The sequence below is a fragment of the Anomaloglossus baeobatrachus genome, chromosome 1 (assembly GCF_048569485.1).
Source record: "Anomaloglossus baeobatrachus isolate aAnoBae1 chromosome 1, aAnoBae1.hap1, whole genome shotgun sequence".
Classification (NCBI taxonomy): Eukaryota; Metazoa; Chordata; class Amphibia; order Anura; family Aromobatidae; genus Anomaloglossus; species Anomaloglossus baeobatrachus.
The window spans coordinates 462,251,917-462,324,005 of NC_134353.1; the positions used below are offsets into that span (position 1 = coordinate 462,251,917).

General features: G+C 44.2%; 1 protein-coding gene across 1 annotated transcript; it reads right to left on the reverse strand.

The window, feature by feature from the left end:
- Positions 1-14,408: 14,408 nt before the first annotated feature.
- Positions 14,409-54,202, reverse strand: PLPP2 (phospholipid phosphatase 2). Its single transcript, XM_075337961.1, has 6 exons — positions 54,094-54,202; positions 22,920-23,071; positions 16,738-17,012; positions 16,527-16,584; positions 15,403-15,579; positions 14,409-15,270 (listed from the first exon to the last, which is right to left on the reverse strand). The coding sequence occupies exons 1-6, from the start codon at positions 54,149-54,151 to the stop codon at positions 15,139-15,141; spliced, it is 852 nt and encodes a 283-aa protein (XP_075194076.1). The 5' UTR covers positions 54,152-54,202; the 3' UTR covers positions 14,409-15,138.
- Positions 54,203-72,089: the final 17,887 nt, after the last annotated feature.

Genomic DNA, 72,089 nt, shown 5'->3' on the forward strand with positions numbered 1-72,089 from the left:
CTCACTGCAACCAATCATAGGCACCTGTGGGTGGGGAAAGCAGGGAATACGAGATGGCTGTGTGCATAGCACAGCGCGCCCGCCGGTATAAAGGCTCAGTCACGCTGTGCGAACCGGCCAATCACTGCAATTTCACAACTAACAGGGCTGTGGCATTGCAGTGGTCTGCCAGCCAATCCCTGCATGAGGGCTGGCTCTCAAAAGAGCGCCAACATGCAGGGATGAAGACCACGAGTACAGCACGAGTATCGCGAAATTACTCGGTACCCGCCGAGTAGCCCGAGTACAGTGATACTCGTGCGAGTACCGAGTAGTGACAAGCGTACTCGCTCATCACTAGTGCACACTACATCCGATCACGCTGTTGGTACCACCAGCGCAAGCCGATCAACACTACAATCTGCTCGCACTGGGCTGAGAACTGAGAGTACCTGAGTACAGCGATGGTCATGCAAGTGGTTTGCATTTGTAAAGCACCCGATCTCTGTGTTTTTTTTTTTGTAAAGTCTGTGTTTGGTTCGAACATCAAACCACAGGTTCGCTCATCTCTACACATGAACCAAATCATCATCTGCAGACACGTAGGCTCTAATCACATCTGTATAGGAGGTTTAGTTTGGACCCTTTAATTCAGATTTTTTTTTCACCTTCACAAAACAGATCTTCTTGTAAGTCATTGTAAACATCAGAAACTAATGATATGTAACCATAATGCAAATGTGATCGAAGTCTTCAGAATGTGTTGTGTTTCAGAGTTTGCCACTATATAATAAAAATAAAATTGTTAATCTATGACTATGTTCCTTTCCAGGAAAACAAACACAGAGTTAATTTAGTGTTTGCATTCTGGACAGTGTCCTACACCAGACACTTTCCCATTATCTTCAGTAGTGAAATTAACTGTTCCACTGTATTTTAGGAGCTCCAATAAACTGCTAGAAACATGTCTGGCAAAAAATGTACTGAACACAGCGAATAATGCTGATTGCAATTAAAGCTAGCCATACAAACGCATTCAGCCAACAGCCGATCTCCCATAAACAGGAGGCTCAGCTCATTTGTGAGAGGGAGACATACATTTCATGGATCATCATCTTATCTGACATCGATGCACAATCAAAAAGGCCCCAAAGACATTATATAATTAGCAGAATCTGGCTGCACTAATCTGATTACTGATGAAAAACCGCCCCTATATAGGTCTGTGAAAGTCCATGGAGTCCAAATAAACCCTAGTCTTGTACTTGTCTGTCACCTACTTCTTGTTAGCTTTCACTTAGATGTGAACCCAAGATGACAAGGTATATTTTCAGTTGCAAGACAAAGTATATTTTCCTTTGAATGACCTATATTTCTGCTTTGCTTACTAATAAAATATGGTGTAATTGTCTTTGTCTATAATTGTCACTTAGAATAACACACTAACAACACACAAACAGTTTACCATACTTAGCGTGTTAAGTAAGCAAGAAAATGAACCTCTGTATTAATGACTCCAAGAGCTAATTGGCAAAAGGTGTTTCAATTAAGGCGATGAGATTGAGAATGTGGGTTTCACTGATGTTTTTCCCATTAAATAAACACACACAAAAGCACGGTTACTAAAGATTGGTTACTGTGAGCAGATTCACTCCAAAATCTTCCTCAAAATGCTACAGAAACCCTTCCTATTGATTTCCATGGGAACTTTGTTGGTCATGTGATTTTTTTTGAGCATTTTTTTTCTGACGAGGTTCTTAAAAACATGTGATGAAAAAATAAGTGCATGTCACTTCTTTGATGAGCATCTTGACGTGATGGAATACGCTCCAAACTAGGCACTGTCCAGTTAAAAAGGATGCTTAAACGCTTAAAGGGAAGGTCTCGCGGTTTTTTTTTTATTTTTGTATTAATAATAGTGATTATTAAATCAAGTTTATTTAATACAAAATTAAATTCACTGTTTATTTAGTTTTTATTTCATTTTAGTTTTACTGAAGCACTGGGGGCTGCCATGTTGGATTTGGAGTTTGTAACGACAGTTACCTCCTTTATGGCAGTCCCCTGGGCATAGAAGACTTTTGTCAGGCTCGGACCCTATACTGTAACATAGTGAAGGCGTCTGCTGTGAAATGGACGCGCCCCCTGGGCTGTCCACATCACAGCAGAGGGAGGAGATCAGCGCCATCTTTGTGCAGCTCAGAGCGTATGCTGTGTGCTGCACTTTCCCCGTCACCCGCCGGGATGGATGGGGTGAGTACCGATGCTGGACACCAGTGATTGCACCGTAACTGATCCTGGCACGCTGCTCTTCACTCTGCCATTCCCCCCCTTGCACTCTGTCTTGGACCCTATCTCCCCGCATGCACTCACCTTGGGCCTCCGCTGCTCGCTGCTATGTACTGTGATCGCTGATAGGACTGGCTGCCGAGGGCTCAGGTCTGAGGTGAGTGCATGCGGCATTGGGATACAGTCAGCGAGGCATTGGGAAACAGTCAGTAGGCAGTGTGAGGCATTGGGAAACAGTCAGCAGGCAGTGTGGGGCATTGGGAAACAGTCAGTAGGCAGTGTGATGGCATTGGGATGCAGCTGGCCTTAGTGATACTTTAGAAATATTAGGATCCCACTGTGGCCACCAACAGGGTCTGGAGAACTACATATTGTACTATACACTAGGGTCTGGAGGACTCCATATTGTAAGACACACTAGGGTCTGTGGGACCCCCATATTGTATTACACACTAGGGTTTGGAGTACTTCATATTGTATTACACACTAGGGTCTGTAAGGCCCCATATTGTATTACAGACTAGGGTCTGTAGGATGCTATATATTACACACTAGGGTCTGTATTCTTCATATTGTATTACACTCTACAGTCTGTAGAGTCCCATATTGTATTACACATTAGGGTCTGGAGGACTTCTTATTGAATTACACGTCAGGGTCAGTAGGATTCCATATTGTAGTACACACTAGGGTCTGTAGAACCACATATTGTACTACACGTCAGGGTCAGTAGAACTCCATATTGTATTACACACTAGGGCCCATATTGTGTTAGCCGGATCGTAAACCATCAAGACCTCCGATTTATTCCATTTACAGTCATGGCCAAAAGTTTTGAGAATGACACTAAAATTATATTTTCACATGATCTGTTGCCCTCTGGTTTTTAATTGTGTTTGTCTGATGTTTACATCACATACAGAAATATAATTGCAATCATATTATGAGTACCAAAAGGTTATATTGACAGTTAGAATGAATTAATGCAGCAAGTCAATATTTGCAGTGTTGACCCTTCTTCTTCAGGACCTCTGCAATTTTCCCTGGCATGCTCTCAATCAACTTCTGGACCAAATCCTGACTGATAGCTGTCCATTCTTGCATAAGCAATGCTTGCATTTTGACAGAATTTGTTGGTTTTTGTTTGTCCACCCATCTCTTGATGATTGCCCACAAGTTCTCAATGGGATTAAGATCTGGCGAGTTTCCAGGCCATGGACCAAAATCTCTATGTTTTGTTCCATGAGCCATTTAGTGATCACCTTTGCTTTATGGTAAGGTGCTCAATCATGCTGGAAAAGGCATTGTTGGGCGCCAAACTGCTCTTGGACAGTTGGGAGAAGTTGCTCTTGGAGGACATTCTGGTACCATTCTTTATTCATGGCTGTGTTTTTAGGCAAGACTGTGAGTGAGCCGATTCCCTTGGCTGAGAAACAACCCCACACATGAATCTTTTCAGGATGCTTAACAGTTGGCATGAGACAAGACTGGTGGTAGCGCTCACCTCTTCTTCTCCTAATAAACTGTTTTCCAGATGTCCCAAACAATCGAAAAGGGGATTCATCTGAGAAAATGACTTTACCCCAGTCCTCAGCAGTCCACTCCCTGTACCTTTTGCAGAATATCAGTCAGTCCCTGATGTTGTTTCTGGAGAGAAGTGGCTTCTTTGCTGCCCTCCTTGAAACCAGGCCTTGCTCAAGCAGTCTCCGCCTCACAGTGCGTGCAGAAGCACTCACACCAGCCTGCTGCCATTGCTGAGCTAGCTCGGCACTGCTGGTAGTCCGATCCCGCAGCTGAAACAGTTTTAAGATACGGTCTTGGCGTTTGCTGGTCCTTCTTGGGCACACTGGAGCCTTTTTAGCAACAATGGAACCTCTCTCCTTGAAGTTCTTGATGATGTGATAGATTGTTGACTGAGGTGCAATCTTTGTAGCTGCGATACTCTTCCGTTAGGCCATTTTTGTGCAGAGCAATGATGGCTGCACGTGTTTCTTTAGAGATAATCATGGTTAACTGAAGAGAAACAATGATACCAAGCACCAGCCTCCTTTAAAATGTCCAGTGGTGTCATTCTTTCTTAATCATGACTGATTGATCGCCAGCCCTGTCCTCATCAACACCCACACCTGTGTTAATGGAACAATCACTAAAACAATGTTAGCTGCTCCTTTTAAGGCAGGAATGCAATGATGTTGAAATGTGTTTTGGGGGTTAAAGTTCATTTTCTTAGCCAATATTGACTTTGCAAGTAATTGCTGCTAAGCTGTAAGATGTCGTTCTTTGTGACATTCTGGAGTATATGCAAATTGCCATTAGAAAAACTTAAACAGTAGACTTTGTAAAAATTAATATTTGTAGAATTCTCAAAACTTTTGGCCATGACTGTACAATCCCAGGTTTACAATTGTCCTTCATATGACGGCTTCACACAGTTTATTCTGTGGCGTTGCTGTCCCATTATGGACGATGTTGCTGTAGCTAGTGCCTTTCCTGGAGGTACATTTCTTACTTTTCACTTTACTTTGCCTTATTTCGCACTTCTCTTTTCGGTCTTGGACTGATCCATATTCAGCAGCCCTATGTAAACACCACTGTACCCTTGTTATTTGCAATTCATCATGTGAGTTCTCGTCGAGCTTTAGCCGGAGTCGTTCTATCCCTTATAGTAGACGTGTGGCCTCACACTGCTGCTAGTTTAGTAAATATTAGTATTTTACTCATAAATTCATTTCTCATTTAACCAAGTGAACCCACGCCATCACCTAAATCCTTCCATTGTGTGTTCTCTGCACAGATCGCTGGCACGTTGTGCTCCAATGCCTTCAGTTATGCCTACCCTATCCAGCTCTAAACTGTTCATCACTGTTCATCAAAACACTGACTGACTTTCTCCCTTTTGTTCCCGTCTGTCCCACTGGCTTTCACTCCCCCTTTCCCTGTTCCCCAGGCTCTCTGCCAGCCAGCGGATGCTTTCAGCCTTAGTAACATCCTCTCCGGCAGAGCCCTCTTCCCGTATTAGAAGGGGAGGCACAGGAGGGGAGGGAAACAGGTTCCTCAGTTCCCTGCACAGGATGTCAGTCTGTTCAACCCACCCTGGGAAAGAATTTGTCTCATACGGAATTGTGATATAGGCTTAGTTATAAATATATATCCTTATACATCTGCATTACAGTAGATGTTCCTGAAAGCTCTGATCCATGGGAATACAGCATTCCCAAAAATGTTTTCTATGCCGCACCATGCAGGAAGCCAGTGCGTGACCTGCTACACATATGGAAATAGAGTTACAATTCTCACAACTTCAATCCCACCTCTACAGAATATTTTAGACAGAGGTTTACCCTTTTGCCTCACCTATGAATTAAAGTCTGTGTAATCTGTGTTATAAAAAGATTTCCGTGTCATCATGGTAAACATTCAGGTAGGACCGTATTTTAGTATCTAAGATCACAGGTTATATTTGTAAAACTGACCTGTCATATTTTGTGACCATACAAGCATGCAGAACGGCAATTCAGCTGATGACCCAGAGATGCTTGATCTTATAAAGGTACAGTTGAAACCTAAAATTTACATACATTTCACTCCAAACTGTATGCTCCATTTTCTCGTTACCCTTATGAACATGAAAAATGCAGGGCAAAAGCAACATGTTTGTGGGAAAAATGTATTTATTTATTTTCAGGGGTTAAAATATTCTGTGAAGCATCTGTCGGTTTAAGGGGCTCACCACACCTCTAAATAAATTCCTTGAGGGGTGTAGTTTCCAAAATATGGTTACTTGTTGGGGGTTTCACCTATTTGGGGACATCAGGAGCTTGGCAAATGCAACATAGTAAGACTATTTTGCACTCCAAGAGGTAAGAGGTGCTATTTCTATTCTGAGCCCTTCCGTGTGCCCAAACAGGAGTATTTGACCACATATAGGGTGTCTAAATGCTTAGGAAAAATTGCACAACAAATTGTAGGGTCCATTTTCTCCTGTTACTTTTGCTCCCATTTTTTCCCCAAGGATAACATATTTGTGGGTAATTTTTTTTTTTCATTTTCACAGCTTAATGTTATAAAATTCTGTGAAGCACCTGTAGTTCTCAAGATGCTCAGCATGCCTCTAAATAAATTCCTTCAGGGGTGTGGTTTCCAAAATGGGGGGGTCAATAATGGGGCATTTCTACTGTTCAGGTACATCAGGAGCTCACTAAATGCGACATAATGTTCACTATTTCAGCTAATTTCACGTTCCAAAAGTCAAATGGTGCTTCTTACCTTGCGAGCCTAGCCGTGTACCCAAAAAGTAGTTTTCCACCAGATATCCCCATATACTGTTGAAACGAGAAGTTTACATACACTATATAAAGAGACACATGCATGTTTTTCTCATTATTTGAAATGAAATCAGAATAAACCTTTCCCGTGTTAGGTCAATTAGGAAAAAAAATTATTTAGATTTGCCAAATGCCAGAATAATGAGAGAGCGAAAGAATGTTTTAAGGCATTTTTATTACTTTCTGCAAAGTCAAAAGTTTACATACATTTCATTATTATTTGGTAGCAATGCCCTTAAACTGTATGACTTGGGTCAAACGTTTTAAGTATCCTTCAACAAGCTTCCCACAATAGTTGGTAGGAATTGGCGCCCATTCCTCCTGACATAACTGGTGTAGCTGAGCAATGTTTTGATGTCGCTTTGCTCGCACTGGCCTTTTCAGCTTTGCCTATAAATTTTCAATAGGATTGAGATCAGGGTTTTGTGATGGCCACTCCAAAACATTGACTTTGTTCTCCTTAAGCCACTTTGTAACCAGTTTGGCAGTATGCTTTGGATCATTATCCATTTGGAAGACCCAATTCCACACAAACTAAGTTCCTGGCTGATGTCTTGAGATGTTCTTCAGTATTGCCACATAACCTTCTTTCCTCATGATTCCATCAATTTTGTGAAGTACAATAGTCCCTCCAGGAGAAAAATAACCCCACAACATGCTGCTGCCACTCCCGTGTTTCACAGTTGGGAAGGTATTCTTAGGCTTCAAAGCTTCTCCCTTTTTGTTCCAAACATAATGGTCATTGTAGCCAAACAGTTCAATCTTAAGGTACCGTCACACAAAGCGCCGCTCCAGCGATCCCACCAGCGATCTGACCTGGCAGGGATCACTGGAGCGTCGCTACATGGTCGCTGGTGAGCTGTCAATCAGGCAGATCTCCACAGCGATCAGAGATCTGCCACCAGCGACCTGTGTAACGATGCTGTGTTTGGTAACCATGGTACACATCGGGTTACTAAGCAAAGCGCTTTGCTTATAGTTACCCGATGTGTACCTTGGCTACGTGTGCAGGGAGCCGGCTTCTAGAAGCTGCGGACGCTGGTAACCAAGGTAAATATCGGATAACCAAGCAAAGCCGTTGCTTGGTTACCCGATGTGTACCTTGGTTACATGGGCGCGCAGAATGTGGCTCCCTGCTCCTTCAGATCGTTGCTCTCTCGCTGTCAAACACAGCGATGTGTGCTTCATAGCGGGAGAGCAACAACCAAAAAATGGTCCAGGACATTCAGCAACGACCGGCGACCTCACAGCAGGTGCCAGGTCGTTGCTGGATGTCACACACAGAAACATCGCTAGTAAGATAGCTGTTGAGTCACAAAAAACGTGACTCAGCAGCGATGTCGCTTAGTGAGACGTGGCCTTTAGTTTCATCAGACCACAGGACATATCTACAAAAATTAAGGTTTTTGTTCCTGTGTGCCTTTGCAAACATTAATCTATGTTTATTTTGGAGTAATGGCTTCTTCCATGCAGTCTCCTTTCAGCCACGTTGATACAGTACTCGTTTCACTGTGGATAATGACACAATCTTACCAGCTTTTTTTTTTTTCTTGGGTTGATATGCACGTCTGACCAAAGCACGTTAATCTCTGGAACACGGAACTTGTCTCCTTCCTGAGTGGTATGATGGCTGGACATTCCCATCTTGTTTGTACTTGCGTATAATAGTACAGATGAATGAGGCACCTTCAGGTATCTGGAAATTGCACCCATTTCTCTTCCTGAGATCTTGGCTGATTCCGTTTGACTGTCCCATGATGCTACACATCCACAGGTGTGTCTCTAACTCAGTTGTTGCCAATAAACCTATTAGAAGCTTCCAAAGATATAACATCATATGGGCTATTCCGTATTGTTTAAAGGCATAGTACTAAGCGTATGTACACTTTTGACAGTGCAGAAAGTAATAAAAATGCCAAAAACCACTATCAGGATGCCGGCATTTTCTCAAATATAAATAATTTTGGTTCCTAACTGACCCAAAACGGAAAAGGTTTATTCTGATTTCATGTCAGATAGTGAGAAAAACCTGGAGATGTGTCTGTTTAGAGAGTGAGTGTGTGTGTCTGTGTGTGTCTGTGTCTAAACTTCTGGTCTCAACTGTATTAGCATCCTCAATATGTATGGTCTTCTTTCTGGAGCATCATCTTGGATTAGTTTTTAATTAGTCAATCCATGACCAGATTAATTATTATTTATATTTATTTTTCTTAAGTAAACACTTCAATTCTGCATATTATTAGATATCTGGGCTTTCCTTAAAAGGAGTATTCCCATGTCCAAGATCCTATCCCAATATGGACTAGGTGTAATATTATAATCATCAATAATCGTAATAGCAAATATCTCCAAGTAGAAATGTAGTACAGTTCTCCTGATATAGTCATGGCTCTTACCTCATGTGCAGGGCATTGCAGCTAAAGTATCCATGGTTACGACCATGAGCAACTAATTGTTACTATATAAGTGGATATAAGCATGGATACCCAAGCTAAAACACCCTGCACATGAGGTAAGAGACATGGCTATAATCAGGAAAACTATTATATTTCTAGTTGGAGGTAATTGCAAATATTATTACACCTACCACATATTGGGATAGACTCTTGGAGATGGGAATACCCGTTTAGTCTATAATCCTTTGTAGTGGAAGGAAACATGATTAAATATGGCCATAGTATCAGGGACAGAAATACTATTGGCACAGCCATAAAGGAGCCGATGGAATTGTGCATTATCAGCTATTGGACTGGAAAGGGCCATTACATTGGTTCTTGCATAGGGGCTCTCTTCTGTGTCCACTGCTGCCAAGCACAATTACATAAGGCTGAAGTGTTCACTGAACGACATCAGCAGAGCGGACAGGTCCTTTTTAAATCATATATTAGAAAGCACTGTGTATCTAAGAAAATGTATCCATTGATATATTGAGGTCACTAGAATTTTTCTGAAACTGAACTCCTTAAGCAGAGCCTATTGTTACATAACTAGCTTTGTAGGGAAGGAGAATCTATTGTTTTATTGAAAAAGAGTACTAGCATCTTCCCAAGCCTGCCACATGCTGAAGGTGATAAGGCGATTTATTAACGTACACAAGCAACTATGGGAAGTCCATCTTCAAGTCAAAGCAAATTGTGTTGATATACAATCTGTTGCCCGTCAGTAGCGCACCCCATGGCGGGCACCCTTTTGATCGATAGAGCACAAAAAGCATGTCGAAGCAGGTATATATCTCAGTCATTGTAAATCACCCCTAAAATGAGAAATGATTCCACACCTGCATCTGCTTTTAATGTAGGAAGCGGGACCTGACAGACAACCTTCTTTGCCCTTTAAATGACAAACATGTGGCTGACTTTGGAAGAACCCCTAATAATTATACCCCATTTTACCTATTCATAAATGAAAGTGGTTTCTAGAACAAACCTGAATTTGAGGATCAAAAGAACTGGTGTGCAGGGCCTCGCTTCTATTGTTCATTTTTCAAATTTAATTTTTTATTATTTTTTTTTAAAGAAAAACATAGCATTGTTAAAAATGTTTTAGGGAGGTGTCCAAAAATGCTTCAACTTGGTTTAAAACAAATTAAATTAATAAACAAAAATCTAAATGAAAATCAATATTTGGTGTGACCACCCTTTGCCTTCAAAACTGAATTAAAGCATCAATTCTTCTAAGTGCACTTGTTCATGATTAGGAAGGGGTTCCTGACCTATGATGCATGGGAGCTGCGCCTGCGCGGTCATCGGCAGGAGCCCGGCTTACGTGACAGCCGAGACCCGGCTCTAAAAGCCAGGAGCAAGGCCTGTACCGCCCAAGGTTGTTCCATCCCCTGAATGCCACAATCGATATTCACCGCAACATTTAGGAGGCTGGGAGAGGGAGTGCGCCAAGGGCCCAATTGTTGCCATGGCAACCAGGATAATAGTCTAAGAGGCTTTTGTCAGTGCAGCCCTGACAGCCATAATGCACTGCCATGCTGGTACTTTGCAATGCATTATAGCCATAATCAAAGTAATGACAGTTAAAGAGCAAATAAGTAAAAAACTAAAAAGAAACAAAGTTTAAAAAAACTGAAGAAAAAAAATATTATATATAATATTAAATACGTAAAAACAAAAAGTATAATTTTGGTAAAACTGGAGGAATCATCTTGTCCTGCAAAACAAATGAGCAGCCGTACAGCTCGTTGGCATAACAAAAAAGTTATAACTCTCCATACATGGTGATGCAAAAACGATTTTTTTCTAGGAAATAGATTTTATGTAAAACAGCAAAACATAAAAATAAAAATATATAAATATGGCATCACTGTAATTGTACTGACCTGAAGAATACAGCCGTATTATTGTTACCACACAGAACGGCAAAAAAAAAAAAAAAACACAAACCCCCCCCCCCCAAAATTCATGAATTGCTGGTTTTTGTTCAGTCTGCCAACTAAGGGGTACTTTGCACACTACGACATCGCAGCTGCGATGTCGGTGGGGTCAAATCGAAAGTGACGCACATATGGCGTCGCTGTCGATATCGGAGTGTGTAAATCGTTTTTGATACGATTAACGAGCGCAAAAGCGTCAAAATCTTATCGGTGTAGCGTCAGTCATTTCCATAATTTCAGAAGGACCGATGTTGCGACGTTGTTCCTCGTTCCTGCGGCAGCACACATCACCGTGTGTGAAGCCGCAGGAGCGAGGAACATCTACCTGTGTCCTGCGGCACACGCCGGCTATACGGAAAAAAGGTGGTGGGCGGGATGTTTACGTCCCGCTCATCTCCGCCCCTCCGCGTCTATTGGTCGCCTGCCGTGTGACGTCGCTGTGACTCCGCATGACCCGCCCCCTTAGTAAGGAGGCGGTTCGCCGGTCAGAGCGACGTCGCAGGGCAGGTGAGAGCATGTGAAGCTGCCGTAGCGATAATGTTCGCTACGGCAGCTATAACACAATATCTTATGTGCAACGGGGGCGGAGACTATCGCGCTCAGCATCGCAAGCATCTGCTTGCGATGTCTTAGTGTGCAAAGTACCCCCAAGACTCAGAATAGAAAGCAATTAAATGGTACCAATAAAAAACATCATCTCGTCGTCCTCCAAAAAACAAGCTGTCACATGACTCAATCTACAGAAAATTTATAGCTCTCAAAATATGGCAAAAATGTAAAACCTTTTTTGTTTCCAAGAAAAAGCAAAACAAAAAAAAACAAAAAACACGTTCTTAGTGAGCGATAGCAGCCAAACAAAAAAAAAAAAAAAAAAAAGATAAATCTGGTATCGCTATAATTACTCTGACCCAAAGAATAAATGTAAATCTAATCCCTTATACTGTAAGGTGAACCCAGTATAAATATATTTATAAAAAATAAAAAAAATAAAAAAGAAGAATACAAAGAATTCTTGACCTGCTGTTGAATTGTTCATTCTTCATTCCAAAGATCGCAGTAAGACTCTGCTCACATTTATCCTGCGCTCTATGCTAAGCGCTACACCGGGGTTTTTGTGTATATCTCGGAAAAAATGTGATGAAGACTGAATCCCTGATAGAAGATTTTCTAAAATGAGACAGATGGAGTCACTGTGGACACTATCTGGCCTATGGTCCAGAGGTGTCCCTCTTCTTAGGTGTGCTCAAAAGTGCAATTAGCCATTGGCTTTTCAGATGTACACAAACCTGACACTACTAAACAGAGACCAAAATGGAGTCTGGCGTAACTCTGCTTGCCTCATTAGTGAATGCATCCGTCAGAGGCTTCATATGAATCACGTGTTTCAGATGGAAACCACAAAGATAAGAGCTCAGTGTAGAGCACCGGATACATGTGAACTTATCCAAAATGTTCTGTACCCAAAATGCTTCAACTAAGCCCACAAAAGGGCTCTGGAAAACCATCATAGCTTTCTCTCAATAGAAATCTGGTGAAATATGTGCTCCTAAATCCAAATGTGCCCCTCCCTTCTGAACCCCACAATGTACCTAAACTGTAGTTAGCATCCATGTTTGACATTAACGTACTGAGGAGAGCCCACTGTTTAGGCACATCAGGGGCTCTGCAAATAGAGTCCACAAACTATTCTGGAAAAATCATAACCATAACAGTTAGATAGCGCTCCTTCCCTCTCGAGCCCTGCCATGTGTTCAAACAGTACTGTACAGCCTTATATGGGGCATTGCCACATTCAGCAGAAATTGTGTAACAAATTACGGGGCCGTTTTTAGCCATTTACCCTTGTGAAAAAAAAAATAATCTGGTGGTAAAACAGTATTTTAGTGATAAAAATGCAATTAGCACAAAATGGTATAAAATTCATTAAACCGCCTGTGGTGTCAATATTCTCACTGCACCCCTAGATATATTTACTGTGGAGTGCTGTGTGTAAAATGGGGTCACTGTACAGGAACCTCGGGTGCTTTGCCAATGTGACATGACTATTCCAGCATAATCTGCATTCTAATATGGCGCTCCTTCCCTTCTGAGCTTTGCACTGTGCCTGAAAAGTAGTTTATAACTACATATAAGATGTTGGCGATCTCCATAGAAATTGCGTAACAAATTATGTAGATTATTTTCTCCTCATAGCCTCTTTGAAAATTAAAAACTTGGGGCTAAAAACATTTTAGTGAAAAATAAAAAAATTCCATTACTGCAGCCTCAATGTTACACAATTCTGTGAATCATTGTGGATTTAGAATGCTCAATACCGCCCTAGACAAATTCACCAAGAGGTGTACTTTCCAAAATGGGGTCACAAGTGGGTGGTTTCTGCACCATAGTGGCTCTTCAAATGCAACATAGCACCGCAGTTGTCTATCCCTGCCAAATCTCCTCCGTCCCTTCCAAGCCCCGCTGTGCGCCCAAACAGTAGTTTTCCCCACAATATATGGGGTATCGATGTACCCTTTTAAAAATTAACAATTTAGGGTTAAAGCAACATTTTTTGTATGGAAAAAATGTGATTTTTTTCATTATTTTCACGGCTCAACATAATAAAATTCTGTAAAGCACTTGTGGGTTTAAGGAGCTCACAAGACATCTAGTTAAATTCCCTGAGGGGTCTAGTTTCCATAATAGTGTCACTTGTAGGATGTTTAAACTGTTTAAGCCTATCAATGGCTCTGCAAACGCGACATCTACCACATATGGGGTATCTGCGTACTCGGGCGAAATTGCACAACAAATTGTATGGTTCATTTTCTCCTGTTACCCTTGTGAAAATGAACATTTTGGGGCTAAGGAACATTTTTGTGGGAAAATTATAAATTTTGATTCTTTGCTGCTACATCGCCTTAGTTCCTGTGACGCACCTAAAGGGCTAATAAACTTCTCGGATGTGGTTTTGAGCACTTTGAGGGGGTGCAGTTTTTAAAATGGTGTCATGTTTGGGTATTTTCTGTCATATAGGCTCCTAAAGGTCACTTTAAATGTAATGTAAAAAGCTAATAAGCTTTAAACCTTTCCAACATCCTAACAAGAATTTTTTTTTTTTTTTGCTGGTGGTCCGACACCAGCTGAAATAGGTCTATTGGTGTGTAGTCCAAGAGGTGGGACACGCATCTATCAACTTTTTTGATACGACCCTTTAAAATACCTCCATAGGCCACTTTACATTTCTATTTACAAAAGAGAATGGTGGGAAAATCTGTCTTTGCACTTCAATGCTCAGTACTGATCAGACGACAAGAAAGAATGTATGTGGTGTAATACTGACAAAAAATGGCACTTGGGGAGGAGAACATAGGAAAGATGCAAGATTGATTAACATACCAAAGCTGATAAATGGGAGGGGAAGGGGGAGTAAGCAACGCACAAATCTGCAGAAATCTTTAACCCATACACTGCCAAATAAGGAGTGATTGCTTTATTTACAGCCCACGGACTCAGGTTAGGTTACATACACAGCAAAAACCAATATAGTAATTTCTTATATACAAGAGAGCGTCAAAGCAATTCTTATCCTTTAACCTCTCCCCATAGGTTCTGGCTTTCCCATTGAGGTTTAAAGAAGTGGTTTAAAAAGTAATCACACAGACAACACTAATACAAGGACCACAGTCCTGTCTCATTCTCTCCATACTTCATCCTTGGGTAGTCAGTTTACACTGCTGAAGTAGTGACTAGAATGGAGAACCAGCCTTCTTAACCACCAAGGGTACCCAGCTAATGCCAACCACAGGCTAGCAAACAACTGCAACATTAAAAAAAAAAACAAGACTTCGCACATACAAGTCAAAAATCCCAAACAGTCCTACCACACAAAGTCAGAAGACAACACACTGCCTGTCACACATCTCATATACAGACATATCTATTTACCAAGATATCTCCCTAAAGTTACATTTATATAAAAAGTTATTTGGCTTTTGTGCTGAAAAATAGGATAATCAAATTTTTTTGTTTTGTTTTAAAGTCCAAGCGTGTTTCAAACTGCGGAAACTCGCGTGATTAGTCCACAAGCCTCCCCGTAGGAGTGGTCAGCTCACAAGTAAAGGCCTCCAGCTTTAGACACCTTCACAACGTTGTTTGTAGAGCAGCGTGGGGCACAGAAGAGTATCATGATCCGGCCAGGTATCCAAAGTGATTCTGATCAGACTCACAAAGTTGGAGACTGGGCTTGCTCTCTAGAGGGTCTTTGCTACAAGGCTGAGGGGGTCGGATTTTGAAGAAATCTGAGACATAGCGAACCTGAAATGAAGAAAAATAAAAAGGTCAGAAAGAAAGGAATACAAAAATAGATTGCAGGGCAAGAGGGAACGTCACTGATCAAGGGATGCCACATTTTGAAATATTTACTTCTAAGAAAACATCTTAGCTTACATTGAGCGTAGCCACAATGGCACCTTGAATAAATCCGACAAGAACATCACTCCAGTGGTGTTTGTAATCCGAAACACGTGTATATCCGACATATAGGGCAAATGACAACAGGAAGAATTGAATTGTAGGACGAAGCAGGCGAGCCCATGTACCACACAACCGTGCCTGGATGTATAACTGGAAAGAAGAGAGACATATTGGCACTAGGTCGTACAGAAGACACAAATTCCGTTTTTAAATGTTGGAAAAATAGTAACTATTAATTAAAAAAAAAAAAAAAAAAAAGTAATTAATTACAGTATAAGGTTCTACTTTATATTCTGGCCATCAAAGAGACTGCAATTGGAGGGCTTCCCTAAAAATAAAAGGTGGGTCAGCGACTATGAATCATTTATTTTAGAAATACTGTAGGTCTCATTTTTGCCTTTAGTGCATTTATTAAGATAATTCCATACCCGTTGAGTCACTTGAAATCATTCCCAGTTTATGAACCGCTATGTGATTTTGGGAATGTGGCAGCAGAAACGAGACACGTGGTATTCTAAGAAACAGGATTCATTTAACTCCTTGGTTTATATTACTTATATAGCCCTACCATATTCTGAGGCGCTTTACAGGCACCATCATCACTGTCCCCATTAAGGCTCACAATCTAAATTTCCTATCAGTATGTTTTTGGAATGTGGAGGAGAAATCCACACAAACACGGGGAGAAGATAAACTCCTTGCATATGTTGTACTTGAACCCAGGACTCCGATGCGGCAATAATGCCACTTAAGGCTTGTTTCACACATCTGGCTTTTCGCCGGTTTGGCGGTTCCGGCGCACGCCAGTATAGTGTATACAATACAGTAGCAGCGCGACAAGCGCCTGTCACATGCTGTCATGTGACCGGAGGACGTGACTCGGAAGTTGCGGCGCTGCCATTGTACTGTATCACACTGTACTGGAGTGCGCCGAATCCAGCAAACCGGCGAAAAGCCGGATATGTGAAACGGCCCTAAGTAATTCAAGTGCCAGTTTCCAAAGCTCAAATACGCCCAGTACACAAATGCATAGCTCATCACCCTACATAAACAAGAATTAAGAAGGAACAGTAAAGTATGCTGGACATAATACTTACTGAAAGGAAGAGCATGCAATACATTCCAAATGATGAGTGCCCCGAGTAGAAGGAAAGCCTGAAAAATAACAGTCATAATGAATTATGCGCAATATAGGAATAGCAATGCAAAAGACAACAAAAACCTAGATTATTGAGACAATGCAATACCATAATACCAAAAGGTCATATTATAAACTAGCCACATAGGAATTTAACATTATGCTCTTACCTGGACTCTGTCACATTTGCATGACTTCCACGGCATTGAATTTCCATCACATAATCTGAGCAGTTCACCATTCTCCAGTCAGGGTCACAAACTGCCAAAAAGTTGGGGCGTGGACGTCCTACCATGTATTTTGCAAGATCAGTGAGAGACTGGCTAACTGAGGCTCCAAACAAAAAAGTTCCAATCACCTTGTACAGCGCAGCCACATAGTTGTTACACTCCGAGCGGGAGTATAGTCGTTTAGAGAAGACCATGTACATCTCTCCAGAAGTAATCTGAGGATACAATAAAATCCATCAACACATTAGAAATAGTGTTAACCTGAAGGCTCCAATCCAGGGTTTTTAAAATGTTATTTCACTACTGCAGAGGTGCTTTCAACATAATTCCCCTGCCCCGTCATACACACATACCACCATCATCTTTTTCCAGCGTTGCTCCTGTTGGTTTCCAGCGATTTGTGACCTGCTGGCAGCTCCACTGTTTCATGGAGTGAGTCGGGGGTCACAAATACAAGTCTATGGGTGCCTTGTTCGGTCTTTCATAGACTTGCACTCAGCGCTTGTGATTTACCTTCTGACATCTGGTCAGTCAGAAGTTACAGGCACAAGATGATGCCAAGGGACCACAGCAGTGCTGAAAGAGGATGAAAATGCTGGAGGCATATGACAGGGGCTTACATTATGTCGGGGCCACGCGGGGACTAATGCGATCCTCGCATGACACTCGGCTTGCGCTCAACTCCGATCATGCGAGCGGACCTCAGCTGCGGGGGATGGGCTGGCACTGAGAAGAGGCGTGTCAGTGCTGAGGGGTGGGCCGGTGTTACAGAGGAGAGGGAGGGATTCATCTCCCTCTCTCCTCCGTTGCTGACTATTGCCATTCTTGCTCTGCACTCGCAGTACACCGGTGTACCGCGAGTACAGTGCGATCTTTCTCTCGCCCCATAGACTTGAATGGGTGTGAGAGAAAGTCTTGCGTTACACCCGCAGCATGCTGCGATTGTTTTCTCAGTCCGATTAGGGCTGAGGAAATAAATCGCTCATGGGTGCCGGGACATAGGCTAATATTGGTCCGAGTGGAATGCGATTTTTTAATCGCATTCCGTTCAGTCCGATTTTCATGCCGTGTGGCTTAGGCCTTAAAGCACCACTCCAGCACAGAGCTCCCCCTCCCACAAAATGTTGGAGTGGTGCTTGAAGCGCATACCTACTAGAAGGAAATATTCAGAGACTAGCTACCAAAGTGGTCAGTTAAAACTATGAGGGGACATGTACAGACAATATGAGACAATACAAAATAACAACATTAAGATACCAGGAGGAGTGAGGACCCTGCTCGTAAGCTACAGTCAATGAGGAAATAGGGGAGGCACAAAAGGTGAATGGGGGGGGGGGGGGGGGAGAAACGCTTGTTATATATGGTCCATCCATCGATTTAATAGGGGGTTCAAAAGCAGCTGCATGAACCCGTGTGAGAATTTATACAAGTACAGGGGAAGGGGACAAGAACTGGAAGTAAATTTTTTTTTTTTTTTTTTGAAGGGCAGAAAGGGTCTAGATTAGATCAGGGCAGTGAGGTGATAGGCTAGTCTAAAGAAATGCGTTTTTAGGGCCCGCTTAAAGGTGTGAATGTTGGGAACTAATCGGATTTCTCTTGGTAGTGTGTTCTAGAGCATAGGCGCAGCTCGTGAGGAATCTTGAAGACGGGAGTGGGAGGTTCGAATTGTTGAGGATGTCAGTCTTAAGTCATTAGCAGAGCGGAGGGCACGGGTGGGGGTGATAGACAGATGAGGGAGGAGATTTTTCATTTTTTTCTCCCCGACTTCCAAGAGCCATAACTTTTTTTTTTTAAATCAAAGTAACAGAGGAACCTCAGATTACGGGCAACCCAGTTTACGAGCATAGCTTTTTCACAAATGTGTAACTTTGTTTAAGAGTAATGCTTTGCAAGACGAGCAAATAAATCACCACACACACGTTCGATTGCATACTTTCACTGCGCTCTGTCCCGCTCTGGCTGCTTCTCCTGGCCTTCAGGCATGTGGATCTGGTAACGATTGCAGCCGCTGCAGCGACCGTCTTTGATGTATTCCAGCTTAACGTTTTGCCGCTGCTGTGCAGAGCACAGATACTGTATTCCCAAAGGCAGTGCACTGGCCAGAGGAAAGCAGTGTATGATGTCAGCTGCTGAAGCGTTAACAGCGGCAGGTCCTGCACGGCCATGATAGTTACCGGGTTCACAAGCCTGCAGACTGCAAGAAGCAAAGGGAAGATCGCCGAGCAAACGGAGGACAGGTTAGAATAATGTTCTTGTTCTTTGTGTGTATGTGAAGGATGGCACAATATAGGATGATGGACATTGCTAGTCTGTGCGTGTGGACTGTGGAATGAATTGTCTACAAGTTTCAATTATTTCCTATGGGAAAATCTGCTTTGCTAAACGAGTAACTGTTTACGAGCACACTCCTGGAACCAATTAGGCTTGTACTCCAAGGGTCCACTGTGCCCGCATGAGGGCTTGTTTTTTGCGAGATGAGTTGTACTTTTGAATTACACCATTCATTTTACCATATAGTGTGCTGGAAAACAATTCAAGTTTGTTGAAATTGCAAAAAAAAGTTGTTGTTTTTTTTTATTTACCATGTTCACGATATAGTAAAACTGACCTCGCAGTATGGTTAGATGTGTAAAAAAAAAAAAAAAAAAAAAAGCGCCAAAATTTGTAAATAAAAAGAAAAAAAAATCACTTTCGCCTCCATTTTCTGTGACTCAACGTATTAATTTTTCACGATCTGGGGCTTATTTTTTTTTTGCATGATGAGCTGATAATACTCATTTTGGGGTAGATACAATGTTTTCATAGCTTCTTATTGAATTTTATTGCAATTTCAGTGACCCAAAAAACAATTCTGGGGTATTGATTTTTTTTTCACAGTTTACTGATTTAATTAATTTTATATTTTGTTAGATCAAACAAGAAGGCAGCAACACCAAATGTTTTTTTTTCCAATTGCTGTATTTTTAAGGCTATGTGCGCACTAGGCAGATTTTACCGCGGATTTGCTGCATGTTTCGCTGCAGAAAATGTTCATAACATCTCTGCAGTGATTCACCAGCAAAACCTATGGGGAAAAAAATGCTGTGTGCACTATGCGGATTTTGACAGCTACAGGTTTTGCTGCAGGATTCCCGCAGCAAAAAGAATTGCATGTCACTTCTTTCCCACAGGTAGCTGCGCCATTTCACTCCATTGACTAATGTAATCATGAAATCCCGCAGGGAATAACGCAGGTAGCAAATTATGTGCGTTTCATTGTGCTTTCCTGCATTATTCCTGCAGTATTTCACGTTTTTCGGGACATAATGTTAATCACTGCCTGCGTTTTGCAGGGAAGTGATGTCATTATGCCAGGAAGAGGAAGCTAAGCAAAGCGTAAAACACACACACACACATCACACTCACACACGGACATATGGAATACACATAGAAATCAAACGTACATATAAAAAAAAAAAAAAACAACCGCGGGCTCCGCCGTATTTTTACCGTCCAGCCGAGGTAAACACACAGCGGCGGTATTCTCAGGCTGGGGAGGGCGAGGGCCAGGGTTAATGCCGCACAGCCGAGAATATCAGCCCACAGCTGCCCTGGGACAGTCGCATCCATTATGCGACAGTCCCGGAGTGTTCCCGGCTCTGCCAGATTGCCGTGATGCGGTCGCAATCAAGATAATAAGTTAATGGCAGCGCATCACTGCCACTAAGTCCTGGCTTTATCATGGCAGCGTCTGAGACAGCTTACATGATTAACCCGTAGGTATACTGAATAAACACACACCGAATTTTTTTTTTATTTTAAATAAAACACAAAAAAGCCCCCTTTTTCACCACTTTATTACCCCCCCAAAACATAGCTCCGGCGTAATCCACACAGGTCCCACGACACTTGCATCCAGCCGCGAATGACACTAAAATGCAGCGTCGTAACAATACTGCAGAGGTAATTACAGGCCATTTCTCACGGTCAGTAATGTGAACACATTACCGCTCGCGAGAACTGCAGTGTGTCCTCACAGGGACTCTATTGATTATCTATCCTCTCTCCATCCCTCTCAGAAGGAAATTACCTTTTTTTTTTTTTTTACAATGTGCTTTATTGCATTGAATGCATTAAAACATGTACCAACCTGCGGAAAAAGCGCACCAAAACGCATGTGGATTTCGGTGCGTTTTTTTTCTGCGGGTGCGGAAATCTTTAAGACCCTGCGGAATTTTAAGAAAATTCCATTTACTAGTGCACACAGGGTTTAAGGGAGCGATTTGAACTTTAAGAAAGAAACCCAAAACAAAGAAACAACAACACTTTTACTGTATGTAATAATCTCCTTAGGAATCCTGATCTGCCCACAGCTGTAAAGGCCCTTGATGGCTGATTAAATCAGTTGCCATGTGTAGGGAAAGATGCAGGCTTGGAGTGTGAGTCCACATCAAAGGCAAGGAGATGACATGAGTTTACGTCACACGTCGTAAAGGGGTTAAAAGGCTATTTCCAAAATCATAATGTGGACCCAGTTTTCTGTTCTTAAGAACTAATAATATGTGCCAATACAACCCATTTTTAAATCTGCAGCTATTGCCCCCCCAATGACACTCCCGAAGACCTCTTTACCCTACTGTTGAAAATGGATCCATTGTCCAATAGTTCTAGTACTGTCAGTTGAGCCTGCTGAGATGCACGTAATGATCCTGGGTAACAAAACATCTGACAGCTGGGTTGTAGCACATTTGAGTTATGTTGAAGATCCCATTGATACAAGTAGGGCCTCCACTGAGGGCAGAGCAAAGTACTTTAATGCGCAGGTGTGAGAAAAGGTCAAAAGCTGCCTGCGCATGCGCACTACAATACTTCCATCTGCCCTCAGCTGAAAAAAACGCATGTGTTTTGTCACGTTTTCGGTGCCTTGTTTTTAACATTGTCAATGGCAAAATGCAGGGAAAAATGTAGAAAAGAAGTGACATGCTGCTTTTTTTTCTGCAGCAAAAAAAAAAAAAAAAAAATGCAGCAAAAAAAGTAGTGTGCGTACAAGGCCTAAAGGGGTTTATGTTATACAGTGCGCCCTGAGCTCTTATATACTGCATTCTGGCATGCTGTATATAATAGCTCAGTGATGATGGCCGCAGGTCATAAGGGAAAAACCTGGTAACAAGTTCCCTTTAAGTTCATCTAAGGCTATGTGCGCACATGTGTACTGTCAGTGCAGAAATGTCTGCAGCGATTTGAACAGCACACGTGCACTTCAAATCGCTTCAGAAATAGTCCGTAATGAAAAAAAAAAGTAGATTCCATGCGCTCTGAGTGCAGCCCCTCCCATAGACAGAGCGGGGGATGCATGCAGAGCGCACGGAATAAGTGACATGTCACTTCTTAGAACGCGCGCTTTGGGCAGCAGCTGAAGCGCTGCGCTTTAATACGCCACGTGCGCACGTCTCCTGCATAATCTTCATAGATTATGCAGGACGCATGCAGTTACGCTGCGGTGCAGATCGCAGCGTAACTGCATGCAAATACGCAACGTGCGCACATAGCCTAAGAAAGGATAGAGGGCATTTTAATGAAATTTCACCCGAAAGCCAAATATCCAACTTTTTGGAGGTAGTGTATCTAGTTCTATCAGAAAGCACACAGGAGAGCATAGGGAGGGGCCGGCAGTACTGAGCAGAAGCCGTGTGCTCCTGGGAAATGTAGTTTTAGCAGATGAGAATAGAACTACCTATTCCACTTTATGAACCTGAATGTAACAAAGGACAGAAGGAGATGGAAAAAAATAAAATAAGCCAAAAAAGTACAAGAAAAACATTGTTGGGTTTGTACTGCATATTAATAGTAATACAGATCCTTTGCTTTGTAAAAAAAAAAAAAAAAAATATTGCCACTGTGGGAACATTTAAAAGGATTTCACATTTATCTAATACATTGGTATCCGAGTGTCTCCTCCAGCTGTTGGGAACGCCGGCTCCCAACAAGGCTTTTGCAGACAGTTGTAGTACCAGCACTGCCATAATACATTGTTGAGTGCAGATAAGCATGCAGAAACAGAGAATTCTCCTTACAGGTGGCCGCAGCACAATCCTTCACAATATAAAGACACAGTCAGGGAAGTAAAGGCTTAAAACACTTACAATGATAACAGTGCAGGAAATCGTGACTCCAGCCATCAGACCATGTGTAATAGTGTCTTCTCGGTAAGGATATTTGATAGACTCATCGTCGCAATAAAATCCACGCTTGTATGGACTGTTCACCAGTGTCATAATAATAAATGGCATGGACGCTGAGGAGAAAACAAAAGGCATGTAAGTGATCATATGCAAGAAATGACATTCTATTACAGCTAGAAGTGCACAAATGGGTGGACATTTGACCGACTTCCAGCGCCTAGACAGCGATACCAATACTTCCATAGGGAAAAATGTGCCAACAAGTTGCCTTTAATTTCATAAGAAATTTTTTCTATGGGATTCTGTACAAAATGGGCAAAAAAAAATAAAAATAAAATGTTGCATGTTGTATTTTCCTGTATTATGGTGACGCCCTGTGCAGCAGGGCCTATAATGCACTTCACTTAGTTGACTGATCAGGTGAGAGACTGGAAAAAATGTAAAGCAAGGGTGGCTCAGTGGTTAGCACGGTTCCTTTGAAGCAGTTTTTTTGTGTGGGTTTCTCTGGTTTCCTCCCACACTCCACAAACAAACTGATAGGGAATTTAGATTGTGAAACCCAATGGGGACAGCAATGATAGTGTCTGTAAAGCCCTATGGAATTAATAGCACTGTATAAGTAAAATAATGTACTGCACTTGCCACATGCCTGGCTAATAACCCACACAGTCTTTTTAATGGGTGTAAACTGGCGTTTTTAAACATTCAATATTCTACATTGCCACACAAACATCCTGGCATCTGAGGTGTTAAGTCCAGGAATAGGGCGCAGCTCATGGATTACCTGGGCAGGTCGCAGCTCTCCTTTCCTTAGCTGGTTTAGCAGGTTTTGGCACATGGAAACGAAACCCACGTGTTTACTTGTATGCATAGCTCCTCACAGTCACCTGACTCTAGGTCACCTATTGTCTACTGTGTCAGGTCACCAACGCCAGCATTATACATTACAGTATGGATGCGGTTGTAACACTATTGCATAGGACGCAGGTGGCATAAAACAACTTCTTAACTTACCATCACTTCTCTATACTCCTACTTCTAGACCTGTCCTCAGCCTTTGACACTGTCGACCACTCCCTCCTATTACAGATCCTCTCTTCCCTTGGTGTCAGAGATCTTGCCCTCTCTTGGATCTCTTCATACCTTTCCAACCGCACTTTTAGTGTCATCCAGACCTCTCTCAGTTGGCGTCCCTCAAGGCTCAATTCTGGGACACTTACTTTTTTCCATCAATACATTTGGCCTGGGACAACTCAAAGTCCCATGGCTTTCAGTACCACCTATATGCTGATGACCCTCAGATCTACCTCTCTGGCCCAGATGGCACATCGCTGTTGTCCAGAATCCCGGAGTGTCCATCAACCATATCCTCCTTCTCCTCTCGCTTCCTAAAGCTCAATGTGGCCAAAACTGAACTAATATTTCCTCCATCTCACCTAGACTTCCTAACTGATCTATTACAATAAACATCACGCTCTCCTCAGTAACCAAAGTTTGGTGCCTTGGAGTCACCCTCGATTCTGCCTTGTCCTTCATACCACACATCCAATTCCTCACAACCTCCTGCCGTCTTCAACTCAAAAATATTTCCAGAATCTGTCCTTTCCTCAATCCTCAATCTACAAAAATGCTAGTACATGCCCTTAATCTCCCACCTTGATTATTGAACCATCCTCCTCTGTGGCCTCCCTGCTATCACGCTCGCCCCTCTCCAGTCCATCCTTAATTCTGCTGCCTGAATGAACCACCTCTCTCTTCACCACCACCCCACTTCTCTCTGCAAATTCCTCCATTGGCTCCCAATCCTCCATCGAATTCAATTCAAACTACTAACACTGACCTACAAAGCCGTCCATAATCTGTCTCCTCCGTATATCTCTGAACTAATCTCCCGCTACATTCCAACACGTAACCTTCCGGTACTCCCAAGATCTCCTTTGCTCCTCTTCTCTCAGTTGATGCTCATGCAACCGCCTCCAAGACTTCTCCCGAGCATCCCCGGTCTTCTGGAATTCGCTGCCTCAACACGTCAGACTATCTGTTGCACTTCCAAGCTTCAAACGGAACCTGAAAACTCATCTGTTCAGAAATGCCTATAATCTACAATGACGCCACTGCCTCACCACCCACACAGCTGCCGCCCCACCACCGTGCCGGAACTGCCGCCCGACTAACACCCCACCTACTGTCTCCTCCCCAAAATCCTATAGAATGTAAGCCCGCAAGGGCAGAGTCCTCTTCACTCTGTACTAGTCTCTCTATTGCAACTTGTATATGTATTCTGTATGCAACCCCCTTCTCATGTACAGCACCATGTAATCAATGCTGCTCTATAAATAATAATAATAATAATAATAATAATAATAATAATAATAATGCATTTACATATGGTCACCTATGCAAATATTCAGGTTTGCTAGCAATAAGATCTTAGAGATTCATAAAAATAATTTAAAAAAAAGGAGCGGAGGGGCTTTACATTTTATTATTGAAAGCTTGGTTCACATCCAACCAACCCATTTTCTCCACCAACCAGCATTTCAGTTTTTCCAGGAAAATGCTGTGCAAAAAAATTAGCATAGAATAAATCACCAATGGCTGAGAAAAGCAAGAAGAAGGAAAGGCCCCCCACACGGGGAGCATGTGAATGAATACCAAACATTGGCGAGTCGTGAATGGCTACTATGTATAAATGTTTTACAGTCTCATATCTCTACTGCCAAAAGGTCGGTTAATAGGACACTGGGTAGAGCGAACTAGAAGAAGTAATCCAGTAAATGCCTACATAAAGGGGTAGTTCAGTACAAGGCTGAAGAAGAGGGGAAAGCGCAGAGACCTCCCTGTAGTAATCTTCATATGCATGACTGATTGCACTTGTATACAACAAAGTCTACATAATAGCACAACGTGGCCACCAGAACAAGACAAGCAGCCAAACAACCATTGGGACACAGTAATGGGCTGATCATGTACAAGTCCATTATATATAAATATTTATAAATATTACCTACGTAGCATCACATATAACACAATGTGTCCTAACTTGGTCAACCAGCTTGTGAAAATGCTGGAATTCAAGGACGGATATCCTTGTAAGGTCTAGGATATTGTTTACAAAATGGGTTGTTCAGACTTGGGATAGATCATCAATATCAAAATACTGCGGTCCCACACTCGCATCCCCATCTTTCAGCGGTTCATGGTTCTCTGTGGAGTCGGTAAGCCAAACCTGCGACTCAGACTCCTCAATTTCCGTTGCTCCAACTCCACGACTCCCACATATACTGCTTATATTTAAGTGCAAAATGTATTGTAGTACAATGTGAACATCAGACATTTAATCATTTTTATGATACAATTATCAAGATATTTAGATAGAACATAAAATATATTTTTTGGAATACAACTTTAGAACACAAAAACTGTAATAAATTGTAAATATGTAATACAATATGTAATACAGAATACTAATTATATATATATTATATATATATATATATATATATGTATATTAGTATTCTATATTACATATTGTATTACTTATTTACAATTTATTACAGTTTGTGTTCTAAAGTTGTATTCCAATAAATATATTTTATGTTCTATCTAAATATCTTGATAATTGTATCATAAAAATGATTAAATGTCTGATGTTCACATTGTACTACAATACATTTTGCACTTAAATATAAGCAGTATATGTGGGAGTCGTGGAGTTGGAGCAACGGAAATTGAGGAGTCTGAGTCGCAGGTTTGGCTTACTGACACATACATACATTATATATATATATATATATATATATATATATATATATATATATATATATATATATATATATATATATATATATATATATATATATATATATATATATATATATTAAACTATGTAGGTGGCGGCAAAAATAGTGTTCAACAAAAACATAGTAAATAACATTTGTGCAGTCTATAAATTTGTTCTAAGATATAGAATTGCCTCCATCAGATCCTCCTTCATAGATGACCTCAAATCTGAGTGCTACCTCACCGAGTGGCTTGATCAACAATTTCCCCTTTCCCAGCATGTCTCCAAGATGGAATCCATTTTAGGGGTTCTGGTGGCAATAACGAATTTCCTCACTTTTCAAATCAGATTTCCAGCATGTCCCTCTTGCAGACTCTCTCTTAGGCTGGACTCACACGAGCGTATGGCATCCGATGCGAGAGCATCGGATGCGATATGCTAATGTCCCCCGGCTCAGGCTCTGCTGCGAGCGTGAGCCGGGTGTCATGCGACTGTAACCCGATCTGGCGATCGGGTCACAGCTGTTAAGCTGAGTGCAGGCGCTGCGGAGGAGAGGGAGGGGTTAATCCTCCCATCTCCTCCACTGTCAGCCTGTGCGTAGATCGCACTGCACTGGGATAACATCCGAGTGCAGTCCGATGTATCTCTCGCATCCATTCACCTGAATGGGTGCGAGAGATACGGCGGTAGCAGCAAAACGCAGCATGCTGCCGCTTTTCTCGCATCCAAAATCTGGATGCGAGAAAAGCTGACCAACAGCTCAACCTCATTGCCTAACATTGGTCAGAGTGCAATGCGAGAATTTCTCGCATTGCACACGTCCGATTTTCACGCTCGTGTGAGCGTACCCTTATTGCCAGCTGCAGCGTGTGCACACACAGCACATGTGAGGAATATGATGATCAACAACTTAATAAAGGAAAAGAAGCTCTGACTGAGGTAGCAGTTAGGATGAGTGGCCTACAGGACTACCAGGCGCAAAAAGACTTGGGGCCTGACAGTGCTACTGCTGCCATATCTTCACCCTCATCAGATGAGGAGTTTAACTTTGACAAGTATTTGGATGACATGGAGGAGCAAAGTGTTGCCGCATGGAAAAAGATTTCACTCCGTCTCCTAAAGCAGCAGACTGACCAGATTTCAGCAAAATTTTTCACTTTCTCTCAAAGAAATATAAAAATTCAACCGTTCATCAAAACTGACTGTGCATGAGGCAATTCCTTTATACCCGTAAATTGTTAGAGATGTTGCCCATGTGGTTACGGCTTTGCCTCCAACCCAAGTTACTGTAGAGAGGTTGTTCTCTAGCCTTAAAATTATTAGGTCAGATTTGAGGTGATCTATGAAGGAGGATCTGATGGAGGCAATTCTATTTCTTAGAAGAAATTCATAGACTGCACAAATCTTATTTACTATGTTTTCGTTGAACAGTTTTTTGCCACTTACATAGTGTATTACATAGTGTTATATATAACTACGTAAATAAATTTTTATATATATATATATATATATATATATATATATATATATATATATATATATATATATATATATATATAAAAATAAATAAATATATAACTTAGTGTTATATATAACACTATAATACACTAAGTGGCAAAAAACTGTTCACAAACATAGTAAATAAAATAACATTTAGTATATTGCTTATATTTAAGTGAAAAATTTATTGTAGAGCAATGTGAACATCAGACATTAAATCATTTTTATGATACAATAATACAAGATATATTTTATGTTCTATTTATTGGAATACAACTTTAGAACACAAACTGTAATAAATTGTAAATATGTAATACACTGTAATTTTATATATATTATACATGCACAAAGATAGATATGTAATCTACTGTATATTACATATTGTATAACATTCACAATTTATTAGAGTTTTGTGTTCTAAAGTTGTATTCCAATAAATATATTTTATGTTATATCTAAATATCTTGATTATTGTATCATAAAAATGATTAAGTGTCTGATGTTCACATTGTACTACAATACATTTTTCCCTTAACAATAAGCAATATATGTGGGAGTCGGAGTCGGTGCAAGGGAAATTGAGGAGTCGGAGTCGAAGGTTTGGCTCACCGACTCCACAACCCTGGTGAACACTATATCCAATCTCGCTGATGTTACCCCCATTGTGAGCCGTTCAATCACTACAAGTGGCTAGCAATGGGCTAAGCATTGAGCACAGCCATGCTCGCGCGAGTGGTCTTCATACGGAAAGCATCAGAACCTGTTTCTTTGTAAAGTCTGTGGTCAGTATGAACACCAAACCGCAGGTTTCCTCAACTCTAATCCTAAATATTCTGCTACACAGTTCTTTCATATAAGAAGCATAAATGTCTGTGCCACACACTAAAGAGCCAAAGATCAGGGTTCAAACGTCTGGAGAGTATGATGCAAGGGGTCAAGTTCCACTGACACTCCAGAGAAGAGATACAGAATGGCTCTTTTTACACTATATAAAATTCCTCAACTAATTACCACTGGAGTGAAAAGAATTAAATATAGAATCCGTTTCATCTGTAACCACATGTTATAGAAAACTACAATAAGAAGCAAAATTATATAGCAGTAGCTCATGCGTGTGTATACACTATTTTATTATCTGGGATAAACGGAAATCTTATGCATCCATGAATGCTAAATTGGAGTGATCACACTTTTATATTCTAGCTTTTATGAAGCATAAACGTAGCCTGCTCAGGATACCTTCATTCTCTACTCTAGACACAGCATATTCACCTAATGGATCAGAAAACAATCCCATATTGCAGTCTACAATCTAAGTGAAGGTTTTAAGGGATTGTACAGTTAAAACAAGTGTTAACTTGCTGATTAGTGATGGCCCAACCTCAGGCACCAGAAAGATCAGGTCATTTATCTTTTCTACTGGAGGACTTTTATCTTCCTTCCAAAATGGTGAGCTAGTGTGCGTACTCTGCTACTGCTCCATTAATTCGCTATTGGGCTGCTGGATGCGGCTATATAATAATACAAGGTTAGACCCTCATTTTATTCTTCATCCTCCTTGCAGCAACAGTTTTAGGTAAAATGAATCCTGAACTGCAGCTTACGGCTGCGGCAATAGTAACTACTAGGTGAACTTGATTTAGAGAAGGAGTTGACCTGATGGACCAAACTTTGGATAACAACCTTCGTCAGTACTTTCAGCTCAGGGTGAATATACAGGCCGCAGAATAGAATTCGTTGAAGAAAGGCAGTTAAGGTGGCCACACACGGACTAAGTAGACTTTAGTTGCTAGGACTCTAGGACTTCAGCAGCACTGACCGACCAGGTGTATTTGTTTTTTTGTTTTTGTACAGAACAAAGATTGTGCATGTAGACTTTCAAGATATCCAAACCTTTTTCTCAAAGGAGGTATCTGGTAGCAGCCTACTACCATGTCCTTAAATAAAAGAAAAAAAAAAAAGAAAAAAAAGCTGTACAATGGTGTTCAGTGATGGGACCCATCTAAGACTATATGAGCACTACGCATTTTTTTTGTTGTGTCTTGCCGCGTTTTTTGGTGCAGTTTTATTGTCAGAGTTCTCACTTTTGACTTCCCAGCAAAATCTATGAGAAGTCAGATTTGCTGTGCGCACATTGCAGGTTGTTTTGTCAGCAGTTTGTCTCAAACTTCTGACAAACTGCAGCATGTCAATTCTTTTTGCGTCGTCCCTGCGTTTCTCACTGGCGATGGGCAGACTCGCAAATCAATCACCTGTCGACACCGGGTCTGCGGGGGATTGATCTCTGGTATCTGACCGGATGTCGGTCCCCATATATCCGGCGCAAAGGGGTAGGAGCAAGCGCTTGTACTTACCAAGTCACCAGAATGTCTGTAACACTGCTCCTGCGGCAGCTCATTAACTTCCTGGGTCCTTCATTACCTTCATTGAATATGCACTGTTTTCTCTTCCCACCGACGTCTGTGATTGGTTGCAGTCAGATATGCCCCCACCCTGAGTGACAGCATGTCTGACGCTTCCAATCACAGACCCGGTCTGCGGGTTTATCATACAGTAATATAAATGGAAAAAAAAAATTGGCTTCGGTTCCTCCAATATTCTGATACCAAGCACAGATAAAGCATACAGCTACAGGCTGCAGCCCCCAGCCGTACACTTATCTTGGCTGTGTGCTGCTTTTTTTTTTCTTCTTGATACCCAGCCAAGAAAAAGCCAGACAGCTGGGAGCTCGTATTTCCAGGATGGGGAACCCATTTTTATTGGGAGCCTCCAGCCTAAAAATAGCAGCCTGCAGCCATTCAAGATTGCCACAACCATTAGATGCGACAGTCCCTGAACTTTACCCAGCTCTTCTGATTGCCCTGGTGCGGTGGCAATCGGGGTAATAAGGGGTTAATCGCAGTTCACAGCTGCCACTAAGCCCTACTTTAGTGATAGACATCTACCTATGAGACCCCCCCATCACTAATCTGTAAGTGAAAAGAAATAAACACCGAAAAAAATCATTTGGAATAAAAGACAAACACCCTCTTTCACCACTTTATTAACCCCCTAAAACATCCCTGCAGGTCTGACGTAACTCACACACGGTTCACCAACGAATCCAGCACTGCTACATCTGAATTCACACCGAGTGGCCATAGAAGACGACCACTCGTTGTGAGGTTCAGGCAGAGAGTGAGTGAGCTGTGCGATGACGTTACTCTGGTTAGCCGCGGCCACAGCTGAAGATAACTTATCCTCAGGTGACTTCAGTGACCTCACCCAAGTTCGTTGAGGTCCCCTGAGGTCAAGTTACCTGCGGTCACAGGTGGACGACCGTGGACACCTTCAGCTGTGGCCGCAGCTAACCTAAGTGATGCTCAGTGTGAATTCAGATGTAGCAGAGCTGTAATCGACGTGGGACCTTGTGTGGATTATGTCGGAACTTGCAGGGGTGTTTTGAGGTTAACAAAGTGGTGAAAGAGGATGGTTTGTTTGATATTTTATTCCAAATACAGGATTTTTTCAGTGTTTTTGTTTATTTTCACTTACAGATTAGCGATGGGGGTTCTTATAGACCCTCCCCATTACTAATCTAGGGCTTAGTGGTAGCTGTGGGCTGCCATTAACTGCTTATTTCCCCAATTGCCACCGCACCAGGACAATTGGGAAGAGACTGGTAAAGTGCTGCTATAGTCGCATCTAATGGATGCGACAATTCTGGGTAGCTGCAAGCTGCTATTTTTAGGCTGTGGGGCTTCCAATAACCATGGGTCTACCTGACCTCAGAATATCAACCTCCAGCTGTCAGGCTTTATCATGGCTAATTATCAAAATTGGGAGGACTGCACTTTTTTTTAAAATTGTTTATTTTAATAATTAAAAAACAAAAACAAAAAAAAAACAAACAAAAAAAGGCTACATGCAGTTCCTCTTAGTTTGATAAGCAGCAAAGATAAGCGCATGGCTGGGGGCTGCAGCTGGTACTTGTAGGCTTTATCTGTGCTGGGTATCCTAATATGGGGGAACCCTACGCCAATTTTTTAAAATTTATTTTTACTGTACCCTATAGACCGGGTCTGCGATTGGAAGTGTCAGACAGGCTGTCATACAGGCTGGGGGCGCTGTTTGACTGCAACCAGACGCTGGTGGTTGAGGGAAGCAGTGAATATGCATGGGCCCCGGAAGAAGAATGAGCGGTCCAAGTGCCCGATCTGGGTGCCTTTGAACCAGCGGGGTAAGACTTTACAGTCTGGTCCACCCATCAGTAGTTTTCACAAAACAAAAAAAAAAAAACCATCAAAATCAGAATTGACACAAACTTATGTAAAACAACAAATACGCACTAAAAAATGCAGCATCATTACAAGAGTTTTTTTGGTTTTTACACTTCCAGGCTCTCTGGGACAAGGTGAAGTTTTTGGTGCAGTTTTGATGTCTCAAAAGTGCAGTTTTTTGTGGCAAGACGACTGCAGCGTACACATGTAGCCTGAGGCGTTTCAAAAGAATACATGCATAATATAAAAATATACATTACAAAAAAAACTAGCTGTAAAGAAATTTGCTAAGTGAAAAGCTGAAACAGATGCAGAGATTGATCACATTAAGTCCATAAGCAAAGCATTGCAGGAGAAGAAAAACAAGACACTACAGAAGAGTGGCTGAACCAGTTTATTTAGGTGGATCCGGCCGAGCATCTGTGTATTGGGGCCTACTGACTCCTGACAGATCGAGCATCTGTGTATTGGGGCCTACTGACTCCTGACAGATCGAGCATCTGTGTATTGGGGGCCTACTGACTCCTGACAGATCGAGCATCTGTGTATTGGGGCCTACTGACTCCTGACAGATCGAGCATCTGTGTATTGGGGCCTACTGACTCCTGACAGATCGAGCATCTGTGTATTGGGGCCTACTGACTCCTGACAGATCGAGCATCTGTGTATTGGGGCCTACTGACTCCTGACAGATCGAGCATCTGTGTATTGGGGCCTACTGACTCCTGACAGATCGAGGATCTGGGTATTGGGGCCTACTGACTCCTGACAGATCGAGCATCTGTGTATTGGGGCCTACTGACTCCTGACAGATCGAGCATCTGGGTATTGGGGCCTACTGACTCCTGACAGATCGAGCATCTGTGTATTGGGGCCTACTGACTCCTGACAGATCGAGCATCTGGGTATTGGGGCCTACTGACTCCTGACAGATCGAGCATCTGTGTATTGGGGCCTACTGACTCCTGACAGATCGAGCATCTGGGTATTGGGGCCTACTGACTCCTGACAGATCGAGCATCTGTGTATTGGGGCCTACTGACTCCTGACAGATCGAGCATCTGGGTATTGGGGCCTACTGACTCCTGACAGATCGAGCATCTGTGTATTGGGGCCTACTGACTCATGACAGATCGGGGGAAAGAAGGACAGGGCTGGTGGCATTTCAATGGCCAATCCTTGTGTTATCTCTGGAAGGTTCTTCAGCTTGTAAAGCCCCCTTTTCACAGGTGAATGATTCCTAATCATTGGTCTGTGTAAACACTGCACTAATCAGCAAATATATAAGCAAAACGATTATATATCAGCTGGCTGGATCATTTACTTGGGCACTCATTGTTGGGCAGAACATATCCTTTTGTTCTAGTGACAAAATGCAACCATCATGGAGTCCGAACTATCTTAAATCGCTGATGAACTTGCTCCACTGGAGCTGGATACAAACCCACCTTCACTCTCTCCATTGAGAACACATGAATGCTCAGCTCTGTTGTGCACGCAAGTGTCGGGAGAGTCGATGGGATAGCTGGTCAGCATTCCTGCAAGGCGTATGGCCACCTTGGCTCACTTTATACGGCTCAATGTTGCCTTCGTGGATTACAAATAAATAGTTAAAGGATAAGTAGGACACAAGGAACTAATTATTAGGCAACGATACTAGACGGATGCAGGCACGTGTGTCTGTTATCAATTAGAAGAATGTGTTCAGTAAAAACACACAAGCTGCATATAGCCTATATAGTTATCAGATGTCAGAAAAGAACAGCACTGACAAATCCGCGGCTCAGCAAAGAGATCACATGGCACACAACGCAGCCAATATCTGATTATTTGCAGTAGGTACATGACAAAGAATAGACAATGAAGACCAAACTGTATTGTGAGCTCTCATCAGTCAATAGCACTGGAATGCCTTGCAGCGTTTATTCAAGCCTAAGGAAATCAACCTGCGAAGGATAGGGAAGGCCAAGCTAACAACATGGGGCCCTATGCGGTATGTGTATATATGTGCCAGATGTGCTGCAGCTCAAGCATGATGGAGGAAAAGAAGTTAAAGGGCAACTGTACTTTCAAGAAACGGTTCAGAATAATCTATCCAGTGCGAGTACACGATCTCACCAGTATTGCTCTCTGTAGGCTCTACAGGTAGACTATGAGGACTCCCATAAAGGAGAAGCAGGGATGACAATACTGCAGTCTGCAGCCCCATGAATGTGGACATGAATCCAACCCACGCCTCAACCCAAGGCTGGGGCCACACGGGGACTAATGCGATCCTCGCATGACACTCGGCTCGCGCTGGCAGCACAGCGGGAGCCGAGTGTCATGAGAGTCTCACTGCGACTGAGGTCCGATCATGCGAGCGGACCTCAGCTGCAAGGGGAGGGCCGGCACTGAGGAGGGGTAGAAGGGATTTCTCTCCCTCTCGCCTTCGTTGCCGGCTATTGCCATTCTCGCCCTGCCCTCGTGGTACACCAGTGCAGTGCGATGTTTCTGTGGTTCCATAGACTTGAATGGGTGCGAGAGAAACAAGGATTGCATTACACCTGTAGCATGCTGCCATTGTTTTCTCGGCCTGATTAGGGCTGAGACAATAATCGCTCATGGGTGCTGGCACAGAGTAATATTGGTCCGAGTGGCATGCAATGTTTTATCGCACTCCACTCGCACCGATTTTCATGCAGTGTGGCTTAGGTCTAACACTTACTGTTTGTCCTGTAAAGTAGATGAGTTTAGGGGCAGGAGAGAGAGGAAAGAAGTGGCTAAATCTGATCAGAGAATTCCGCTTCTATCAAAGTTGTTTTTTGTTCTATTCACATGTCCTCCTGATTTATGCAAAGTCTGCTGAAAGCACAGTTCCCATTAAGCATAGGTGAACGTCACCACTGGAGTACTGTTCCTAGTTGGAAATACACAAATCAAATCAGAAGGCTTCAGTTCAAAGATTTGCTTTTACACAGATACCAGCAAAGTTAGGCCAATGGCAAATACTGTAGAGACGCTTGTGAAGTGCTGTATGGTGGCTCAGTGTTAGCAATGCAAAGACATAGTGATGGGGAATTTAGATTGTGAGCCCCAATCGGGACAGTGATGATGATGTCCAGAAACTGTGGTTGGATATGATAGCGTTATAAAAATAAGTAAAGTAAATAACCTACACTAACCCAAGGATGGTTTGGGGGAAATCAATATCTCCAGATGTCAACTTTATGCACAGCTTTGTTGCCAGGTTCACCCCCATATATTTCACCAACTTTCCATTTGTTTTAGAAACTCAATGCAATTCTGCCACAAATTTCATCCACCAATAACTAGATTTCTATTGACTGACTATAGATCAATGCCCAGACTAAACCATAGAACAGTCATGGCGGACCTTTTACAGGCCGAGTGCCCAAACTGTAGCCCTAAACCCATTTTTTTTCCGAAGTGCCAACCAATCCTATTATGTAAATAATTGATTGTAACCTTACCTTTGCCGTCTTCTCTTCAGCACGGGGCATCACGCTCGTGCATGCTTACCACACATTGAAGCTGAGCCCCTGCCCTTTCCAGACACAGCAGTTGGATTGATCAAAAAAATTGCAGCATATTAGACAGAGATTTTAGCCTGGAATGCAATCAGATGTCACCTGGAATCCACATCTACATTTCAAAGTCTGAACATCCTGAAATCCCATAAAGACGTACGAGTGGCTCCCCTCCCCTTTCATTGTGTAGTTCTGTCCCCCTTCCTGGTAAACATGTGCCCCATCCGGATATATATTTCCTACATTCTGCTATATTTGTCCCCATCATGGCCCCATCCTGGTAAATGTACCCCATTCCTGGTAAATTTCCTCCACTCTGGCAAATGTACCCCATCCTGGCAAATGTACCCCATCCTGGCAAATGTACCCCATCCTGGCAAATGTACCCCATCCTGGCAAATGTACCCCATCCTGGCAAATGTACCCCATCCTGGCAAATGTACCCCATCCTGGCAAATGTACCCCATCCTGGTAAATGTACCTCATCCAGGCATGTTCCCTTATCCTGGTAAATGTCCCCTTTCCTGGTAAATGTACCCCATCCTGATAAAGGTCACCCATCCTGGCATGTTCATGTACCCCCATCCTGGTAAATGTACCCCTTACTGGTACGTTTGCCCCCGTGCGCTCCACGTTCGCCCCATGATGGCTCTGTCCCCCACACCTTGGCACAGTCGCACACAGCTTAAAAATAAAAATAAAAAGCTCACCTTGCAGCACCTGCTCCATCGCTGCGTCCTCAGTCAGTTCAGTTCCCGCGCGGCCACAAGACGCCGGCGCCACCTACTGACGCTCCTCCGTCTCCTAGGCAACAGGCCTGCTGCTCAGGAGAGGAGGTGTGTCAGAAGGAGGAGAGATGTCTCCTCTGCTCCAACACCACTTTGCACTGTCGGCGCGACCACACCGACAGTGCAAAGTGGCTGAATGTGGCGACAGCGCGCGTGCCAGCAAATAGAGCTCTGCGTGCCCAGTCTGGCACGCATGCCATAGGTTCGCCATCACTGCCATAGAGGGTGAACTAGAGTCATAATCCGCTTTAAAGGGATTATCCAGCTTACAACACTCATTAACATATCATTTTATCTTAGTTCCAGCCGTGAACTGCACTAAAATCCCCAGGTACCAAGACTCCCACAGATCACTCAAGACGACAGATGTGAGCCACTAGGGACGCAGAAGTGCACGTTCCTGCCTTAGTGCGCAGAGTAGTGGCACAACAGAACACCCATGGCTGTCCACTGCCTCCGTGCTCCGATCTGTGCGCACTCCGGAGATGCTGTGCACTCCTGCTTCCCTAGATGCACTTTCTGGGATCTAAGGACCCGGACCCCTACCAATCAGCATGCATATAAAGGGCCTGCACAATATAAAAATAAATGCTAAAAAGTTAAGAAACTAACCTTTGGGGTCTGCATGAAGTGACACGTGCACACAATAGTGAAAGATCTTTACCAATTAGGTTTTTCTTCTTTAGAGACATTTTCTGCATCATCTATAGTAACAATGATATTTTTAATATGATGCGGATTACTATGCTCGACTACGAAGGTGGAGATCCTGCGATATACTAGATTCCGAATACATTAGTATGATGTTAGTGAAAACAGAAGTTTCCGATGTTTTATAGTGTCATTTTCTGGGTCACACCACACAGACGTCTTATTACTATATATGCACTTTTAATTGTGGAACTATTTATATCTGGGCGTATGATGAGCGGCCATTCTACGGCACCACCTCTGCCGTTTATTTTTACAATTTATTTACATTGGGAGTGTCTAAGATATAAAAACTAAATTATATACACTACGTAGATCGCGTGTGTGTATAATAAATCTATATCACAAATTAGTGTGCAATGCAAACGGGGTTTACAAAATCTGGGCACATGCAATCTGCCAATGTCCAAATCTGTAGCTAAACAATTCAGAAACTAGACAAGACGCCGTACAAAACATCGGCTGCACTTTCTAAATGTAGGAAGAATTTTTACTACAGAAGAAACCAAAAAGCCTAGACAACACAAATAACGTTAAAAACGGGCACAATGCGCCAGACACCATTTCTTAGGCAAATATGGGCCGTTTCACACATCCAGCATTTTGCCGGATTGGCGGATCCGGTGCACTCCAGTACAGTGTGATACAGTACAATGGTAACGCGGCAACCTCCGGGTCACATGCTCCGGTCACATGATAGCATGTGACCGGAGGTTGTTGTGCAGCCATTGTACTGTATACACTGTACTGGAGTGCGCCAGATCCGCCAAAATGCCGTATGTGTGAAACTGCCCTATCTCGCAATTGTATACAACCCATATCTCCGGCAGTGATAACCAATAGAGCCACTTAAATATAATGAATATCTGCCTAAAATCACATGTCCTGTAATCATCCATTAGAACACATCCAGCAACAATCATGTTGAGAATGAATTGTTCAGACACTACGTTATGGGTTTTTTTTGCTTCAGCTGGATCAGTTTAACATTGGAGTCTATGGAAATCGGATCTGTTAACAGATTGCTATTTATCTTCCCTTTAAAAGTGTTCCAGTAATCAAATGCAAGAAAAACAAAGGCTAAATATCAATCCTTTAACGGATCTGTTTTCCATAGACTGCAATATTAAAAATAGATCCAGCTAAAATCAGCAATTTAAAAATGGACAAAAAAAATGTGTCTGCACAACTTTGCCAACGGACTGCTGCTGGAGCCTAATGGAGGATTACTGGACATGAGAACTCATCCTAAATAGACACTACCCCAGGAGTCATGTCACAACATGTGGTACAGAAAATCTAAGCAGTAACATGCCGCACATAGGTGAATTGTCGCATACAGAAGGAAGCCACCTCATGACACCTTCTCTAAGAGCAATTCACCCGGGTAATTATTGCCCGATGCCACGGCTTACATCTGTTCTATGCTTCTGATAATCCAGTCCCATATTTTGACCTAGGAAAGGTTCTGGCACAAAGTGAGTATTTTATCTTTCTACCTGTCCTATCTGGGCCTTTGTGTTTGCTAAAATGTAGAAAGTGCAAGTGATCTTATGTACGCGCCCTTCCGGGGTTTTGGACTGTGTAGGTTCTACACATTTTTGTTAGCGCTCCATCAATATTACAGGTGGAGATCACTCAGTTGGGAATTTTTGGTGCTCTGTATCCAAATATGTAAAAAAAAAAAAAAAATAATAATTAAAGGGAATCTGTCACAGTTTTTGCCACCTTATCTGAGAGCAGCATAACGTAGGGGTAGAGATCCTGATTCCAGTGGTGTGTCACTTACTCAGCTGCTTAGTGAAATTTTGATAGAATCATTGCTTAATCAGCAGTAGATCATTATCATAGGACTACTTGGCCTACTGCCATAGTCCTGAATTTTCATGAGGACTGTGTAAGGCTATGAGCACACTGGGAAATGGAATTTTCTTGAGAAAATTCCGCATGCTCTCAAAGATTACCGCACCCGCGGTAAAAAAACCGCGGCAAACCGCACTCAAAAACCGCATGCGGTTTGCCGCGGTATTGTTCGCGGTATTGCCGCGGTTTTGCCGCGTGCCGGTTGGGATGTGCTTTATTGCATTCAATGCAATAAAGCACATTAAAAAAAAAAAGTCATTTAATTCTGAGATAGTAGATAAGACAGAAGAATAGATAGAGTGATAGCTAGATAGACAGATAGAGGGATAGATAGATAGACAGATAGATAGAGGACAGATCGCTACATTTCCCACGGTCGGCAGTGAGTTCACATTACCGGCCGTGGGAAATGACCGGTAATTACCTCTGCTGTCTGCTGCATTCATTCAGCGCTGTGTCTGTGACAGTCGCAGCTGGATGTAAGCAGCGCAGGACGTCGGAGCTGTGGATTACGCCGGAGCTGTGGATTACGCCGGAGCTTTGGTGCAGGAGGGGTTAATAAAATGGTGAACGAGGCTTGTTTGTTTTATTTAAAATAAAGGATTTTTCTGTGCGTTTTATTCACTTTACTTACGGGTTGATCATGTCAGCTGTCACATAGACGCTGCCATGATCAAGCCTGGAGTTAATGGCGGCGATCCGCCACCATTAACTCCTTGTATTACCCTGACTGCCACTGCTACACGGCGGCAGGAAGAGTCGGGGACACGCCGGTACTGCCGCATAATGCATGCGACAGTGCCGGGGCAGCTGCGGCTGATATTCTCGGCTGCAGGAGGGGGAGTGAGGCGGGGGACATTAACCCTGCCCCTCACCCTCCCCAGCCTGAGAATACCGAGCCGCCGCTGTGTGCTTACCTCGGCTGGACGGTAAATATACAGCGGAGCCCACGTGCTTTGTTTTCTATATTTCCGTTTGCTTTCTATGTGTGTTCTATGTGTCTGTGTGTGTGTGATCTGTGTGTGTTTACTCTCTGCATGGCTTCCTCTTCCTGTAATGACATCACTTCCCTGCAAAACCGCAGACAAGCGATGCACATTACCGGAGATAAACCGTGAAATACCGCAGGGAATAACGCAGGAAAACGCAGTGAACCGCACAGAATTTGCTGCCTGCGTTATTCCCTGCGGGATTTCACGATTACATGGCAGTCAATGGAGTGAAATCCCGCAGCGACGTGCGGAAAAGAAGTGACATGCAATTGTTGTTGCTGCGGGAATCCCGCAGCAAAACATGCAGCTGTCAAATTCCGCCCAGTGCGCACAGGATTTTTTTCTCCATAGGTTTTGCTGGTGATTCACTGCAGAGATGTTATGAACATTTTCTGCAGCGAAACATGCAGCAAAACCGCAAAAAATCCGCGGCAAAAAACTGTAAGTGCGCACATAGCCTAAGACTGGGGCCACACAAGCATAGCGCATCAGATGAGATATGCTAATGACCCTTGGTTCCTGCTCTGCTGCAAGCGTGAGCCAAGGGTCATGGAACTGTGATCTGACCCTGCGATTGGATCACAGCACCGGAACAGAGGGAGGGGTTAATCCCCCATCTCCTCCATTGTCAGCTGATGCGTATATCGCACTATACTCGGATGTTATCCACGTGCAGTCCGATATTTCACTAGCACATATAGACTTGTATGGGTGCAAGTGAAGATGGCTTTCGCATACACTTGCAGCATGCTGCGATTGCTTTCTCTGTACGATTCCGCCCGAGAAAAAAATAGCAAATATGAACTGCCTGATAGAACAAAACTGGTCAGAATGGAATGCGAGTTTTTGTTCATTGCATTCCAGTCGTCCGATTTTACTCGCCGTGTGTCCTAGGCCTAACTGTTAGAGCAGCAGAAAAAAACATTGATTTTATCAAAATGAAAACAAATAGCTCAGTAAGTGACATCTCTGGAATCAGGGTCTATGTCTACGTTATGCAGCTCTCAGATGGGGGAGCAAAAACCTGGTGACAGATACCCTTTAATGTAGCTTTTGCTATAGATGTATAAAGCTTTCCATTAAGGATTTTTCCTACTGTGCATGATCTTAATTCTACCCAATATAGGATGCCCATGTTAGCTTATGAATGTCGCAGGGAGAAATTTACCTCTCTGACAATCTTTTCTAATTTTAGCCATATTATCAACAAATTACTGGTCATAAATTGATTAATGGATAAATAAGACATTCTTTAGCCAAATGACTAAGGGGTGCTTCACACACAGCGAGCTCACTGCCGAGATCGCTGCTGAGTCACGCTTTTTGTGACGCAGCAGTGACCTCATTAGCGATCTCGCTGTGTGTGACAATGAGCAGCGATCTGGCCCCTGCTGCGAGATCGCTGCTCGTTACACACAGCCCTGGATCGTTTTCTTCAAAGCCGCTCTCCTGCTGTGACACACAGATCGCTGTGTGTGACAGCGAGAGAGCGACAAATGAAGCGAGCAGGGAGCAGGAGCCGGCGTCTGACAGCTGAGGTAAGCTGTATCCAAGATAAACATCGGGTAACCAAGGTGGTTACCCGATATTTACCTTAGTTACCAGCCTCTGCAGCTCTCACGCTGCCTGTGCTGCCGGCTCTCTGCACATGTAGCTGCTGTACACATCGGGTTAATTAACCCGATGTGTACAGCAGCTAGGAGAGCAAGGAGCCAGCGCTAAGCAGTGTGCGCGGCTCCCTGCTCTCTGCACATGTAGCTGCAGTACACATCGGGTTAATTAACCCGATGTGTACTGTAGCTAGGAGAGCAAGGAGCCAGCGCTCAGTGTGCGCGGCTCCCTGCTCTCTGCACACAGCGCTGGTAACTAATGTAAACATCGGGTAACCATACCCGATGTTTACCTTAGTTACCAGTCTCTGCAGCTTCCAGACGGCGGCTCCGTGCAAGCGCAGCGTCGCTTGCACGTCGCTGCTGGCTGGGGGCTGTTCAGTGGTCGCTGGTGAGATCTGCCTGTTTGACAGCTCACCAGCGACCATGTAGCGATGCAGCAGCGATCCTGACCAGGTCAGATCGCTGGTCGGATCGCTGCTGCATCGCTAGGTGTGAAGGTACCCTAACACAACCCGAGTCCTGCCCTCCAGCTGGTAACAGCCTTTTGCAATGTTCACCATTTGGTCAGTATCTGATATCAGTATTTGTAGCCAAAACCAGGAGTGGAATAAAGGAAAAGTATCATAGGAACACGGGCACCACTCCTGTATTTATCACCCACTCCTGGCTACAAATACTGAGGAAAAAAAACTCACCAAGTACTGAATGTGTGAAAAGGGCATTAGAATAATCCTAGAAGAATAAAAAGAAAAAAGTCTAAAATTGTGTGTGTGTATATATATATATATATATATATATATATATATATATATATATATATATATATATATATATATATATATATATATATATATATATATATAACATATATATGTATTGAGTAACTGCAACATACCAATAATATACTGTACATAGGTATATTAAGAAACACCATGTCAAGAATGTAAAGTAGCCTGACATCCATTATCACAGCACAGCCCTGGGGGCCTTTCTGTATAACCGGGTTGTACCCTGATCAGTAAAGATTAGTACAGTGGAAGCTTGGTTTACCAGCATAATCCGTTCTGAGAGTGTTCTTGTTAACCAAGTTACTCATCAAGCAAAGTAAGATTTCCCATAGGAAATAATGCAAGCTCAGACAATTCGTTCCACAACTTGTTTAATGTCCCATTCTGGTTCCCTATTGTGCTATTCCAAACACGCACAAACACGCACAAACACTACTCACCTTACCTTCTGTTCCCTCACTGGCCTCATGGTTCTTGTAGTTCGCCGTTACAGGATGTTTATCGGCTAACCATTGCGACCGATGTCGGAGCTTCAACTGCCAAAGCACTGACGTCAAAGGCAGGAGCTGCTTGCCTCTGATTGGTCAGCGTGCTGCCTTTGAGAAGCGGCTGACAGCGGAAGTTCCTCAAGTGTTGCGATGGTTACCCAATACACATCCTGTACCGGCAAACTATAAGGCTATGTGCCCACGGGGACATTGTCCTGCGGATATATCCGCAAGACATTCCGCAGGTGCTCCCAGAAATCCGCAACAGAACTTTCTCTGTTTCAAGGCTGCGGATATACAGCGGAATGTCGTGCGGATATGGTGTGGGCATTCTGCATTGAGGATACAGTACCATGGCTTCGGCACTGCATCCTCAATGCAGAACAATTGCTGCAGTGATCGGGGTGCTCATACTTACCTCCGTCATGCAGCACCTCGCTTTCCGGCAGCCGGGTCACTGCCAGGCAGCGTCTGGTTCACTGTGCTGGAGGTGGGCGGGCCTGAACTAGCCCCAGCTGTCACATGACCGGAGCTCGTGCAGGCCCCGCCCACCTCTTCCTTCCTGTACCTGGCTGGATCCACCGCGCTGCTGCCGCTACACCGGACGGAGAAAGTGACTCGGGTCTCTATCAAGGCAGGTAAGTATATGGGACCCTGTGGAGAAATCCGCAACAATAATTGACATGCTGCAGATTTTTCCGCACGAAAATCCGCTGCGGAAAAATCCGCAGCGTGGGCACAGCATTTCCCAAATGCCATAGAAATGGCTGGGGAGTAGCTGTGCTGCAGATTCCTGGAAAATCCGCGGCTTTTCCGTGAGAAATCCGTGGCAAAATCCGTGCATTTTCCGCAGCGTGGGCACATAGGCTAAGAACCAGGAAGCCGCCGAAGGAATGGAGGGTAAGGTGAGCATAATGTGTGTGTTTGTGTGGACTGCAACAGCGGGTCAGAGCGCGGTTAAAGTATGGAACCGGAAGTGTGTGCGGTGAGTATTTGCTTGTACAGCAAAGCTTGTTCGTAAACTGAGTTATAAATTTACAGCAAGCTTTGCTCATATAGCGAAATACTCGCACACCAAGTTACTCATAATCCGAGGTCCACTGTACTGTGATTAGCAGATGTGTATCTTGGTGAGGAAATTCCCTTATGTGACATAAGGTGTTAACCATTATATTGATTAAATTTGATGGCCCCTTTAACACAGGACGCTATATTATAAAAAAAAAAAAAAAAAAAAAAAAAAAAGTAGAATATACATAGACCAATAAAAGAAAAATGACAAATTGTAACACCACGTCATTAACCGAAGCGGGAAAGAGAAAAGAATCTCAGAGAACATATTAGTAATACTGTAGGAAAAAGTGACGGGAAGGCACAGATTCAACGGAAAACAGACCTTCCAGAGAGGTGCTGCATCTAGGCTGAAGGGTACACCCAGCAGATGGTCCTCGTGAGACCCTAACACAGGCAACACTGCTCAAACCCACTACACAAGGAGAATATTCCAACTATTTCTGGTCAGGTCCAGCTAGGAGGCCTTTTCCTGTGGGCTGGAAAGCCATCGCTTCCTAAAGGGAAGTTATTAGGAAAACAATAGTGCTATATTAGGTAAATGGAGCTTACCATGTTCATTCCATTCACTGACCGCTTCTGTTACAACCATCAAGTGAAAAACGTGACTACATGCAGGCAATGTAGAGCAGCACGAGTGCAAAGGCAATCGAACCTCCAAGGCCTCATTCATACCTCAACCTCAGTGTTTTTGATCAGTTTCATCAGTATTACTTGTACGCATTAAAAAACATAAGTATAAAAAAACTGAGGTTTCTCAAGTCTGAAGAACGGACCGCACACAAACGCCTCAAAGCGTTTTCTATTTTTTTTTCACTGACCAATACTTTCATTGGCGAGTTTTAGCCGTGATGTGCATCAAACCTTGAACACGTCTTTTTGTGCCGTCCAGTAGAACTAAAAGATAACCTGTACCTGTGAACAACTCCAAAAACACTGAAGAACAAGGAAGGAGCTCATACATGAAAGGTAAACATCTGAATGAACCTACAGCAGACCAGGAATATGTTATAACTGGGTAAGTGAATATACCGTATATAACAGAAAAAACAAAACACAAACTCTAAAGGCCGAAAAGGTCTACATGCATTGGCTTTATGGCTCCTGAAATTTGTCTAGGCCTCATACCATACAGCTGAAGCTGGATGCAAGATTGAGGTTGCTTTGCCCATAGAATGGAAACTTACAATGGTGACACCACAGGAAACTCTAAAATCTCAGTAATGAAAGTCCACAGAACTGAAAAATTGCCAAGGGTAAGCAAGGTTTAGCTAGTCACCATTCACACAGTCCATAAGCTCACCAAGCACCTTGTAGGCAAATCAAGTTTAAAAGGGAAGGTGTCGCGGTTTTATATTTTTATTAATAATAGTGATTATGAAATCAAGTATTTTAATACAAAATTAAAATCCCTGCTTATTTAGTTTTTATTTCATTCTAATTTTACTGGAGGCTGCCATCTTGGATTTGGTGTGTGTAACGACAGTTTCTCACCTCCTTTATGGCAGCCCCCTGGGCATAGACTGATAGTTGGGCTCAGACCCCATTTAGTAACATTAGAGAAGGCGTCTGCTGTGACCTGGATGTGCCCCTGGGCTCTCCAGATCACAGCAGAGGGAGGAGTTCAGCCATCATTGTGAAGCTCACAGCGTATGCTGTTTGCTCCACTTTACCCTTGTCAACCGCCGGGATGTATGAGTAAGGGGCGCCGGGCCACCTACCCTTCCCTCCCCCCGCCGTTACCGTCTCCAATGACAAACCCCCTCCACCCACTCTACCAAGCCCCGCTCTCCCCGCCGCTGCCGCATGCAGCAGAGCTGTGTGTGCATGCAGAGCATGTGAGTACCGGCGCCCCTCCCCCCGTCTCCAATGCGCCAATGACACCCTCCTCCACTCTCCTTGCTGCAGCCGCTGCGGGCGTGCCTGCAGAGCAGTGTGTGATTACAGGCGCCCCTACCCTCCCCTGCTGCTACTACAGTCTCCAATGACACCCTAATCCTCTCCTGTATGACACTGTCTCCAGAGCTGTGTATCTAATCCTATCCTGTGTGATACTCCAGCTGTCCGTAGTGACACACTAGACAATTCTGGTCAAAGGCAAAATGGCTCTGCACTGTGATCCTAAATTTCATTCTCTGTTATCCCTTGGAAACACCCAGATTGGGAGGGGGAGGTGACACACACAGGAGAGCAGATTCCACCCACTTTACTGCAGCTGTAATCCAGCCTAATTCTACAGTGGGATTTCTGTAGTATTTAAGCAGCTGCTCCCCCTAGTGTTTAAGAGTGGAAAATATCAAACTTTTTAATTTTTTTTTTAATATCTAAACAAAACATTAATTCTTTACATTTTTTCAGTTATTTAAAAATTTTTTTTTTTGGACGACACCTTCCCTTTAAGTCAGGAGACCAGTGGCCAGTCCATGCCTCGTCATTCGTGCTCGGCCTGCGTCATACGGATGTGTGAATCTGGCCTACAGACAGTATAATAAAATGAAGGTGATGTTTAAGACAAAATATCCAATACACTGATAACAAATGGCATGTAAGTGTGGCAGAATGCTACTCAGGTGACATTTTCTCCTAATATCACTTGCATTAAACAGCTCCTGTACAAGGTCTCTTAAAAACACATGGCCACGTGTACAATGATCTGGTCTCACGGACAATAATATGGTAGGATAAGCGCCCAAGTCAATTACAATAGCCGCTTTAAGCCTGGCATTAAGGGAGTTAGGGGCTTTTTTTAGCGTTGATAGGAGTAGACTCTTTAGTAGGAGATAAGGGGGTGTCCAGTATGGACAAAATCATTTAACAGAAACGGTCCATCATCACACAAGATTAATAAACAACTCACATACTTCCATCCCAGACTGGCACCATTCCCCTGATGCCAGCGCCATGTCTCCTGGCAGTCACGTAATGCAGCAGAAGGTAGACATATCTTTTCTTTCCATTCTTGTCACATACTCCACTAGGAGACTCCATTAGCAGGCTTGGCAAATGTGATAGAGTATGGCCATGCTCACAGCACCTTTAGGCCCTGTGCGCACTAGAAAATGGAATTTTCTTAAGAAAATTCCAGACCCTCTGAAAGATTACCGCACGCGCAGTAAAAAACCGCAGCAAACCGCACCCAAAAACCGCATGCGGTTTTTTTTTTACCATTATCTATGGCAAAAACCGCAGGTACCTGCAGAAAAGAAGTGACATAACTTTTTGCTGCAGAAAACATGCAGCAAAATCTGTTGGTGAAAAGAACCGCAGTGTGAGAACAACATTTTTTTTTTTACCATGTGTTTTTCTGGGGAAGGACTGCAGAAAGGTTACAACCATTTTCTGCAGCAAAACATGCAGCAAAACCGCGGTAAAAACCACAGCGTGCGCACAGGGCCTTATTGTCATTGCAATGATGACACGATGAGAGCAGAGCACATTACCAGGCATTGGGGTCTGTCAGGCACTATCAGGATTCATTGTAAAGGACCACTTATGTGGACACACCTAAATCAAATGGGAATGGTCGGCGATCTCAACTTCCTGTTTGTGGCTCATTAGTATATGGGAAGGGAGAAACTTTTCAAGATGGGTGGTGACCATGGCGGCCATTTTGAAGTTAGCCATTTTGGATCCAACTTTATTTTTTCCAATGGGAAAAGGGTCATGTAACACATTAAACTTATTGAGAATTTCACAAGAAAAAAAAATGGTGTGCTTGGTTTTAACATAACTATTTGTTTATTAGTTATTTACAATTTTATGACCACTTAAGTGCTGCCCATTGTGTTGGATTGTCAATGCAACCCTCTTCTCCCACTCTTGTCACACTGATAGCAGCACCGCAGAAGAAATGCTGGCACAGGCTTCAAGTATCCGATGTTTCAGATGCTGCACATCTTGTATCTTCACAGCATAGACAATTGCCTTCAGATGACCCCAAAGATAAAAGTCTAAGGGAGTCAGATCAGGAGACCTTGGCGGCAAACCAACTGGCCCACCATGACCAATCCACTTTCCATGACACTGTACTTGTAGGAATGCTCGGACCTGACACCCATAATGTGATGGTGCACCATGATAACAAGTGGTCATAAAATTGTAAATAACTAATGAACAAACAATTACATTAAAACCAAGCACACCATTGTTCTTCTTGTGAAATTCTCAATAAGTTTTTATGTGTTACATGACCCTCTTCCCATTCGAAAAAATAAAAGTTGGATCCAAAATGGCTGACTTCAAAATGGCCGCCATGGTCACCACCCATCTTGAAAAGTTTCCCCCCTCCCATATACTAATAAGCCACAAACAGGAAGTTGATATCACCAACCATTTCCATTTAATTTAGCTGTATCATATACAGTAAGGCTATGTGTCCACGGTAGAATGTACCTGCGGATTTTTCTGCCTGAAAATCCGTGACTTTCGCGGCAAATCCGCACCCGCGGATTTGCCGCGGATTAACATGCGGATTTTTTTTTTTTTTTTCCCCCATTCAAAACCAAAAATCCGCACCAAATCTGCACCAAACAATTGACATGCTGCAGATTTTTCCGGATCAAAATCCGCGGCAAATCCGCAGCGGAAAAATCCGCAGCATGGACACAGCATTTCCAAAATGCCATTGAAATGGCTTGGAAGTGCCGCTGCTGCAGATTTTCGGGAAATCCGCGGCAAATCCGCGGTAAATCCGCAGCGTGGGCACATAGCCTAAATGGCCCACCCTGTACAATGGAGTACTAGGGCTTCCATTACAAACGGACGCCAACATGTGCAGACATAAAGGGAGCAGTGTGGGAACAACACTGTAGTGATAATCCAAAGTATAACAATATAGAAGGATACCAATATCTGCAGCTGAGAGAACAAAACATATTCTCTGCTGTTTGAGCCCAGTGCTTCCAATATGGACCTGACCAAGGGTGGGATTGGCAGTTCTGTGCCAGTGATACAAAGCAGAGGCATCGGCATTGCCAGACATATCTTCAGCTAGGTTTGCAGCCTTGCTGGAGGAATGGCAACATATACCCTGACACAGGGGAAAAAGGCCATTTTTGGCCTACGTTGGGTGAAAAGATGGCCGACTATGACTGACATAAGCCTGGAGCTCTCCTGTTGCACAAGCCAAAAAGGTACCCTCCAAAGGGTGCTGCACACAGCAACGGGAGGGAATAAAGATATATCCACAATGTGGGAATAGACCCATAGGGTGAAGCAATATGCAACATGTCCCCACCACCCATGGACAGACGAGGATATTTCTCTTGGATACAGACAGCTGCACAGTTTACATGGCCAGAAGCAGATCAGGGGCACAATGCAAGTCACCTATCTAAAAGCAGTCTGAGGCCCTGTGCGCAAACTGTGGTTTTTGCCGTTGATTTGCTGCGGTTTTTTTGCTGCAGAATTGGTGCAATTTTTGTTCATAAGCTTCATGCAGTCCTTCCCCAGCAAAGTCTATGAGAAATCCAAAATGCTGTGCGCACGTTGCGTCTTTTTTCCTAGGTTTTGCTGCAGAATTTCTGCAGCAAAAAGAAGTGGCATGTCACTTTTCTGCATTTTTCCCTGTGTTTTGTCATTGACAATGTTAAAAAACCGCAGGGACAAAACTGAGGCAAGTACGCAGCAAAACCCACTGTTTTTCGCTGGAGAACCAAATCTGCAGTGTGCGCACATAGCCTTAAGGGGGCTTTACACGCTACGATATCGTTAACGTTTGGTCGTCGGGGTCACGTTGTTAGTGACGCACATCCGGCGTCATTAACGATATCGCAGCGTGCGACACTGACCAGCGACCTTAAGCAACCTCAAAAATGGTGACAATCGTTCACCATGGAGAGGTCGTCCCAAAGTCAAAAATCGGTAAGGGTTGTTTATGCAGGTGGTCCGTCGCTCCTGCGGCAGCACACATCGCTATGTGTGACACTGCAGGAGCGAGGAACGTCTCCTTACCTGCCGCCGGCCACAATGCGGAAGGAAGGAGGTGGGCGGGATGTTACATCCTGCTCATCTCCGCCCCTCAGCTTTGATTGGCCGGCCGCTTAGTGACGTCGCTGTGATGCCGAACGTCCCTCCCCCTTGAAGGAGGGATTGTTCGGCAGTCACAGCGACGCTGACCAGGTAAGTGCGTGTGACGCTGCCGTAGCGATAATGTTCGCTACGGCAGCGATCACAAACAATCGCATTCACAGCGGGGGCGGGTACTTACACGCTCGCTATCGCTAGAAATTGCTAGCAATATCGCTACCGTGTAAAGCCCCCTTTAGAGACCAAAAATACAAGCAGTACCAGCACTAGTAGCTCCATGTCACTATGTGCTTCACTTTCCCTATACTAGATGAAATGATAACATTGTTAGTGCTGCCTAGGTTCAGGCGTGAATCCCTACCCTCGGCCTGTGGAGGGCATGTTATGCCACCATGCACTCACATCAAATACCTTCTAATCATAAATGCTACACCTGCTCGAAGGTCAACCCGGAAGACGATAGGAAAATCACTACAACCCGGCAAACGAGAGCACATTCAACTGGTCCGAACCCAAAGGGGCCACTTGGAAATCCAGCCTCCTTTTGGGCAAACAGAGGTCACAGGAGTCCCTCACACTCAGGATCCCCTTAGGCACAATACATTTCATTGACATATAGGCATAAACCCATTAGGTCGAGGTATCACTCTGATATCCAAATGTAGCAATGTGGCTCCTAACATTATAATATGGGGGTCACAAGGTGGTCCTACTATATACCTAGTAGGTTAATCTACAAGGCATGACAATGACATGGCACTATGACCTGACAGGACACAGTCATGGACCCAGGCCTTCTGAGAAACACTTATTTACGTTGTAATAAATCTCGACGTCCTGGATAGAGAGCGACTGTAGACATTACTGGTGATGCAGGCAGACTACAGGCACACCTGTGGGAGCACACTGCGGACTCTGTACACAGGGCCTGACACACCTGGGGGAGCTCTCCACCATCTTGTAGATCAGGTTTCTCAGCTTGACTTTGCTTCAAGCATCTCCAGCATTCTCAGAAAGAGAAAAAATGACAGATGAGGAAGAGTGCAGCGTGGGGTTAAAGCTGGTCAGCCTTCATAACCCGAGTATTATTGTTACCTGTTCCACCAAATCACACACGGGGTACGTACATGACGTGACTGTCTGCCAGGTGACAAGAACATTTGGACTCCAAAAATGTTTAATTCTTCACCAGTCCAAAGGTGGGTCAGCATGAGGACCCGATCTCCTAGGTTTCAATATTTTGGGTGCAGGAATAAAGGCCTAGTCACACACAACAACTTACTAGCGATCCCGAAAACGATGCGACCTGATAGGGATCGCTGGGAAGTCGCTGGGAGGTCGCTGGTGAGATTCCATAGAATTACCCTGTGGATCTAATGTGATCACATACCCGAGAGGTTACATATAGAAGGCCTCAGGCAGGATCCTCTCACCTTTATCTACGGGCAACCATCCTGGTCCATGAGTGGGAACCCATAGAATTACCCTTTGGATCTAATGTGATCACATACCCGAGAGGTTACATATAGAAGGCCTCCGGCAGGATCCTCTCACCTTTATCTACGGGCAACCATCCTGGTCCATGAGTGGGAACCCATAGAATTACCCTTTGGATCTAATGTGATCACATACCCGAGAGGTTACATATAGAAGGCCTCCGGCAGGATCCTCTCACCTTTATCTACGGGCAACCATCCTGGTCCATCAGTGGGAACCCATAGAATTACCCTTTGGATCTAATGTGATCACATACCCGAGAGGTTACATATAGAAGGCCTCCGGCAGGATCCTCTCACCTTTATCTACGGGCAACCATCCTGGTCCATGAGTGGGAACCCATAGAATTACCCTTTGGATCTAATGTGATCACATACCCGAGAGGTTACATATAGAAGGCCTCCGGCAGGATCCTCTCACCTTTATCTACGGGCAACCATCCTGGTCCATGAGTGGGAACCCATAGAATTACCCTTTGGATCTAATGTGATCACATACCCGAGAGGTTACATATAGAAGGCCTCCAGCAGGATCCTCTCACCTTTATCTACGGGCAACCATCCTGGTCCATGAGTGGGAACCCATAGAATTACCCTTTGGATCTAATGTGATCACATACCCGAGAGGTTACATATAGAAGGCCTCCGGCAGGATCCTCTCACCTTTATCTACGGGCAACCATCCTGGTCCATGAGTGGGAACCCATAGAATCACCCTTTGGATCTAATGTGATCACATACCCGAGAGGTTACATATAGAAGGCCTCCGGCAGGATCCTCTCACCTTTATCTACGGGCAACCATCCTGGTCCATGAGTGGGAACCCATAGAATTACCCTTTGGATCTAATGTGATCACATACCCGAGAGGTTACATATAGAAGGCCTCCGGCAGGATCCTCTCACCTTTATCTACGGGCAACCATCCTGGTCCATGAGTGGGAACCCATAGAATTACCCTTTGGATCTAATGTGATCACATACCCGAGAGGTTACATATAGAAGGCCTCCAGCAGGATCCTCTCACCTTTATCTACGGGCAACCATCCTGGTCCATCAGTAGGAACCCATAGAATTACCCTGTGGATCTAATGTGATCACATACCCGAGAGGTTACATATAGAAGGCCTCAGGCAGGATCCTCACCTTTATCTACGGGCAACCATCCTGGTCCATCAGTAGGAACCCATAGAATTACCCTGTGGATCTAATGTGATCACATACCCGAGAGGTTACATATAGAAGGCCTCAGGCAGGATCCTCACCTTTATCTACGGGCAACCATCCTGGTCCATCAGTAGGAACCCATAGAATTACCCTGTGGATCTAATGTGATCACATACCCGAGAGGTTACATATAGAAGGCCTCAGGCAGGATCCTCACCTTTATCTACGGGCAACCATCCTGGTCCATCAGTAGGAACCCATAGAATTACCCTGTGGATCTAATGTGATCACATACCTGAGAGGTTACATATAGAAGGCCTCAGGCAGGATCCTCTCACATTTTCTTGATGTAAACCATTCAGAACATAGTAAAGAAGAAAATACAAGCGATCAACCCTAGAGACTTGGCAGCATAAAACTCGCTATTGTTTACATTGGGGTCAGCGGCGGATCTGACAACCTTGTGTCCCACTCCCCTCCCCCTACAGGGCACAGAGGTTTCAGGTAATCTACGACAAGCATGGTTGTCAGAGGAACCAATCCACCCACTTGTTACCTGAACCTACAGAACAGGAAATTCTCCCCACGAGGCCTCCGATGGTGCAGAAATGAGCTAATAAGAGTTAGTGTTCGCTGTTATCTGCCGGTACCCCTATCAATGCTCCAGGGAAGGCAGTGCATATACCTAAACCTCACATTCAGCTCTAGCAGGGAAGAGGTTAACCACACCGACAGTGACTCCCACCCTGCTCCGGCAGTAATGAGGTTTGCACCTTGCCGATATCCCCATCCCCCAATGTAATCAGAAGCTGAATGGGAAATCTCACAGCAGAGATGCCACCCTATACCATGGGGCAGCGCACAAAGCTGTCACCCTATAGGCAACATACAGGACCAAGAGCCGATCAGTCCAGCACAGGGAGGAGCACACTGGAGGCTGCAGCTGCCCGGGGACTGCAGAGGTGAGCACTGCTAACTAACCAGGTGATACGTGGAAGTAGAAAAAGTTCCCAAACACTGCACTTCGGCAGCGTGTGACACAGACCCCACGGCACTTACCCACGCACACGCATAATACGTCCAGCAGCACATACACGTTTCTCCGGCCGGGCAGCATCCTCCCGTGGCCGCTCCGGTCGGAGCTCCGGGACCAGACTGATTGAGACAACCACGCCCACCGTGACTTTAGGACCCGCCCACTACGTGATGCGTTTCCAGACAGTTTAGTTAACCCTGTCGTTCCCTAGTGCTTTGTGTTGTGCTCCGCTCCGTAATCAGCGACTACGGCTAGCAGTACCAGCATAGTATATACCAGAGGCAGAGTCACACACGAGCATAGTATACCAATAAGGGCAGAGTCACACACGAGCATAGTATACCAATAAGGGCAGAGTCACACACGAGCATAGTATACCAATAAGGGCAGAGTCACACACGAGCATAGTATATCAATAAGGGCAGAGACACACACGAGCATAGTATACCAATAAGGGCAGAGTCACACACGAGCATAGTATACCAATAAGGGCAGAGTCACACACGAGCATAGTATACCAATAAGGGCAGAGTCACACACGAGCATAGTATATCAATAAGGGCAGAGTCACACACAAGCATAGTATACCAATAAGGGCAGAGTCACACACCAGCATAGTATATACCAGAGGCAGAGTAACACACGAGCATAGTATATACCAGAGGCAGAGTCACACACGAGCATAGTATACCAATAAGGGCAGAGTCACACACGAGCATAGTATACCAATAAGGGCAGAGTCACACACAAGCATAGTGTATACCAGAGGCAGAGTCACACACGAGCATAGTATATACCAGAGGCAGAGTCACACACGAGCATAGTATACCAATAAGGGCAGAGTCACACACGAGCATAGTATATACCAGAGGCAGAGTCACACAGGAGCATAGTATACCAATAAGGGCAGAGTCACACACGAGCATAGTGTACCAATAAGGGCAGAGTCACACACAAGCATAGTATACCAATAAGGGCAGAGTCACACACGAGCATAGTATACCAATAAGGGCAGAGTCACACAGGAGCATAGTATACCAATAAGGGCAGAGTCACACATGAGCATAGTATACCAATAAGGGTAGAGTCACACACGAGCATAGTATACCAATAAGGGCAGAGTCACACACGAGCATAGTATACCAATAAGGGCAGAGTCACACACGAGCATAGTATACCAATAAGGGCAGAGTCACACACGAGCATAGTATACCACTAAGGGCAGAGTCACACACAAGCACAGTATACCAATAAGGGCAGAGTCACACACGAGCATAGTGTACCAATAAGGGCAGAGTCACACACAAGCATAGTATACCAATAAGGGCAGAGTCACACACGAGCATAGTATACCAATAAGGGCAGAGTCACACACGAGCATAGTATACCAATAAGGGTAGAGTCACACACGAGCATAGTATACCAATAAGGGCAGAGTCACACACGAGCATAGTATACCAATAAGGGCAGAGTCACACACGAGCATAGTATACCACTAAGGGCAGAGTCACACACAAGCACAGTATACCAATAAGGGCAGAGTCACACACGAGCATAGTGTACCAATAAGGGCAGAGTCACACACAAGCATAGTATACCAATAAGGGCAGAGTCACACACGAGCATAGTATATCAATAAGGGCAGAGTCACACACAAGCATAGTATACCAATAAGGGCAGAGTCACACACCAGCATAGTATATACCAGAGGCAGAGTAACACACGAGCATAGTATATACCAGAGGCAGAGTCACACACGAGCATAGTATACCAATAAGGGCAGAGTCACACACAAGCATAGTATACCACTAAGGGCAGAGTCACACACAAGCACAGTATACCAATAAGGGCAGAGTCACACACGAGCATAGTGTACCAATAAGGGCAGAGTCACACACAAGCATAGTATACCAATAAGGGCAGAGTCACACACGAGCATAGTATACCACTAAGGGCAGAGTCACACACGAGCATAGTGTACCAATAAGGGCAGAGTCACACACGAGCATAGTATACCAATAAGGGCAGAGTCACACACGAGCATAGTATACCACTAAGGGCAGAGTCACACACAAGCACAGTATACCAATAAGGGCAGAGTCACACACGAGCATAGTGTACCAATAAGGGCAGAGTCACACACAAGCATAGTATACCAATAAGGGCAGAGTCACACACGAGCATAGTATACCACTAAGGGCAGAGTCACACACAAGCACAGTATACCAATAAGGGCAGAGTCACACACGAGCATAGTGTACCAATAAGGGCAGAGTCACACACAAGCATAGTATACCAATAAGGGCAGAGTCACACACGAGCATAGTATACCAATAAGGGCAGAGTCACACACGAGCATAGTATACCAATAAGGGTAGAGTCACACACGAGCATAGTATACCAATAAGGGCAGAGTCACACACGAGCATAGTATACCAATAAGGGCAGAGTCACACACGAGCATAGTATACCACTAAGGGCAGAGTCACACACAAGCACAGTATACCAATAAGGGCAGAGTCACACACGAGCATAGTGTACCAATAAGGGCAGAGTCACACACAAGCATAGTATACCAATAAGGGCAGAGTCACACACGAGCATAGTATACCAATAAGGGCAGAGTCACACACGAGCATAGTATACCAATAAGGGTAGAGTCACACACGAGCATAGTATACCAATAAGGGCAGAGACACACACGAGCATAGTATACCAATAAGGGCAGAGTCACACACGAGCATAGTATACCAATAAGGGCAGAGTCACACACGAGCATAGTATATCAATAAGGGCAGAGTCACACACAAGCATAGTATACCAATAAGGGCAGAGTCACACACCAGCATAGTATATACCAGAGGCAGAGTAACACACGAGCATAGTATATACCAGAGGCAGAGTCACACACGAGCATAGTATACCAATAAGGGCAGAGTCACACACGAGCATAGTATACCAATAAGGGCAGAGTCACACACAAGCATAGTGTATACCAGAGGCAGAGTCACACACGAGCATAGTATATACCAGAGGCAGAGTCACACACGAGCATAGTATACCAATAAGGGCAGAGTCACACACGAGCATAGTATATACCAGAGGCAGAGTCACACAGGAGCATAGTATACCAATAAGGGCAGAGTCACACACGAGCATAGTGTACCAATAAGGGCAGAGTCACACACAAGCATAGTATACCAATAAGGGCAGAGTCACACACGAGCATAGTATACCAATAAGGGCAGAGTCACACAGGAGCATAGTATACCAATAAGGGCAGAGTCACACATGAGCATAGTATACCAATAAGGGTAGAGTCACACACGAGCATAGTATACCAATAAGGGCAGAGTCACACACGAGCATAGTATACCAATAAGGGCAGAGTCACACACGAGCATAGTATACCAATAAGGGCAGAGTCACACACGAGCATAGTATACCACTAAGGGCAGAGTCACACACAAGCACAGTATACCAATAAGGGCAGAGTCACACACGAGCATAGTGTACCAATAAGGGCAGAGTCACACACAAGCATAGTATACCAATAAGGGCAGAGTCACACACGAGCATAGTATACCAATAAGGGCAGAGTCACACACGAGCATAGTATACCAATAAGGGTAGAGTCACACACGAGCATAGTATACCAATAAGGGCAGAGTCACACACGAGCATAGTATACCAATAAGGGCAGAGTCACACACGAGCATAGTATACCACTAAGGGCAGAGTCACACACAAGCACAGTATACCAATAAGGGCAGAGTCACACACGAGCATAGTGTACCAATAAGGGCAGAGTCACACACAAGCATAGTATACCAATAAGGGCAGAGTCACACACGAGCATAGTATACCACTAAGGGCAGAGTCACACACAAGCACAGTATACCAATAAGGGCAGAGTCACACACGAGCATAGTGTACCAATAAGGGCAGAGTCACACACAAGCATAGTATACCAATAAGGGCAGAGTCACACACGAGCATAGTATACCAATAAGGGCAGAGTCACACACGAGCATAGTATACCAATAAGGGCAGAGTCACACACCAGCATAGTATATACCAGAGGCAGAGTAACACACGAGCATAGTATATACCAGAGGCAGAGTCACACACGAGCATAGTATACCAATAAGGGCAGAGTCACACACGAGCATAGTATACCAATAAGGGCAGAGTCACACACAAGCATAGTGTATACCAGAGGCAGAGTCACACACGAGCATAGTATATACCAGAGGCAGAGTCACACACGAGCATAGTATACCAATAAGGGCAGAGTCACACACGAGCATAGTATATACCAGAGGCAGAGTCACACAGGAGCATAGTATACCAATAAGGGCAGAGTCACACACGAGCATAGTGTACCAATAAGGGCAGAGTCACACACAAGCATAGTATACCAATAAGGGCAGAGTCACACACGAGCATAGTATACCAATAAGGGCAGAGTCACACAGGAGCATAGTATACCAATAAGGGCAGAGTCACACACGAGCATAGTATACCAATAAGGGTAGAGTCACACACGAGCATAGTATACCAATAATGGCAGAGTCACACACGAGCATAGTATACCAATAAGGGCAGAGTCACACACGAGCATAGTATACCAATAAGGGCAGAGTCACACACGAGCATAGTATACCACTAAGGGCAGAGTCACACACAAGCACAGTATACCAATAAGGGCAGAGTCACACACGAGCATAGTGTACCAATAAGGGCAGAGTCACACACAAGCATAGTATACCAATAAGGGCAGAGTCACACACGAGCATAGTATACCAATAAGGGCAGAGTCACACACGAGCATAGTATACCAATAAGGGTAGAGTCACACACGAGCATAGTATACCAATAAGGGCAGAGTCACACACGAGCATAGTATACCAATAAGGGCAGAGTCACACACGAGCATAGTATACCACTAAGGGCAGAGTCACACACAAGCACAGTATACCAATAAGGGCAGAGTCACACACGAGCATAGTGTACCAATAAGGGCAGAGTCACACACAAGCATAGTATACCAATAAGGGCAGAGTCACACACGAGCATAGTATACCACTAAGGGCAGAGTCACACACAAGCACAGTATACCAATAAGGGCAGAGTCACACACGAGCATAGTGTACCAATAAGGGCAGAGTCACACACAAGCATAGTATACCAATAAGGGCAGAGTCACACACGAGCATAGTATACCAATAAGGGCAGAGTCACACACGAGCATAGTATACCAATAAGGGTAGAGTCACACACGAGCATAGTATACCAATAAGGGCAGAGTCACACACGAGCATAGTATACCAATAAGGGCAGAGTCACACACGAGCATAGTATACCACTAAGGGCAGAGTCACACACAAGCACAGTATACCAATAAGGGCAGAGTCACACACGAGCATAGTGTACCAATAAGGGCAGAGTCACACACAAGCATAGTATACCAATAAGGGCAGAGTCACACACGAGCATAGTATACCAATAAGGGCAGAGTCACACACGAGCATAGTATACCAATAAGGGTAGAGTCACACACGAGCATAGTATACCAATAAGGGCAGAGTCACACACGAGCATAGTATACCAATAAGGGCAGAGTCACACACGAGCATAGTATATACCAGAGGCAGAGTCACACACGAGCATAGTATAACAATAAGGGCAGAGTCACACACGAGCATAGTATACCACTAAGGGCAGAGTCACACACAAGCACAGTATACCAATAAGGGCAGAGTCACACACGAGCATAGTGTACCAATAAGGGCAGAGTCACACACAAGCATAGTATACCAATAAGGGCAGAGTCACACACGAGCATAGTATACCAATAAGGGCAGAGTCACACAGGAGCATAGTATACCAATAAGGGCAGAGTCACACACGAGCATAGTATACCAATAAGGGTAGAGTCACACACGAGCATAGTATACCAATAAGGGCAGAGTCACACACGAGCATAGTATACCAATAAGGGCAGAGTCACACACGAGCATAGTATACCAATAAGGGCAGAGTCACACACGAGCATAGTATACCACTAAGGGCAGAGTCACACACAAGCACAGTATACCAATAAGGGCAGAGTCACACACGAGCATAGTGTACCAATAAGGGCAGAGTCACACACAAGCATAGTATACCAATAAGGGCAGAGTCACACACGAGCATAGTATACCAATAAGGGCAGAGTCACACACGAGCATAGTATACCAATAAGGGTAGAGTCACACACGAGCATAGTATACCAATAAGGGTAGAGTCACACACGAGCATAGTATACCAATAAGGGCAGAGTCACACACGAGCATAGTATACCAATAAGGGCAGAGTCACACACGAGCATAGTGTACCAATAAGGGCAGAGTCACACACAAGCATAGTATACCAATAAGGGCAGAGTCACACACGAGCATAGTATACCACTAAGGGCAGAGTCACACACAAGCACAGTATACCAATAAGGGCAGAGTCACACACGAGCATAGTGTACCAATAAGGGCAGAGTCACACACAAGCATAGTATACCAATAAGGGCAGAGTCACACACGAGCATAGTATACCAATAAGGGTAGAGTCACACACGAGCATAGTATACCAATAAGGGCAGAGTCACACACGAGCATAGTATACCAATAAGGGCAGAGTCACACACGAGCATAGTGTACCAATAAGGGCAGAGTCACACACAAGCATAGTATACCAATAAGGGCAGAGTCACACACGAGCATAGTATACCAATAAGGGCAGAGTCACACACGAGCATAGTGTACCAATAAGGGCAGAGTCACACACAAGCATAGTATACCAATAAGGGCAGAGTCACACACGAGCATAGTATACCAATAAGGGCAGAGTCACACAGGAGCATAGTATACCAATAAGGGCAGAGTCACACATGAGCATAGTATACCAATAAGGGTAGAGTCACACACGAGCATAGTATACCAATAAGGGCAGAGTCACACACGAGCATAGTATACCAATAAGGGCAGAGTCACACACGAGCATAGTATACCAATAAGGGCAGAGTCACACACGAGCATAGTATACCACTAAGGGCAGAGTCACACACAAGCACAGTATACCAATAAGGGCAGAGTCACACACGAGCATAGTGTACCAATAAGGGCAGAGTCACACACAAGCATAGTATACCAATAAGGGCAGAGTCACACACGAGCATAGTATACCAATAAGGGCAGAGTCACACACGAGCATAGTATACCAATAAGGGTAGAGTCACACACGAGCATAGTATACCAATAAGGGCAGAGTCACACACGAGCATAGTATACCAATAAGGGCAGAGTCACACACGAGCATAGTATACCACTAAGGGCAGAGTCACACACAAGCACAGTATACCAATAAGGGCAGAGTCACACACGAGCATAGTGTACCAATAAGGGCAGAGTCACACACAAGCATAGTATACCAATAAGGGCAGAGTCACACACGAGCATAGTATATCAATAAGGGCAGAGTCACACACAAGCATAGTATACCAATAAGGGCAGAGTCACACACCAGCATAGTATATACCAGAGGCAGAGTAACACACGAGCATAGTATATACCAGAGGCAGAGTCACACACGAGCATAGTATACCAATAAGGGCAGAGTCACACACAAGCATAGTATACCACTAAGGGCAGAGTCACACACAAGCACAGTATACCAATAAGGGCAGAGTCACACACGAGCATAGTGTACCAATAAGGGCAGAGTCACACACAAGCATAGTATACCAATAAGGGCAGAGTCACACACGAGCATAGTATACCACTAAGGGCAGAGTCACACACGAGCATAGTGTACCAATAAGGGCAGAGTCACACACGAGCATAGTATACCAATAAGGGCAGAGTCACACACGAGCATAGTATACCACTAAGGGCAGAGTCACACACAAGCACAGTATACCAATAAGGGCAGAGTCACACACGAGCATAGTGTACCAATAAGGGCAGAGTCACACACGAGCATAGTATACCAATAAGGGCAGAGTCACACACGAGCATAGTATACCACTAAGGGCAGAGTCACACACAAGCACAGTATACCAATAAGGGCAGAGTCACACACGAGCATAGTGTACCAATAAGGGCAGAGTCACACACAAGCATAGTATACCAATAAGGGCAGAGTCACACACGAGCATAGTATACCAATAAGGGCAGAGTCACACACGAGCATAGTATACCAATAAGGGTAGAGTCACACACGAGCATAGTATACCAATAAGGGCAGAGTCACACACGAGCATAGTATACCAATAAGGGCAGAGTCACACACGAGCATAGTATACCACTAAGGGCAGAGTCACACACAAGCACAGTATACCAATAAGGGCAGAGTCACACACGAGCATAGTGTACCAATAAGGGCAGAGTCACACACAAGCATAGTATACCAATAAGGGCAGAGTCACACACGAGCATAGTATATCAATAAGGGCAGAGTCACACACAAGCATAGTATACCAATAAGGGCAGAGTCACACACCAGCATAGTATATACCAGAGGCAGAGTAACACACGAGCATAGTATATACCAGAGGCAGAGTCACACACGAGCATAGTATACCAATAAGGGCAGAGTCACACACAAGCATAGTATACCACTAAGGGCAGAGTCACACACAAGCACAGTATACCAATAAGGGCAGAGTCACACACGAGCATAGTGTACCAATAAGGGCAGAGTCACACACAAGCATAGTATACCAATAAGGGCAGAGTCACACACGAGCATAGTATACCACTAAGGGCAGAGTCACACACGAGCATAGTGTACCAATAAGGGCAGAGTCACACACGAGCATAGTATACCAATAAGGGCAGAGTCACACACGAGCATAGTATACCACTAAGGGCAGAGTCACACACAAGCACAGTATACCAATAAGGGCAGAGTCACACACGAGCATAGTGTACCAATAAGGGCAGAGTCACACACAAGCATAGTATACCAATAAGGGCAGAGTCACACACGAGCATAGTATACCACTAAGGGCAGAGTCACACACAAGCACAGTATACCAATAAGGGCAGAGTCACACACGAGCATAGTGTACCAATAAGGGCAGAGTCACACACAAGCATAGTATACCAATAAGGGCAGAGTCACACACGAGCATAGTATACCAATAAGGGCAGAGTCACACACGAGCATAGTATACCAATAAGGGTAGAGTCACACACGAGCATAGTATACCAATAAGGGCAGAGTCACACACGAGCATAGTATACCAATAAGGGCAGAGTCACACACGAGCATAGTATACCACTAAGGGCAGAGTCACACACAAGCACAGTATACCAATAAGGGCAGAGTCACACACGAGCATAGTGTACCAATAAGGGCAGAGTCACACACAAGCATAGTATACCAATAAGGGCAGAGTCACACACGAGCATAGTATACCAATAAGGGCAGAGTCACACACGAGCATAGTATACCAATAAGGGTAGAGTCACACACGAGCATAGTATACCAATAAGGGCAGAGACACACACGAGCATAGTATACCAATAAGGGCAGAGTCACACACGAGCATAGTATACCAATAAGGGCAGAGTCACACACGAGCATAGTATATCAATAAGGGCAGAGTCACACACAAGCATAGTATACCAATAAGGGCAGAGTCACACACCAGCATAGTATATACCAGAGGCAGAGTAACACACGAGCATAGTATATACCAGAGGCAGAGTCACACACGAGCATAGTATACCAATAAGGGCAGAGTCACACACGAGCATAGTATACCAATAAGGGCAGAGTCACACACAAGCATAGTGTATACCAGAGGCAGAGTCACACACGAGCATAGTATATACCAGAGGCAGAGTCACACACGAGCATAGTATACCAATAAGGGCAGAGTCACACACGAGCATAGTATATACCAGAGGCAGAGTCACACAGGAGCATAGTATACCAATAAGGGCAGAGTCACACACGAGCATAGTGTACCAATAAGGGCAGAGTCACACACAAGCATAGTATACCAATAAGGGCAGAGTCACACACGAGCATAGTATACCAATAAGGGCAGAGTCACACAGGAGCATAGTATACCAATAAGGGCAGAGTCACACATGAGCATAGTATACCAATAAGGGTAGAGTCACACACGAGCATAGTATACCAATAAGGGCAGAGTCACACACGAGCATAGTATACCAATAAGGGCAGAGTCACACACGAGCATAGTATACCAATAAGGGCAGAGTCACACACGAGCATAGTATACCACTAAGGGCAGAGTCACACACAAGCACAGTATACCAATAAGGGCAGAGTCACACACGAGCATAGTGTACCAATAAGGGCAGAGTCACACACAAGCATAGTATACCAATAAGGGCAGAGTCACACACGAGCATAGTATACCAATAAGGGCAGAGTCACACACGAGCATAGTATACCAATAAGGGTAGAGTCACACACGAGCATAGTATACCAATAAGGGCAGAGTCACACACGAGCATAGTATACCAATAAGGGCAGAGTCACACACGAGCATAGTATACCACTAAGGGCAGAGTCACACACAAGCACAGTATACCAATAAGGGCAGAGTCACACACGAGCATAGTGTACCAATAAGGGCAGAGTCACACACAAGCATAGTATACCAATAAGGGCAGAGTCACACACGAGCATAGTATACCAATAAGGGCAGAGTCACACACGAGCATAGTATACCAATAAGGGTAGAGTCACACACGAGCATAGTATACCAATAAGGGCAGAGTCACACACGAGCATAGTATACCAATAAGGGCAGAGTCACACACGAGCATAGTATACCACTAAGGGCAGAGTCACACACAAGCACAGTATACCAATAAGGGCAGAGTCACACACGAGCATAGTGTACCAATAAGGGCAGAGTCACACACAAGCATAGTATACCAATAAGGGCAGAGTCACACACGAGCATAGTATACCAATAAGGGCAGAGTCACACACGAGCATAGTATACCAATAAGGGTAGAGTCACACACGAGCATAGTATACCAATAAGGGCAGAGACACACACGAGCATAGTATACCAATAAGGGCAGAGTCACACACGAGCATAGTATACCAATAAGGGCAGAGTCACACACGAGCATAGTATATCAATAAGGGCAGAGTCACACACAAGCATAGTATACCAATAAGGGCAGAGTCACACACCAGCATAGTATATACCAGAGGCAGAGTAACACACGAGCATAGTATATACCAGAGGCAGAGTCACACACGAGCATAGTATACCAATAAGGGCAGAGTCACACACGAGCATAGTATACCAATAAGGGCAGAGTCACACACAAGCATAGTGTATACCAGAGGCAGAGTCACACACGAGCATAGTATATACCAGAGGCAGAGTCACACACGAGCATAGTATACCAATAAGGGCAGAGTCACACACGAGCATAGTATATACCAGAGGCAGAGTCACACAGGAGCATAGTATACCAATAAGGGCAGAGTCACACACGAGCATAGTGTACCAATAAGGGCAGAGTCACACACAAGCATAGTATACCAATAAGGGCAGAGTCACACACGAGCATAGTATACCAATAAGGGCAGAGTCACACAGGAGCATAGTATACCAATAAGGGCAGAGTCACACATGAGCATAGTATACCAATAAGGGTAGAGTCACACACGAGCATAGTATACCAATAAGGGCAGAGTCACACACGAGCATAGTATACCAATAAGGGCAGAGTCACACACGAGCATAGTATACCAATAAGGGCAGAGTCACACACGAGCATAGTATACCACTAAGGGCAGAGTCACACACAAGCACAGTATACCAATAAGGGCAGAGTCACACACGAGCATAGTGTACCAATAAGGGCAGAGTCACACACAAGCATAGTATACCAATAAGGGCAGAGTCACACACGAGCATAGTATACCAATAAGGGCAGAGTCACACACGAGCATAGTATACCAATAAGGGTAGAGTCACACACGAGCATAGTATACCAATAAGGGCAGAGTCACACACGAGCATAGTATACCAATAAGGGCAGAGTCACACACGAGCATAGTATACCACTAAGGGCAGAGTCACACACAAGCACAGTATACCAATAAGGGCAGAGTCACACACGAGCATAGTGTACCAATAAGGGCAGAGTCACACACAAGCATAGTATACCAATAAGGGCAGAGTCACACACGAGCATAGTATACCACTAAGGGCAGAGTCACACACAAGCACAGTATACCAATAAGGGCAGAGTCACACACGAGCATAGTGTACCAATAAGGGCAGAGTCACACACAAGCATAGTATACCAATAAGGGCAGAGTCACACACGAGCATAGTATACCAATAAGGGCAGAGTCACACACGAGCATAGTATACCAATAAGGGCAGAGTCACACACCAGCATAGTATATACCAGAGGCAGAGTAACACACGAGCATAGTATATACCAGAGGCAGAGTCACACACGAGCATAGTATACCAATAAGGGCAGAGTCACACACGAGCATAGTATACCAATAAGGGCAGAGTCACACACAAGCATAGTGTATACCAGAGGCAGAGTCACACACGAGCATAGTATATACCAGAGGCAGAGTCACACACGAGCATAGTATACCAATAAGGGCAGAGTCACACACGAGCATAGTATATACCAGAGGCAGAGTCACACAGGAGCATAGTATACCAATAAGGGCAGAGTCACACACGAGCATAGTGTACCAATAAGGGCAGAGTCACACACAAGCATAGTATACCAATAAGGGCAGAGTCACACACGAGCATAGTATACCAATAAGGGCAGAGTCACACAGGAGCATAGTATACCAATAAGGGCAGAGTCACACACGAGCATAGTATACCAATAAGGGTAGAGTCACACACGAGCATAGTATACCAATAATGGCAGAGTCACACACGAGCATAGTATACCAATAAGGGCAGAGTCACACACGAGCATAGTATACCAATAAGGGCAGAGTCACACACGAGCATAGTATACCACTAAGGGCAGAGTCACACACAAGCACAGTATACCAATAAGGGCAGAGTCACACACGAGCATAGTGTACCAATAAGGGCAGAGTCACACACAAGCATAGTATACCAATAAGGGCAGAGTCACACACGAGCATAGTATACCAATAAGGGCAGAGTCACACACGAGCATAGTATACCAATAAGGGTAGAGTCACACACGAGCATAGTATACCAATAAGGGCAGAGTCACACACGAGCATAGTATACCAATAAGGGCAGAGTCACACACGAGCATAGTATACCACTAAGGGCAGAGTCACACACAAGCACAGTATACCAATAAGGGCAGAGTCACACACGAGCATAGTGTACCAATAAGGGCAGAGTCACACACAAGCATAGTATACCAATAAGGGCAGAGTCACACACGAGCATAGTATACCACTAAGGGCAGAGTCACACACAAGCACAGTATACCAATAAGGGCAGAGTCACACACGAGCATAGTGTACCAATAAGGGCAGAGTCACACACAAGCATAGTATACCAATAAGGGCAGAGTCACACACGAGCATAGTATACCAATAAGGGCAGAGTCACACACGAGCATAGTATACCAATAAGGGTAGAGTCACACACGAGCATAGTATACCAATAAGGGCAGAGTCACACACGAGCATAGTATACCAATAAGGGCAGAGTCACACACGAGCATAGTATACCACTAAGGGCAGAGTCACACACAAGCACAGTATACCAATAAGGGCAGAGTCACACACGAGCATAGTGTACCAATAAGGGCAGAGTCACACACAAGCATAGTATACCAATAAGGGCAGAGTCACACACGAGCATAGTATACCAATAAGGGCAGAGTCACACACGAGCATAGTATACCAATAAGGGTAGAGTCACACACGAGCATAGTATACCAATAAGGGCAGAGTCACACACGAGCATAGTATACCAATAAGGGCAGAGTCACACACGAGCATAGTATATACCAGAGGCAGAGTCACACACGAGCATAGTATAACAATAAGGGCAGAGTCACACACGAGCATAGTATACCACTAAGGGCAGAGTCACACACAAGCACAGTATACCAATAAGGGCAGAGTCACACACGAGCATAGTGTACCAATAAGGGCAGAGTCACACACAAGCATAGTATACCAATAAGGGCAGAGTCACACACGAGCATAGTATACCAATAAGGGCAGAGTCACACAGGAGCATAGTATACCAATAAGGGCAGAGTCACACACGAGCATAGTATACCAATAAGGGTAGAGTCACACACGAGCATAGTATACCAATAAGGGCAGAGTCACACACGAGCATAGTATACCAATAAGGGCAGAGTCACACACGAGCATAGTATACCAATAAGGGCAGAGTCACACACGAGCATAGTATACCACTAAGGGCAGAGTCACACACAAGCACAGTATACCAATAAGGGCAGAGTCACACACGAGCATAGTGTACCAATAAGGGCAGAGTCACACACAAGCATAGTATACCAATAAGGGCAGAGTCACACACGAGCATAGTATACCAATAAGGGCAGAGTCACACACGAGCATAGTATACCAATAAGGGTAGAGTCACACACGAGCATAGTATACCAATAAGGGCAGAGTCACACACGAGCATAGTATACCAATAAGGGCAGAGTCACACACGAGCATAGTATACCACTAAGGGCAGAGTCACACACAAGCACAGTATACCAATAAGGGCAGAGTCACACACGAGCATAGTGTACCAATAAGGGCAGAGTCACACACAAGCATAGTATACCAATAAGGGCAGAGTCACACACGAGCATAGTATACCACTAAGGGCAGAGTCACACACAAGCACAGTATACCAATAAGGGCAGAGTCACACACGAGCATAGTGTACCAATAAGGGCAGAGTCACACACAAGCATAGTATACCAATAAGGGCAGAGTCACACACGAGCATAGTATACCAATAAGGGCAGAGTCACACACGAGCATAGTATACCAATAAGGGTAGAGTCACACACGAGCATAGTATACCAATAAGGGCAGAGTCACACACGAGCATAGTATACCAATAAGGGCAGAGTCACACACGAGCATAGTATACCACTAAGGGCAGAGTCACACACAAGCACAGTATACCAATAAGGGCAGAGTCACACACGAGCATAGTGTACCAATAAGGGCAGAGTCACACACAAGCATAGTATACCAATAAGGGCAGAGTCACACACGAGCATAGTATACCAATAAGGGCAGAGTCACACACGAGCATAGTATACCAATAAGGGTAGAGTCACACACGAGCATAGTATACCAATAAGGGCAGAGTCACACACGAGCATAGTATACCAATAAGGGCAGAGTCACACACGAGCATAGTATATACCAGAGGCAGAGTCACACACGAGCATAGTATAACAATAAGGGCAGAGTCACACACGAGCATAGTATACCACTAAGGGCAGAGTCACACACAAGCACAGTATACCAATAAGGGCAGAGTCACACACGAGCATAGTGTACCAATAAGGGCAGAGTCACACACAAGCATAGTATACCAATAAGGGCAGAGTCACACACGAGCATAGTATACCAATAAGGGCAGAGTCACACACGAGCATAGTATACCAATAAGGGTAGAGTCACACACGAGCATAGTATACCAATAAGGGCAGAGTCACACACGAGCATAGTATACCAATAAGGGCAGAGTCACACACGAGCATAGTATACCAATAAGGGCAGAGTCACACACGAGCATAGTATATACCAGAGGCAGAGTCACACACGAGCATAGTATAACAATAAGGGCAGAGTCACACACGAGCATAGTATATACCAGAGGCAGAGTCACACACGAGCATAGTATAACAATAAGGGCAGAGTCACACACGAGCATAGTATACCACTAAGGGCAGAGTCACACACAAGCACAGTATACCAATAAGGGCAGAGTCACACACGAGCATAGTGTACCAATAAGGGCAGAGTCACACACAAGCATAGTATACCAATAAGGGCAGAGTCACACACGAGCATAGTATACCAATAAGGGCAGAGTCACACACGAGCATAGTATACCAATAAGGGTAGAGTCACACACGAGCATAGTATACCAATAAGGGCAGAGTCACACACGAGCATAGTATACCAATAAGGGCAGAGTCACACACGAGCATAGTATACCAATAAGGGCAGAGTCACACACGAGCATAGTATATACCAGAGGCAGAGTCACACACGAGCATAGTATAACAATAAGGGCAGAGTCACACACGAGCATAGTATACCACTAAGGGCAGAGTCACACACAAGCACAGTATACCAATAAGGGCAGAGTCACACACGAGCATAGTGTACCAATAAGGGCAGAGTCACACACAAGCATAGTATACCAATAAGGGCAGAGTCACACACGAGCATAGTATACCAATAAGGGCAGAGTCACACACGAGCATAGTATACCAATAAGGGTAGAGTCACACACGAGCATAGTATACCAATAAGGGCAGAGTCACACACGAGCATAGTATACCAATAAGGGCAAAGTCACACACGAGCATAGTATACCACTAAGGGCAGAGTCACACACAAGCACAGTATACCAATAAGGGCAGAGTCACACACGAGCATAGTGTACCAATAAGGGCAGAGTCACACACAAGCATAGTATACCAATAAGGGCAGAGTCACACACGAGCATAGTATACCAATAAGGGCAGAGTCACACACGAGCATAGTATACCAATAAGGGTAGAGTCACACACGAGCATAGTATACCAATAAGGGCAGAGTCACACACGAGCATAGTATACCAATAAGGGCAGAGTCACACACGAGCATAGTATATACCAGAGGCAGAGTCACACACGAGCATAGTATAACAATAAGGGCAGAGTCACACACGAGCATAGTATACCACTAAGGGCAGAGTCACACACAAGCACAGTATACCAATAAGGGCAGAGTCACACACGAGCATAGTGTACCAATAAGGGCAGAGTCACACACAAGCATAGTATACCAATAAGGGCAGAGTCACACACGAGCATAGTATACCAATAAGGGCAGAGTCACACACGAGCATAGTATACCAATAAGGGTAGAGTCACACACGAGCATAGTATACCAATAAGGGCAGAGTCACACACGAGCATAGTATACCAATAAGGGCAGAGTCACACACGAGCATAGTATACCACTAAGGGCAGAGTCACACACAAGCACAGTATACCAATAAGGGCAGAGTCACACACGAGCATAGTGTACCAATAAGGGCAGAGTCACACACAAGCATAGTATACCAATAAGGGCAGAGTCACACACGAGCATAGTATACCAATAAGGGCAGAGTCACACACGAGCATAGTATACCAATAAGGGTAGAGTCACACACGAGCATAGTATACCAATAAGGGCAGAGTCACACACGAGCATAGTATACCAATAAGGGCAGAGTCACACACGAGCATAGTATACCACTAAGGGCAGAGTCACACACAAGCACAGTATACCAATAAGGGCAGAGTCACACACGAGCATAGTGTACCAATAAGGGCAGAGTCACACACAAGCATAGTATACCAATAAGGGCAGAGTCACACACGAGCATAGTATACCACTAAGGGCAGAGTCACACACAAGCACAGTATACCAATAAGGGCAGAGTCACACACGAGCATAGTGTACCAATAAGGGCAGAGTCACACACAAGCATAGTATACCAATAAGGGCAGAGTCACACACGAGCATAGTATACCAATAAGGGCAGAGTCACACACGAGCATAGTATACCAATAAGGGTAGAGTCACACACGAGCATAGTATACCAATAAGGGCAGAGTCACACACGAGCATAGTATACCAATAAGGGCAGAGTCACACACGAGCATAGTATACCACTAAGGGCAGAGTCACACACAAGCACAGTATACCAATAAGGGCAGAGTCACACACGAGCATAGTGTACCAATAAGGG

Excerpts from the sequence above, each read along its gene's own strand:
- PLPP2 (XM_075337961.1), bottom strand. The coding sequence starts at position 54,151 with ATGCTGCCCGGCCGGAGAAACGTGTATGTGCTGCTGGACGTATTATGC. Across the intron at positions 16,585-16,737 it reads GCAAATGTGACAGAGTCCAG|GCTTTCCTTCTACTCGGGGC; the intron begins GTAAGAGCATAA and ends GTTATTTTTCAG. Across the intron at positions 15,580-16,526 it reads ATTGCATGCTCTTCCTTTCA|TTATACATCCAGGCACGGTT; the intron begins GTAAGTATTATG and ends TCTTCTTTCCAG.